This window comes from Lactuca virosa, chromosome 4 (genome assembly GCF_052849685.1).
Source record: "Lactuca virosa cultivar CGN04683 chromosome 4, Lactuca_virosa_CGN04683_v6, whole genome shotgun sequence".
NCBI classification, from domain to species: domain Eukaryota; kingdom Viridiplantae; phylum Streptophyta; class Magnoliopsida; order Asterales; family Asteraceae; genus Lactuca; species Lactuca virosa.
In genome coordinates, this window is record NC_136429.1 from 411,042,465 (window position 1) to 411,114,553 (window position 72,089).

Genomic DNA, 72,089 nt, shown 5'->3' on the forward strand with positions numbered 1-72,089 from the left:
CCTATGTATATGCTGCTAGTGCTCTATGTCTTTCCGTTAGCCATTTCTACAGTGAACGGTTCTTTAAGTGCATGCGATTTATTTTTAAGCAAGTGGGCAAATTTCTGGTTCACGAAACTCCTCTCCGCTCCACTATCAAACAATATGCATGCGTAAGAGTTATCGAGGAGAAACGTACCAGTGACCATTGTGGGGTCAGCAACTGCTTCCTCATGGCCTATGGCCAAAACCCTTCCCACTCCACCGGCGTTCCCTGCCTTCGGGCAGTTCCTTTTGTAGTGGCCCACCTTGCCACAGCCGTAGCAAACCTGGCCCACACCAGCATCGGGGACTTGAGTGATTGGCCTCGCCGGAGCCTTGTAGAAACAGACAATGTGCCCCTTCCTGTTGCAGTTAGAGCACTGCATTTCCTGGCAGGGTCCATTGTGATGGAAGCTGCATTTATTTCACTTGGGCAAGTTTCCCGCGTACTCATTTACCAGCACAGCAGCGGCAGGTGCCACCGCAGCATGAACAGCTACGACCTGCTGCTTTTTGGCAGCTTTCTTCTTCTTCTTGTCATCCCAGAACTTCCTCTTGTTGGTAGCTGTTTTGGAGGGTTCTGAGATGGCTAGGGTTGTTGTTGCTGACGGGGTACGGACCCCATGGTCAATGAGTCTTTGTGCCAATCGCTTAGCACTGTCGAAGGTAGTGGGATTGGAAGCTAGAACGTTCCCTTGAAATGGAGGCACCAGCCCCCAAATATACCTCTCCACCTTCTTCGCTTCGGTGGGGACCATTGATGGACATAGCGCCACCAGATCGCTGAATCTGGCAGTGTAGGAAACTATGTCGGAGCCCTTCATGGTTAGGCTCCAGAGCTCTTGCTCTAACTTCTGAACTTCGTCCCTCGGGCAGTATTCTTCGATCATAAGCTCTTTCAGAGCTTCCCAGCCCATAACATTTGCCACTATGAGGGATAGTGACTTGACATGGCTATTCCACCACCTCAGGGCTCGGTCCGCGAAGGTGCAAGCGGAAAATTTTACCTTGCTCCCCTCCGGAAAGGCGCAGATCTCAAAGATCGACTCCGTCTTCTCAAACCATTGCGAGAGAGCAATGATTCCGCCAGTACCGTTGAATGCCCTGGGTTTGCAGTTGGTGAAGTCCTTGTACGAGCACTCCCTAGGGCGTACTGGAGTTTCAACTGGGGTGGGAGGCACATTCGTCCCACTCCCGCTGGTACCGGTTGAGTTGAATTGTGCTAGGGCTGCCGTAACAGCCGCATTCACAGCAGCTTGGATAGCTGTTGGGTTGTATTGGGGAGGAGGAGGTGGAGTTTGATTCCGAGGGTTGCGTCTTGTTACTCGGCATGGAGGCATCTTGTAGCTATAAGTTTAACAGATGAAGATATTGATAAGAATTCAAAGAGAGAGAATGAAACATGGACTAACTTTCCATAGCCCAACAACACAGATGAAAGTATGATTCAATAGAAATCTAGCACTAGAAAGATGAAAGCATTTGGATAATAATTTCCATGAGATTAGATATCTGTAAATAAAGTTGGTATTACTGATGTAATAAGTTTGGGAAAAATGACCTAAGAGAAGGTCTTACATCATACCAAGATAAGAAAATTTTGACAGAATGAAGACCTATCTACCGAAAGTTCAAGGTCTTATCATAGACAGGAAACTAAAACTAGAGCTTTTACGTAGACCTAATTTATATCCACAAGAGAAAGTTGAGTAGACTCTATCTGCGACGAGAACTACTAGAATGAGTCCTTGATTCCGACAGACGGCACTCCATGTCCCTCATGTGCCTTTCAGATGTCGCCTGCCTAGCTCGAAGTTCCCTGACTTCGGCTTGGGTTGCAGTAAGTTCTCTCTGCAGGGCCGCATTTTGGGTCTGATTTCTTGCATGAGAAGACTCCAGCTGGCGGATGCGGTATTGACTCCCGTATCGGCATCAACCTCCATGATTTGGTTGATGGCCGCCCTACCCTGCTCATCATTACGAGCAACCCTACGGACCAGAATAGGCAGAACTCTGTCCGTTGAGCCTCCCTCGCTCAGGTTATAGAAACTTTGGTCCCCATTGTATGGCATGGGTTGACCCTGTTCTTGACTCCATCTGTTCAAGTTTGTGACCCACAGAGGTGTGAGGCCTTGAAATGTCGGACGTGGGTTTGGATTTGGGTTTGGAGCTACCAAGGGTTGATCGTTGACTTCTGCCTCATAGTCAGAATCCTCCGGGAAGTTCTCTGCGGAGTCATCGTCCATTGGAATTTCTTGATTCTCCTATGGCTCATCACCGAGCCATCCTCCATTGCCGTTGTTGGGAAAGTACGGATCTCCGGGGATATGGAATCCAACCATGTTATCTACTCGAGAATAGGGATAGAAGGAATGGTTAATAGACGTACTAATTAAGTTAATTATAAGATGATCCTTATCAGTTAATCCAACATTTGCGTAGTGCATATCAGTCATATGTACCCAAAACAGGATAGACCTTCGAATAAGTGACCCTAACTCTAAGTCCACAACCAAACAAGGAACAAGAAGTAAAGCAAAGATCACAGATTATAAGTCTATAACACCTTAGTCAGATATAACCTTAGTGTATCCACTCAGCAACTATTGGCGTACTAATAAAGATCTTTTTAGTTTGCACAGAAGTAATTATAGTAATACAAAATACTCCTATAGTATTTTAAGTTTATGTTCTGTTCTAATGTTTTCATTATAGTAGTGTTGGTAAGTTTTTAGACTTGCTGCAACATCACAAACATTCCTGGACACATGCTAATCTATTCTCGGAAAGATATATTTGATCAGGCTATATCACTCCCAGATCTGATTATATGTCCCCAAGACTACTCGCGCTGTCCAACAATCGTAATACTTTTGTTCTGTCCTAGTGACACTGATTTTAGTATGAATGCATGTATGTATACTTTGGTTAAATATTTTATTATTTAAAAGTATAAACTCTTGGTCAGAGTATTTTAATCCCGTTGTGTTTATAGTTGTATATCTTTTACCGGTTAATATACTCAATTCACTATAAACAATGCTCTGATACCAATCTGTCACACCCCAAAACCGAAATGGCGGAACGTTCGGGGGGTGGAGGACGTCATGTACAGTATCACAACAATGCATAATAGTAAACAAGCAACAACATCATCCATTGCATTAATAGTAATAATTTTAATACAAGTGTGTTTTGTAGTTTATAAGACACCAAAAATGAATAATCAAATGAAAGATGAATCTTGAATGTGCTCCATCTTCTCAAAAACCTGATCATCGGTACCTGTCTACTGGCGACCTGAGAATACAAGTTATTTTGAAAGCGTAGATCAGCATTTAAGCTGCTGAGTTCATAAGTATTTTAGTGTCATTGTTGTATGAGTTGAAGAAAGTATTTGTAAATGTTTGATGTAAGAGTTTGTTGAAAATGTTTGTTGAAAATGTTTGTAACTTCCTAGAAAATCCTATATTTTCTACTAGAGTGGTCTTCTACCAAGACCCAACTGTTTTCTATGTTTGTTCTTTTGTAAAAGTGTGAGTTTTCCCAAAGTATGACTATCATTACCAAAGTATAGTTTTCCATTACCGTTTATGTGAGAAGATCAAAATGTGAATGAAAATGGGAAAATAAAGATGTACTAGTAGTTCTATCTAGGTAACTACTAATTGTACTAACTACCCTTAAACTGGTTAGTTTAATTAAGGTAAAATGTGATCTGATTGTATCCATGCTTGATTTGACTTAGTATGACACGACGTTCGAGACGTCGAAATGATATGACATTCGTCACCCGTAGACCTGCAGGTCCCACTGTAGCTAGCAGCAAGGTGTGGGATGGTCAATCCCGTATAGATCTATACACAAATTCACGACGTTCTAGTATACTATTCTCTCCGTCTAGTATGTAGTATGTTCTCTAGTATGTAGTATGTATTGATTCTTGTTTTAGTATTCTCTATCTGTTTCTCTTTATAGTAAGTATTATTTCTCGTTATAGTATGTACTGACTCATGTATGAACTGACTCTTAGTATGTTTCGTTGTTATAGTAATAGTATTAGTGACTTCCTAAACCATACCTATTATTGTTTACTGGCAATGTTGTTGGTATGAATGAACATGATTGAACACCTTTGCTACCCAAAGGATCTGACCTAAATAAAGTCTTTTATATCTATATATATACATAATATATAACTAAGATTCAAACGACCTTCGGACAAACAACCGATGCCCTAAATCCACAACCAAACAAGGAACAAGAAGTAAGGCGAGTTGTCAGTGCTAAGTCCTTTCAATCCTACTTATATAACTATATCTATATAGATATGTTTTAAACAAAGTATAAGTTTAAAAGATTTTGATAAAGAGTTTTGCATATAAATAAGTTTGTTAAATAGTTTGCATATAAAAGAGTTTGTAAAACGATTTGAAGTAGTTTATTTGAAAACATAGTTCGAAGTATAATAAATCATTGTTTGATAGCTATTAATCACATGCAAATGATATAATAACTATAATGTTTCTACTTGTATTCCCCCCATAAAAGCATTTAAAATCATTTAAAAGGTAAGTTAAAGGGGTATGAACTCACCTGTAGTGAGTGGTACAAATGAAGGTTCGGTTTGTAGGATGCTAAGTGCCAAGTGAAGACTTGAGCACAACGGATCCTAATAAGCATATATTGGCACATATATGTATATAATTAGTCTTTATACAACTAATAATGAAAGGAAAACACCCTAAGACTTGGAAAACACTTAGATTGAAGTGTTAGAAGCATCAAAGGTTGCATAAATTGGGTGTACGACCACATATGGGCGTGTGCGGCCACCAGGTGTGCTGCCCATTGGGTGTGCGGCCTGGTGTGTGTGGCCATGTAGTGTGCGGCCGCACACTCCTAATAAAAATGGTCAAAAAATATTTTCGAAGGTTATATCTTGTATCCGCTAAGTGTCTTTGATCATGTGCTAGCATACAACTTGAGTTTGAGGACCTTAAACACTAAAATGAGGGGTGTACAGCCACATGTGTGTGTGTGCGGCCGCACACTCCTCTTTGACCATGTTCTGGGCGTTTTCTAAGGCTCAAAACTAGCAAATAACATGCAGGAGAGGGGTACTTACGATGTACAAGCGTTTAGGGGTGTTGGGAGGCCAAGAACTTAGTAGGTGTTCTTGGTGAAAGTGAAGAACACTTGAAGATCTACCAATATGGAGTGATTTTGTGGATGAAATCAGTGATCTACACTAGATGGAGTAAGGAATCAACAATTCAGAGGAAAGAAACACTTACCACTTGAAGATCTAGCTGAAAAATCGGAAGCTACTTGAGAGAAAACGAGTTTTGGTCTAGGAGGGTGAAAAGGATTGAATGAAGGCCAAGACTCTATCTTATAGTCGTGAGTGTGCTGCCAGAGAAGGGGCCAAGTGTATGGCCGTACACTCCTTAAGTTGGAGTGTTTAGCCAATTTTTGGGTCGGGTGAACTTACAGAACCCAAATATAGACTTCTAACTTGAAGATACTAGGTTTAGAACAATCAAATGATTCAAAACAATGCTAGTAAGTGGCAGAAACGAGTCTGACTTTGATTGATTTGAATAATAATACAAGAGAGAAATTTCAGGTTGTCACATCATCGCCCCGTTAGAGATAATTTCCTCCCGAAATTAGAGTTTAAATAAATAAATAAGTTATTACAAATAACTAAGCGAAAAGATGAGGATATTTCAGTTTAAACTGATCCTCGTGCTCCCAAGTGAATTCAGGTCCTCGCTTGGCGTTCCAACGAACATTCACTATCGGGATACGGCTTTGTTTCGTTCGCTTTACCTCTCGGTGCATGATCTCTACCGGTTCTTCCACGAAGTTGAGGCTCTCGTTGATCTCGATCTCGTCGAGTGGGATAACAAGAGTCTCGTCGGACAGACACTTTTTCAAGTTCGAGCGTGGAAAGTAGAATGTACGTTACTGAGTTCGCGAGGTATTTTGAGTTTGTAAGCTACCGGGCCGATTCTAGCAAGAATCTCGAAAGGCCATATGTATCTTGGATTTAGCTTTCCATGCTTTCCAAAGCGTATCAAGCCCTTCCAGGGTGAGACCTTCAATAGAGCACGGTCACCCACCTGGAATTCCAACTGTTTCCTTCTCTTGTCTGCGTAGCTTTTCTGTCGGTCTCTAGAGGCTTTCAATCGTTCACGAATCTGAACGATCTTCTCTGTCGTTTCCCGAATGATTTCTGGACCCGGGAGAGTGCTGTTAGGAACTCGTCCTTTAGCTAACTGTGTGTCGCCCACCTCAACCCAACACAGAGGGGATCTGCACTTACGTCCATAAAGGGCTTCAAATGGAGTAACCTTTATGCTCGTGTGATAACTATTATTGTAGGAAAATTCGACAAGGGGTAAATGAGTATCCCATGCTTTCCCAAAGTCTATCACGCAGGCTCGCAACATGTCTTCCAAAGTTTGAATAGTCCTCTCACTTTGTCCGTCGGTTTGAGGATGGTAGGCTGTACTCATGTCCAGCCTAGTTCCTAGGGAACTTTGTAGCGACTGCCAGAACCTCGAAGTGAGTCTACTATCTCTGTCGGAGATAATGGATATGGGAACACCATGCAGTCGTACGATCTCCCCAATGTAAGTTCTTGTTAGCTTCTCCATCTTGTCAGTTTCTTTGATCGGCAGGAAGTGTGCGGACTTTGTTAACCTGTTTACGATCACCCAAATGGTATCGAGACCACCCGTTGTCTTGGGTAGTTTGGTTATGAAGTCCATCGTGTTTCACTCCCACTTCCATTCAGATATCTCCGGTTGCTGAAGCAACCCCGATGGTTTCTGGTATTCGACCTTAACCTTGGCGCAAGTAAGGCATTTACTTACGAAGGTAGCGATCTCTGCTTTGATGTTAGGCCACCAGTATAACTTTTTAAGATCCAGATACATCTTATCTGAACCTGGGTGGACGGAATATCGAGTGTTGTGCGCTTTAGTCATGACCAACTCTCTGAAACCACCATGCTTCGGGGTCCAGATGCGATCCATGAAATATAAAGCTCCGCCACCCTTGACTTCCAAGTTCTTATCTATCCTTCTCAGGGATTCACCCGCCACATTTTCAGGTTTCAAAGCTTCGAGTTGAGCCTCCTTAATTTGTGTGGACAAGTGTGAATGCCGAGCCATGAAGTAGTATCTCACATTAATGTTATAGTATTCTAGTATAGTATTCTCTCCGTCTAGTATGTAGTATGTTCTCTAGTATGTAGTATGTATTGATTCTCGTTATAGTATTCTCTATCTGTTTCTCTTTATAGTAAGTATTGTTTCTCGTTATAGTATGTACTGAATCATGTATGAACTGACTCTTAGTATGTTTCGTTGTTCTATTAATAGTATTAGTGACTTCCTAAACTATACCTATTATAGTTTACTAGTAATGTTGTTGGTATGAATGAACTTGATTGAACACCTTTGCTACCCAAAGGATCTGAACTGAATAAAGACTTTTATATCAATATACATATACATAATATATAACTAAGATTCAAACGGCCTTCAGACAAACAACCGATGCCCTAAGTCCACAACCAAACAAGGAACAGGAAGTAAGGCGAGTTGTTAATCCTAAGTCTTTTTAATCCTATTTATATAAGTATATCTATATAGATATGTTTTAAACAAAGTATAAGTTTAAAAGAGTTTGATAATGAGTTTTGCATATAAATAAGTTTGTTAAAGAGTTTGCATATAAAAGAGTTTGTAAAACGATTTGAAGTAGTTTATTTGAAAACATAGTTTGAAGTATAATAAATCATTATTTGATAGCTATTAATCACATGCGAACGATATAATAACTATAATGTTTCTACTTGTATTCCCCCCATAAAAGCATTTAAAATCATTTAAAAGGTAAGTTAAAGGGGTATGAACTCACTTGTAGTGAGTGGTACAAATGAAGGTTCGGTTTGTAGGATGCTAAGTGCCAAGTGAAGACTTGAGCACAACGGATCCTAATAAGCGTATATTGGCACATATATGTATATAATTAGTCTTTATACAACTAATAATGAAAGGAAAACACCCTAAGACTTGGAAAACACTTAGATTGAAGTGTTAGAAGCATCAAAGGTTGCATAAATTGGGTGTACAACCACATATGGGCGTGTGCGGCCACCAGGTGTGCTGCCCATTGGGTGTGCGGCCTGGTGTGTGCGGCCATGGAGTGTGAGGCCTCACACTCCTAAGAAAAATGGTCAAAAAGTGTTTTTGAAGGTTATATCTTGTATCCCCTAAGTGTCTTTGATCATGTGCTAGCATACAACTTGAGTTTGAGGCCCTTAAACACTAAAATGAGGGGTGTACGACCACATGTGTGTGTGCGGCCGCACACTCCTTGATGACCATGTTCTGGACATTTTCTAAGGCTCAAAACTAGCAAATAACATGCAGGAGAGGGGTACTTACGATGTAGAAGCGTTTAGGGTTGTTTGGAGCCCAAGAACTTAGTAGGTGTTCTTGGTGAAACTGAAGAACACTTGAAGATCTACCAAAATGGAGTGATTTTAAGGATGAAATTAGTGATCTACACTAGTTGGAGTAAGGAATCAACAATTCAAAGGAAAGAAACACTTACCACTTGAAGATCTAGCTGAAAAATCGGAAGCTACTTGAGAGAAAACGAGTTCTGGTCTAGGAGGGTGAAAAGGATTGAATGAAGGCCAAGACTCTATCTTATAGTCGTGAGTGTGCTGCCAGAGAAGGGGTGTGCGGCCGCACACCCAAGTGTACGGCCGTACACTCCTTAAGTTGGAGTGTTTGGCCAATTTTTGGGTCTGATGAACTTACGGAACCCAAATCTGGACTTCTAACTAGAAGATACTAGGTTTAGAACACTCAAATGACTCAAAACAATGCTAGTAAGTGGCAGAAACGAGCCTGAATTTGATTGATTTGAATAATAGTACAAGAGAGAAATTTCGGGTTGTCACATAACTCTTTGGGCCGCAGGAGCCTGAACATTAGGTAAACACCATACTGAAATGCACAAGGAAAAGGGTCAAAACCAGACTAAAATCATGAAAAACATATAATCCACTCAGATCCTCGGTACCCTCATGACTCCTTCTAAACCGCATAAGGATCCTATGCTTTCCATAGTACGGGCCCATACTACCTTCCACACCTATCCATAGTTGATTTAGATTCTCTCCCGAGGTCCCTAGATACACAAACACCTTGCTTCTAAGGAAGACAGTACACATACACCTAGGTGCTCGAAGAGCCACAAATATACCTCTAGAGACACATCTTAGGTCTCTACTCAGCTACTACTTTGATCCGTAAGAAGTCTCCGCTAACCTTGCCAATGGCTTCGTGTAATCCAAGTGTACATAATCCATAATCATTAGACATTCGAATAAAAGATCCCACCCCAAATCCACAACCAAACAAGGAACAGGAAATTAGGCCAAATTAAGCATTCTAAGGCTATAAAATCCTAACTATGTACAACCATGCAGTTTACATGAAATAACTAGCAATCTTAGCTTCAACCCTAGGAAACTACTCACAAGAATCTACTACTGTAACACCCATAAAAATGAAGCCAATTTAAAACTTTTTAAATCATACAAAACCATTAGTTATTACAAATCTGTTTTCAAAATAGTTTCATATCAGAGTATCCCATAAATCCAAATCAAAATATGAGGAAGTGTACGGTCACGCCTTCGCCTTCCCGCGGTCATCCGCTGTACCTGAGACAATAATCGATAAATGTAAGATCGAAGGCTTAGTGAGTTACGCCCAAAATACCAACCTCATATAACCATAACATATCATATAACCAATACAGAACAACCATATGACTGGTCCGCCCGCACCGGGCCTTCAGTCCACCTGGTCCACTCTCTGAGTCTACAATATGACTGGTCCGCCCGCACCGGGCCTTCAGTCTATCTGACCCACTCTCCGAGCCTCGACACGTCTGGACCGCCCTCTCGGGGCCTTCAGCCTATCCGGACCGCTCGCCGGGCCTTCGGCCTAACTATGTGCCCTCCCGGGTCTGCAGTCTATCCAGTCCGCCCTGGGTATGTTGGCCTACAACACAAAGCAGGACCCTCCTCAACCCAACCCCCAATCAAAGCAACCATGTGCACATATAACAGATAATCACATAACAGTCTATAGACAAACAAGCCCATCTAACAGATCATATAGCATAGCAACATCCTATAACCAGGATACCGACCTATCGGTCACTAACATAGCATCATCCTATATACCAGGATACCGACCTACCAGGTCACTACATATCATCATCCTATATATCAGGATACCGACCTAAACCAGGTCACTAAACACAATATCGTCCTAACTACCAGGACGCAGATCTAACAGATCAATAAACATATCATGCAGATACCCGGATACAAATCCGATAAGGGGCCGGCCTTGGTGCCGTAGACCCTGTTGATATAGTCAGGATAACTCACCTCGTAAGTAGCTCGGAAGGTAGTGTCAAACTCCTCCAAATGTAGCTCCAATTCCAACACCTATATTCACCAATGTCCTTTGTTATAAATACCCAATTTACCAAAACACACTCAGAAGTCAACTGGTCAAATCTTGGTCAAAGTCAAAGTCAGCTGTCAAGGTCAACAGTCCATGTTGACCTTAACTCGTCGAGTACCCTAATCTACTCGCCGAGTTCATTGGATAACTTGCCAACCCGCCGAGTCGCTCGTCTGACTCGCCGTGCCCAAGGCATTTTTCATCGGACTCGCCGAGTCGCTCATACAACTCGCCGAGTCTACGACAATCTTCATCGGACTCGCCGAGTCGTTCATGACACTCGCCGAGTCCCTTCAGTCCTTCATTCATACAGACGATTTTAAGCTGCTTCAAAGCTCCAAACAGTAGATCTAGGCTCCCAAGGCATGTTTATCACGTAAAGTTGCAAACTTTAAGTGCATGCAAGGCTCTAATGACTCATAATGCCAAATCCAAGCTTGAAATGGAGTTTAACTCAAAAGGAAGGGTTCATACTTGCTAAAGCTGTAAGCTTTATGGACCTAAAGACCAAGGAGAGTTCAGATCTGAAGTTGCAACTTCAGATCTTAGCTCATACCCAAGAATAACTTGATAACATGATGAAAAGCCCTAATCTTCAACCCAAAAGAGATCTAAAAGGAAAGAAGGTCAAGGTAACGACTTGATACCTTCAAATGGTGCTAAACTGAGGTGGACTTCAGATCCCCAACTGTCCTTGCTCAAAGCTTCTTGATCTTCAAGCTTTTCCTCACCAAGATCTACCTTTCAAGCTTAAACACTCAAGTATGGAGAGAGAATGAAGATCTAGGGTTTCTGGACTCTCAAGAGGCTACAAAGGGACTAAGGGAGGCTAATGATCCCTTAAATAGGGTGCCAAACCTCTGAAATTAGGGTTTCACCCTCCAGCTCCAACTCGTCGAGTCACTCTTCCGACTCGGCGAGTTAGTCACTTAAACACGTGGCCCAAACCCGCTGCTACTCGGCGAGTCAGGCTACCAACTCGTCGAGTAGACCTCGAAATCATGACAATTTAACCATAAATTGATACTCGGGAAATTTGGGTGTTACAATTCTCCCCCACTTGAACTAGAGTTCGTCCTCGAAGTCTGCTGCGGTGAACATCCTTGGGTAGTGCTCCCGCATCTCTGCCTCCGGATCCCACGCCCACTTGGACCCTCTATGGTGCTCCCACTGTACCCTTACCAAAGGTACCTCATTGTCCCGTAGAACGTTCACCCCTCTCTCCAGAATGGCCACAGGCCTCTCCACATAATCCAGGCGCTCACCGACCTGAATGTCATCCAACGATACTACCGCCTCCTGATCCATGACGCACTTTCACAAGTGAGAATCGGGAAAGGTGATGTGAATCCCAACCGAACCTTTTAAGAGGTCCATCATGCGTGCCACTTTTCCAACTTGACAAATCCTGATGATCCAACGTATCTTAAACCCAACTTTCCTCTTCCTGAAACGAACCCTCTAAGCTGATAGGATAATGGATCCTTCATCTCTCAAAATATCATACATAATCAGTCCATTAATATATACGAACACTATGCCTGGCCCAATCAGCCTCGGGCTGGGATACCAGGCAAGCCTACGACGGTCCAATCGTCCCTAGGGTGGAATACCCTTGTATCCCTCACATGTTTGGCCCAATCAACCCTCGGGTTTGAATACCAAACATATTAAGTCCAGTCAATCGTAAGGTTCAGTCATCCTCAAAATGTAATACCCTAGATTGGAATACCTCCATGAACATAACTCGGGTCTACTCATATCTGGAGATCCAAGGATCTATCCATGCGTCTCCTCCACAATCCTCTGGTTTGTCACAACCGAGTACAACTCCCCTGAACCTTTACAGAACATTCATTCGAACGCGCTCCAGCATCCTGAATCCTGGAATCCCGAAATCGGTCTGACTTCCTGACAGACAACTCTACTGATCAGTTGTTACTTCCATACCACTTACACCCAATCCTGATAATTCGAGGTTCTCACCAAAACAGGACCGCAGATTACCTGTTGCTGCGGCAATTCAGTGCCTTCATAGATTACAAAAACTATCGTACACCGAGCCTTTGGTATGACTGGACCGCCCTTCAGGGCCTGCAGCCTCCTCGGTCCGCTCGCCGGGCGTTTGTTCTGACTGGGCCGCCTTACCAGGCCTTCAGTCTATCCAGACCGCCCTGGTCCGCTAACCTACTGTCCCACATCCCGCTTCTCTACTGAACCCCTGTGCCTACGACTTACCGCCGACCTGCACCGGTTATCTTGGCCTACTGCCTCAATCCTACCGCTCTCCCTGGAACCTATGTGCCTGCGACTCACCGTCGGTCCATACCATGTATCTTAGCCTTCTGCATAGCGCAGGACCGCCTCAACACCATCCCAATGCCATAAATGCTCAAGAAAAGATCTAACCCGATTCCCAGAGCCTGAATGACGGAACGTTCTAATCTCAAATCTTCCCAAAACTAACGGATACTCATTCGGATCCACTCTCAGTCCCCAACAGGAGTATTACCCGATCCATGAAGATTAATCCTAGAGACACTCCGAACTGATGAGACCACCAAAATCCTCTGCCCTCCATCCGATCTCTAATATCAACTTCGGTTCAACCAAAACACACCGGAGTCCACAGTCTACTCCAAACAGCATGTTCAATACTTGGAACAGACCTATTGATTGTTATAGCATAACAGTCTACTCAATACCCGAACATAGATCTACAAACATATACAGAGTCTTCAGCATTACTGGACCGCCTCACCAGGCCTTCAGCCTATCTGAACCACCCTCAGAACCTTCAGTGTGTATGGACCGCCTCTCCGGGCCTTCAGCTTGTCTGGACCGTTCTCCGAGCCTTCGGTCTGACTGGTACGCCCCACTGGCCTTCTGATGAACTAATGAATCGAGTATTGAATTAATCAGAGTATGAATTCAAGTATGAATGCAAGATTGAACACCAGATGTAAATATGATCTTGTTTCAGCTTGATTTACGCTTTCGAATATTTACAGAGAAAATAGACAGGTCTGTAAAAACTCTTATCTAACTCTAGTAAATAACCCCTATTTATAGGGAACCGAAAGTGTACAAAAAATATACTAAGGCATTGACTCTAAAGCTTCGAATAAAAGCGCCCTAGTAAAATACATTACAAAACATTCGAAGAGTACAAAATATATTTCGACTAATTACAACAATTCGACCCTTACAATCTCCCCCTTTGTAATCATAATCGAAGTCTTCAATTCGTAAGAAGTGTGATGGAATACAGTAACACTCTTCGAATCTCCGTGTACCAGGAGATAATCTTCTTCAGCTCTTTCTTGTCTCCTTCATTGTTCTTCTTGCAATGATTCATACGAACAATCAAGTTCGTATATTGAGATGTTGAATATCTCTCTACTTCACTTGCTTGGAATAAGAACCGTTTAGCTTTTCCAGCTTTGTCTTTTCCTGCAAAGACCATTCCAAAAGGCTTCAGGCAAATTTCACCATCAGCATATTTATTCAATTCCGCCTGAGTCTTCGTAGGAGCCATCGGTGCTTTTATTTCCATTCCTTTGGCAGTAGCTAATTCCACATCTGTTAGTGCCAAGCACTCATAATAGTTTTCAATAAAAATCTTGATGTGAGCAACTCCAAGCTTGAATTCATCTGGTTCAGTGTTTTGAAGGAATGAAAATGATTTGTCTTTTAGAAGTAATGCAACTTGTATAAGATCATACAAGTTCATCAATGGAAAATCAGCAACAGTGAATTCGCAAATATTTCCATTTGCCCTGGCAACCACATACTTAACATTCTGGACTGTGTTTTCGAAAATCAGATCCTTTTTCATACTTATGACCTTCTTGATTTTTATTAAAGACCAAACTTCCTCAGGGGCTTTTCCAAGAACAACATGAAAACGAATTTTCATGTGTGTACCTTCATCCTTATTTTTAAAATTCCCTTCTGCTTTGAACTGAGGCATGATAAACATCATTTCGTTTATGGGAAAATCCAGCTGGCTTGCATTAGTATTCGTGACCAAATAACTCTGCTTCGGTTTCTTCTCGAATGTATACATGTGATTAAAAGCAACCTTGGCCTCAATTGTTTCGTAATTATAGTGTTTAGTTGGATCACCTTTATCCATTCCCTTCGGATCACTAGCATGCTGAGTCATAATGCTTTGAATAATCCTCAGTTTTTCAAGTTCAACTTCTGCTTTAGCCTTCTTTTCCTCTTTCGACTTTTCCACTACAATTGATTTCCCTTTATCTTTCAAGGCTGGATTGACAATTGTCTCTTTTGGATTCGAACCACTCCCACCAGTTTTTTAAGATTTACCAATAACAATTCCTTTCGAAACTGGTCTTGCAATTGGCATTGTTGTTACAACAGTAGAAGTAACCAGTTCAGCAGAAACTATTACTGGTTTTGTTGTTGGGATTTTTGAAGAAAAAACTTTTCCCACAACTTTCGCAGCCTCGCCACTAGCCTTCGACTCAGTAGTTTTTCTTTCTCCCCCTTACACCCCTGTGAAAACAGGCGGGGCATTTGTTGTTGGAAGAAGGCTTGATATGCGAAAGAGAGGAGCAAGTTGCTTATTGAGAATGGCTTCGAATTGGATAAACTTCTGGGATAAAAATTCAGGAGTAATCAATGGAGAAGAAACCGGCCTATTATAAATCTCTTTTAACTCCTTAAGCAACTTAAGCACTTCCTCAAAGCTTGCACTTTCGGATGTTGAAAGTTGAGTTATTTGAGGACTCAAACTTTCATACAATTTAACAAATCGTGTGACTGCATCACAAATGATATCAACCTTTTGATTTAAGGATGCATAATCTTGTTGAACAGTGACAATTTCTTTTTGCATATCTTCACGAAGTTCGTGATTCTGCAAATTTACATCCTCCCTGACCTTCTTCACTTCTTGCACAAAAAGAACATGCCTTTCCTTTGCGACATTCTTCAAATTTTTCACATCACTAGTAAACATTGAATTTTGAGATTTGATCTGAAGTTTTTTATTTTGATCATTATAATCAACCTTCTCCAGAATTCGAGACTCAGAGTCAGTAATCATTCCATATACTTTGCTAACCACTCTGGCTTCGAGCATTTTCAACGGTGAATCAACCTCCAAACTAGAAACAGATGAACCACCCCTAGATCTGCTTGAGATTGAATTATTGAATTCAATTTCTGATTCAGAATTTTGAACTGCTTCATGGTCATCAACATATGATCGGGAAACTGTTCTTCTTCTTCATGAAATTCCACTTCATCAAACATACCACCAAACCCCTCATTATCAGTCTCTGTCTCCATAAACACGGTTTCTTGAACAGGTGAAGTTGGTTTGGGTAGCTCAGTAGATTGTGAAGAAAAAATAGAAGTAAAGGGTTGATCAAGAATGTGTTCGAATGTTGGGGAATCTGTGGTTGAAGTAATAGGAGTAGTGGATAATGGTAAAGAAACAATACTTTCAAAAGGAGCAGAAGTAACGTGACCTTGAGCTTCATTTTTCGAACCTCCTTCACCCATATCGACATTTGCATCCGTATCAGATACGTGTGCAGGGATGCCTGAAGTTCGAACCGCCTCAGAAACTGATTTGGCAATCGAATCTTCGGGTGGTATGACAACTGTCTTCTCAGGAGTGGAACTTTCTGTGAGATGAGTGAACTCTGGGGTTTCTGGAATTCTTTCATCATCATCTTCTGTTGACTCAGTAGAAATCACGAGTTTTCGAGTGTTCTTCTTCTTCTTCTTTGACAAACATTTGGCCATATCCTCAGCCCTTCGTTTCTTGGACACCGGAGAAATAGGTGCTGGCACTTCTCGAATTAACACACCTTGATGAGTGATTTGAGGTTTTCGAACCACTTTGTGTGTAGGAGACTTGCTTTTGTGAGTGGACTTCATTTTGATTCTTCGAAACATTCCAGTCCTCGAAGGAATGATTACATTCTCTTGTGATTCTTCAAGAATGGGCTCAATCACTTGAGTCTCAGCAACAGATACTTCAACGGTTTCAGGCTTCTTCTTTGGAGATTTTGAAGATTTTGACTCAGTTTCATTCTTCTTCGTCTTCTTGGATTTCATATCATCTCTATCCAAGAGTATGCCAGTTTCGATTGAAGAATCATTAGTCTTCAAATATGCCTCCAAGACAGATTTCGAAGGATCAACTCTTTTAAGCATAGCATCTGGAATACGAACAACTGATGGAAAAGCTTCAGCATTATCTGTGACATCCTTCAGATAGTGGTATGATTGAAAAACTGCTTTGTCTTCATCATTGGGTACCAAAATCCCTTCCTTATTGTAAAAGTATTGCAAAATCAAACTCCAGTATCTTGCACACGAAATACCATGAATAGCATTCGTGTGTTCTACACCTTTTTGAAATTCCTTCCACAACTGTGTAGAATAATCCACTTGAAGATCATAATAAATGCCAGCAACCATGGCATAAACCTCCATTCTTCCTTTATCAAGACCAGCATATCTCCCAGTCAAACATCGTAGAAAAATACCAAATAAGAAATTCCATAGGCGTGGAAGACCAGACTTCTTAAAATCACTAATCTTGGACAATGGTGGCTGATATCCCATTTCATTAAACATGTGAACGATTTGTGGAAAAGTAAATGAAACATATGGAGGCGAATTCGGAATATCAAGAATTTGGCAGAAGAGTTTCTTGGATAGCCTGACCTTTTTATCGTTCACCAGATGAAAAGTAATCGTATCAGATGCTTTGTTGTAAGTCGCAGTTGATCCTGCTTGAGAAAGCCAGGACAATGGAACAGAGAAAGAATTGAACATCGCCTTAGCCAAAACAGAGTTCTTCAAGGCAACTATTAGCATCTTCAATTCTTCCGGGCACTGAGAAACTTCACCCTCCAAGTAATAGTTTGTTGCTTGAATCTTCATTATTGGTAATGAAGAGGCATCTTCAGTGGTATGAGAATCAACATGAGCAGAAGTCGCCATTGTTAGGGTTTGAAGATAATAATGAACAGAGAATTTGTGAAATTTGCTTTTTGATCGCGTAAACTGACAATGAACCCTTGAATCCCCTTTTATATGTAACCCTGAAGTTTGAATTTGAAGCGGGATGTGTATTTAATGATATCCGACGTGGCACCTTGAAAGTCGGACCATTACTATGGAAAAGTAGCCATGCGTCAAAAAGTAGCTGTCACATCACCTTGAAAACCGGACAGAATACCATACGTCATTTATAAACAGCCTGTCTTGTTATCCCCAAGAGTATTGTAACCGTCAGAACCCTTCAAATGGAAGCAAGGCTCTTTCACTTTTGGGATGAAAAGTGAAGTCATACGCCAAAAGTTTGAAATCATCAGCCTGAGTTGGTATTACTCAGAGCCTCAAGGATTTAGTGAGTGCAGTGTTCCAAAGAATATAGACGAGAAACAAAAATAAGAAAAATATGGGATATTGTGATGTCAAACCATTGACACAAAAGCAGATAAAATCCCGGGCAAAGATTACTTCATTAATCATTAAGAGAAATGATCAATAGCTTGTGTGGGTTCCCGTGAATTACAATCGAATACTTGTTGACAAGTATCGAAGGGCTTCTTTTATAATGTTGCGTGAGTAGTTCAAAAATTTCGTTACATGTCATCCTAAACATAAGGTGAGAAATTGTAACAGAAATTGCTTGTTTGACCAGTGTAGTCAGTGACAAGTTGGCTTTGATAAATTTTGAAATGACAAGGACATTCGAATGAAACTCACACGGAAATCATATTCAAGAAAAAAATTTGTGTGCTGGATCTTGTTGGGTAACAAACATCTTGAATTTCGAATGTTTGATCAAGACCACTCATTCAAAATGAATATGATTTGGAGTTTCGAATTTTGATACAGAAACAAAAGTTTCATGAAAATCTGGAACTTAGTTCCCCGTCAATTCCTTAAAAAGGTAATGAAAATTGAGTTTCACTTTCATCACGGTCTCATGATGTCAGATCATAAACACAGATTTTTGATATGTCTAAGTCTCGATGGGTTTGATCAGAGACCTCTCGGACATATGTCTTCGTGTGTGTTCGTCTAAGAACTTTATGGATGAAAAAGATTGGTGTAAGACACGAAAAGTACCTCTGTTATGTTAGGACCAAACAGTAAACTCTTAACTCATTTTGAGAAGAGTCAGGTAGCTCAGAGACTAATGTGAATATAAGCCTGATTGGGAAGAAATTTTCGTATGAAACATTTCATTAAGGCTTTCGTACACACACATTGAGTCATTGGAGGCTTTGGACAACATGCAGCAGCATGCTTCTAGGGACAATTGAACTAGTTCAAATGATGACAAAATTTATCCATTCATACGAAAAATGTACCTGACCCTAGAACTGCAAGCATAAGTCACTCTGTGTCTTCAAGATTATCGGCAACAATATACTAAAAAAAATAAGAATCAAAATATTTTTGTTGTTTTGAGTTTTCGAAAATAAAGACAGAAGAAACGAAAATCTTTTTGTATTTTTGAATTTTCGAAAATAAATGACAAAACAAACGAAAATCTTTTTGTATTTTTGAATTGTCGAAAATAAATGACAAAACAAACGAAAATCTTTTTGGATTTTTGAATTTTCGAAAATTAAATGACAAAACAAACGAAAATCTTTTTGGATTTTTGAATTTTCGAAAATAAAACAGTACTTGTTGCAAAAATGCGAAATTTTATCATCCCCTTATAAGTGACAAATGTACGAATTCGAAGGGGTCGAAGCGTTGACTATGAATAGTAACCTCTTAATCAATCCTTAAAATAAGTGACAAATTTACGAATTCGAAGGGGTCGAAGCGTTGACTATGAACAGTAACCTCTGAATGCTGACGGATATTGCTTTGTCTTTCATTCAGCGCCTCTGAATTAGTCCTTATCATGCATCATTCTTCTTTTTCGCATGGAACAAAATTTCCATCAATCATTCCAAGTCCCTCTTTAATTCTCACAAGAGATTTTTCATCTAAAGGTTTCGTGAAAATATCAGCTAACTGATCAGTTGTTTTCACGAAATGTACTTCAATATTCCCGTCCTCCACGTGATCCTTGATGAAATGATAACGAAGTGCTATATGTTTAGTCTTCGAATGCTGCACAGGATTATGAAAAATTCTTATTGCACTTTGAGAATCACAATATAATGGAATCTTTTTCATATTTATTGCATAATCACGCAATTGACTTTGGATCCATATTATTTGTGAAGTGCAAGCAGCAGCAGCCACATATTCTGCTTCAGCTGTTGAAATTGATACACATGTTTGCTTTTTCGACTGCCAGCTCACCAATTTGCCATCAAGAAATTGACATCCACCACTTGTGCTCTTTCGATCAAGATTGCAACCACCCAGGTCTGCATCCGAATATGCTTGTACAAAGAACCCAGTGTTCGAAGGATACCACAATCCTAACGAAATTGTTCCTTTAAGATAACGAAATATATTCTTCACAGCAGTGAGATGTGGTTCTCATGGATTTGACTGATACCTAGCACAATTACATACAGAAAACATGATATCAGGTTTACTTGTTGTAAGATAATGTAATGAACCAATCATGCTCCTGTAAGGAGTTAGATCAACTGCATGTTTATCTAACGAAGGTGTCAACTTTATGCCAGTTGCCATTGGAACTCGTAACTTTGTGCTATTCGTCAATCCAAACTTTTCAAGCAGATTCTTCGTATATTTCTCCTGATTAATAAAAATCCCTTCTCTGTTTTGACGAATATTCAAACCAAGAAAATTATTGATTTTTCCCATCATGCTCATTTCGAACTTACTTTTCATCAAATCTTCGAATTCTCTAGATAAAGCAGGGTCAGTTGAGCCAAAAATAATATCATCAACATAAATTTGAACAAGCATTAGATGATTCCCAACTTTCTTTCGAAATAATGTGGGATCAACAGATCCTTGTTTAAATTTAGATTGTTTCAAAAATGAAGTAAGAGTTGCATACCATGCTCGTGGTGCTTGTTTCAAACCATAAACTGCCTTATCTAAAATATAAACATGATTTGGAAATTCTTCGTTAATAAAACCTGGGGGCTGTTCCACGTAAACAGTTTCTTCAAGCTCTCCATTTAGAAATGCACACTTCACGTCCATTTGATAAACATCAAAATCTTTGTGAGCTGCATAAGCCAGAAATATACGAACCGCCTCGAGTCTTGCGACAGGGGAAAAAGTTTCTTCATAGTCGATTCCTTCTTGTTGTGAATAACCTTTAACAACAAGTCTGCCTTGTTTCGAACAATATTTCCATCTTTGTCGGTTTTATTTTTGAAAATCCATTTTAACCCGACAATCGAAACATTTTCAGGTTTAGGAATTAATCTCCAAACCTTGTTTCGTTCAAATTCAGACAATTCAGATTGCATTGCAACAACCCAATCTGAGTGTTCCATTGCAATCTTAACTGTTTTTGGTTCAATTTTAGATATAAAAACATTGAACATACAAAATTCTTGATGAGTATTCAATACCTCATTCTTTGCGCGAATTTGAGCTCTTGTTAAAACTCCCTCTTGTGGATTCCCAATTACTTGATCCTTCGGATGATCTCTTGTCCACTTTTCCATTGGCGGATATGCTGGATCAAATTCCAAAGGTGCATCTTCGTATATATCTTCATTTTTTGAACCTACAATCGAACAAACATCATCTAAATCATCATTATTCTCAATGTTTTCTAAATGCTCCCCCTCAACATTATGCTCCCCCTCAACATTAGCATTCACTCTTCCATTCTCCCCCTCGAAAGAATGATCTTCCTCAACTAGAGTATTCGAATCCAATTGCTCCCCCTCCACTGGATTGATTTGCATACTTTTGCTTTTCTTTGGAGAAGTTGATGTTGAATCATCAGTAAGCTTTGTGAGTTCAGAGATATGATTGTCATTTGCATGTATTTCAGCATTAACAGCATGATCTGAAATTCCAAAAATTAAATCATAATCAACATCTAATGTTTGTGAGGATTCAGATTCATCTTGTGTTTTTATCAGAATAGGATGATTTTCAAACTGTGATGTTGTTTGTTTAATGTAGTAATCATCAAATGTAAGATTAAAAGTTTCTTCAACACTTCGTGTTCTTTTGTTCAACACACGATATGCGACTGAATTATGCGAATATCCCAAGAAAATCCCTTCATCTGCTTTGACTTGAAATTTCGTAAGATTATCCTTGAGATTCATAATGAAACATCTGCATCCGAAAACATGAAAAAATTTGACGTTAGGTTTTCGATTGTTGAGAATTTCATATGGAGTAATGTTAAAACGGAGATGAATGAAAGATCTGTTTTGAGTAAAACATGCGGTGGATACGGCTTCAGCCCAAAGGTATTATGGAAGATTCGTATATGCCAACATAGTCCTTGCCGCTTCGCATAGAGACCTATTTCTTCGTTCAACAACACCATTTTGTTGTGGTGTGTATGGAGATGAAAAATTATGCGAAATTCCTTTGTCCAACAAAAATGAATCAAGAACATTGTTCTTAAATTTAGTTCCATGATCACTCTTAATTTTTCGAACAATCTTCTTCAATGTTGTTTCCATCTTTTTGATAAAGTCAATCATGATTTGTGCAACTTCGGATTGAAGCCTGAGAAAATAAACCCACGTAAATCTGGAAAAATCATCAACAATAACTAAAATGTACTGTTTCTTGTTGAGAGTTGAAACAGTCGAAGGACCACACAAATCAATATGTAAAAGCTCCAGAGGTGCGACAATTTTCGAATCTATTGTAATTGGATGACCTTGTTTATGTTGGTTGCCAACTTCACAAGCTGCACATAAAGAATCATTGTCAAATTTAAGTACAGGTAAACCTCTTACCAGATCTTGTACCACAAGCTTATTGATGTTTCGAAAATTGAGATGAGAAAGTCTTCGATGCCATAACCAACTTAAGTCTGTTGTTGCTTTCGAAAGAAGACATATAGCAGGTTTCCCTACTATCGGATTGATATCCAAAGTGAACATGTCACCTTTCCTTTTGGGTTTTAGTAACACTTCTTTTGTGTTGACATTCGAAATAACACTTCCTTCTTCGTTAAAAAGAACTTGATTGCCAGTGCCCACAACAAGTTAAGAAACACTTGTCAACTTATGTTGAAGACCTTCAACATACGCCACACGATTCACTGTGAATTGTCCATTTGTGATCTTCCCATATCCTTTGACTTGACATTTTTTATTGTTCCCAAACTTCACTACTCCAGCATTTTTCAGACATCGAAAATCACGTAAATTCTCCTTCTTCCCAGTCATGTGACGAGATCAACCACTATCGATGTACCACTTGTTATCATATTGCTCGTCACATAGTACCTACATTCAATGGAAAAATTTACGTACCCAAGGCTTTTTGGGTCCTTGGAAATTAGATTTCCATTTCGAATGCAATGAAGAACTTTTAACCCAATCACAAACTTTTGTTTTGAGACTATCAATTAAGTTTACATCTTCATTTAAAGGAACCAAAACATAAGTTTTTGATGGTTTCGAATGTTCACTGACATTACCCTTCGAATTCTGAGTTTGTGAATGAACATTCTTTGCTTTTATTACTGGTTTCCAAGCTTTGACTGAAATGTTCGAATCCTTAGACGATGAACTGCCATTTGATGAATTATTCATATACTTTTCATATGCTTCGTGAATTTGCTCCTTTGAAAATGTATTTGACTGATACATCTTTCCTTTGCCTTCAAGCCAATGATCAATGTTCTTCCTTGACGTTATTCCTTTTTCTCGTGAAGTTTTCATAGTTTCTTTCTTCGTTTGATTTGGAAAATTTGGCTTTTTAGAAACAAAATCAACTTTTGGATTTGTTATAAAAGATTTAGCATATGAATTATCAACTGTTGATTTAAAATATTGACGTTGAAAGAATTTTTTATTTGGATTTGAGTTATTTGAAAATTTTCTTGGAATATTAGTTTCTGAAACTTTCGAAAACCTTGGTTGATTATTCATTTCAAACTTTGAATGATTTGATTGAGATAAATGTTGAGGTTTTGTTGAAAAAGATGAATTTTTAGCTTTGAAAACATTTTTGGGTGATTGTGATTCAGATACCTTTTGAGACTCAACATTTTGCCAAAATATTTTCTTTCTTGCTTGTCTTTTTGAAATGTTGATTTCCTTCGAAAATTTGTCAATTTGATCTTTGAATTCCTTGGAGTTTAATTTGACAACTTTTTCACATTCCTTTTCAACTTGTTTTGAATTCTCTTTTTCAATTTTTGATTTTTCAACCCATTTTCTTTGTGGTTTTTGACGTTGGAAAACATACGAATTCTTTGTTAAGTTGTTTTCAACTGTGCTTTGATTTGCAAAAAAGCCTTCATCAATTGTTTTTGAATTATCCTCTTCAACTAACTTCTTTAATTCTGGTTTGATTTTCTCAACATTTCCAGTAGTTACGAAAACTTGATTTGGAAAAATGACATCATCCGTACATTTGAAATTTGGATAAACCACTGTATTCGTTTCAAGATAGTGTTCACTTTTTTCATTCATCACTTTTTCGAACTTTTTTGTATCACCATACACCTGATCAACCACTATTCGTGGATTTTCTTCTTCCTTTGAAGATTTCTTTTCCTTCGAAATTTTCTCTTCATCTTCATCATCACTATCATCAGTTTGACTGTCTTTGATATCCAGGAAGTTCACATCACTAACTTTCGAAGTTGAGGGTATATCAGTTTCATTTTCAACCATCAAATCCTTAATTTTTTCTTTCCCTTTAGATGTTGATGCAACATTAATAATAGACAACTGAGAACAATCAACATCTTCAAGTTCACTAATTTCACTAATATTGTCAGAATTATCTTCAATATCAGCAAAATTAGATTCAGAATCAGATGTTGAATTCTCAGTCTTTTTCAAAATTTGAATTTGTTCAGTTTTAGTCAAAGTACCATTCACGATGTTAACTAATTCATTTGCATCAAGACATTCATCAATTTTGACAATTCCATTTTTATATCTATCATCAGGAACTTTGTCAAAATCAGCTATTATTTGCTCACAATCATACGAAATATTATCTACCTTAGCTCTTTCGAATGCTAGAAAAGGTAGTAATTTTCTATGTTGCTCTTTACTTATGTCACTTGAATGATGTAAATCAGTTAATTTGCCATAAAGTCTTTTCGCAAAAATTACAGTAAATGTTTCTTTGTGCTAGCAAAAGTTTGACATCACTCGATAAAGTATCTCTATCACACATAATGTTTGTAATTTGTAATTCCAAACATTCAATTTTGCTTATTTTCAAGCCTAATCTCTTTTTGGTCTCTAACAACTCCATGGACAATTTGTTGGCCTCATTACTAGCAGACACAACAATTGAATCAAAATAAGTAACCGTTTCATCAAAAGATATTAGTTCAGAATCATAAGCATGAGTAGGAATATTAAAAGATTCGAGAATTTTACGTACCTTTGTTGTCATTGGAGATTTGTCAGCCGCTTTGGATACGAAGCATCGTCCCCTCACTTCGAATTCCTCATCATCTGAGTCCTCCAGCATTTTCGCATACAACGCTCCATGTGTCGGATTTCGCATTTCTTCATCATCTGATCCAGATGACCAGATTTGATAAGTTCCATCTTCATCCTCATGCTCACCCTTTGCAACCAATGACAAATTATTTGCTTTAGCACGAACCACCTCAAGCCTCTCTGCATAGTATGCCTCATCTTTGACTTTATTCTTCCTCTCATCCTTCTTTCGAAGCATACAGTCATTTGCAAGATGATTCGCATCATTCTAATAATGACAATCTATTCCAGCATCACCTTTCAGCTTCTTCTCACCCTTTCCTTCAGCTATCTTCGAATCTTGCTTCTCAACTTTCTTTTTCTACTCAACAACATTTTTACTCACAGAACTTCCTTTCACCTCAGCAAGCTTAGTCTTCGAATTGAACGACTTTTTGAAAAATTTCTTAACACGATTATTCGAGTAAAATGCTATTGCTTCATCATCCGAATTCATGATGAATCCTTCTTCTTCCTCATAATCACCATTTTCAGCTTCTTTCTCCGAAATCTTTGACACAAGAGCTAATGGACCTCCCAAATTCAGCTTCGATTCCTCAGCAATTTCATTTACCTCAATTTCATGTGTTTTCAACTGATTGTACAAATCATTGAGAGTTGATGTGTCAAAACTTTGTTGATTCTTCACCATCATACTCACACTTCTCCACTCTTTTCGAAGCCCCATTACAAAGATGAGATTGAATTCCATTGAAGTCCTGGTAATTCCATAGCGATTGCAACGATAGATTAACTCGTTCAGACGATCATAGTAAACTTCAATTGTTTCGCCTTCTTTTTGTTTGAAATTTTTCAGTTCAACCAAACACTGTTTGACTGAATTGATTTTTGTTTTCTCACTTCCTTGAAACTTATCTTTCAGATTGTTCCATACCTCCTTTGCAGTTGTACAACTTCTAACGTAATTGTACACAACGGGAGGTAAAGCACCTCGCAGTTCCCTCATACACCTCTTTTCCAGTTTCTTCAGACGATCAGATTGATTATCAACTCCAGAATTTGTAGAAGATGATCCAATTGGTTGAACATTCACTGGAACATTGACATTTCCAGTGATACATGACCATAATTCTTCATCCAGACCATTCAGATAATCCTGCATACGATCAACCCACTGATCATAGTATTCAGGAATTAGCATTGGAATTTTGGTTGATGAACCTAACAGATGAGAAAACGAGGTCATCGAATTGAGATTGAAACTTGCCATTGTTGTACGGAAGATGATTTTGAGAAGTTTGAAAAGATTTGAGAATTTGAAAACAAACTAGATGAATCCAATCGAATTGATGAGAATAACACTCGATTCAACAATTCAAATGCAGAATCGAATCACAGACTAAGATCTAGACAATATTTCACTTTCAAAAGTGCGGAAACTTTTGAATCAAAAAGTTGATTCAAAATTTTTTTGAACAGCGTGAAAATCAGATCAGAGATATGATTCCTGCTCTGATACCAATTGATGAACTAAGGAATCGAGTATTGAATTAATCAGAGTATGAATTCAAGTATGAATGCAAGATTGAACACCAGATGTAAATATGATCTTGTTTCAGATTGATTTACGCTTTCGAATGTTTACAGAGAAAATAGACAGGTCTGTAAAAACTCTTATCTAACTCTAGTAAATAACCCCTATTTATAGGGAACCGAAAGCGTACAAAAAATATACTAAGGCATTGACTCTAAAGCTTCGAATAAAAGCGCCCTAGTAAAATACATTACAAAACATTCGAAGAGTACAAAATATATTTCGAGAACGACTGGGAATTTACCCTTACAATTTCATACCGATGATTTCTTCAATTTCATACAAATGAGGATCAACTTTTGGCTAAGAACTCGACAAACAAATCTTTGATTTTGATGAATGAATCGAGAACAACTGGAATCAAAATGTGATTGTGATTTGAAGTCGATTAATGTCGACTGGTTTCGACCTAATGAAAGAACGACTGGGAATTGGACGCTTTGGAGTCGAAATAGACATCGATTGTTGAATTTGATTTCGTTTCCTGGAAATTGAAAGTTTGATTTTGAGATTTCGAATGGATTCAAGTTAGTCATGATGTCAAAAACAAAACCGATTTTAAACTACATTCGTTTGTATCGATTCAAGGCTGATGGAAGAACAGAAATCGATTTCGATGGTTATCGAGAGATGTTTGATGATCGATTGTTGGTTACGACTAGAGACTAACAAATCGATGGTTGAAGGCTTTGAAATTGAAGGTCTGTTCATTAACAGGGAAGATGGTTTTGAAATCGAATGTTTGATATTGATGCTTTGGAATGAAACTCAAAAAGAACGAAGATTTTGAATGTCAATGATTGAGTTTGGTTCGCGATTGTTGATTGTGGTTGTTGGTTTGATTTCGAATCTGTGACAATCGTCAATTTCCGGTCAATTCAAAGTCAAAAAAAGTCAACAAGTCAAACCGGTCAACTCAGTTGACCCTTGTATGTTAGGGTTTACTCTATGTAATTACTAAACAACTCGCTATTTTAATGAGAAAACATCATTTGGAAAATTCGTGTGTTTAATTTTTCTTAGCCTTGATAATGCTAAACAATAAACCAAAGAGATAAAACACTATTGCACACTCATCGGGAGTGTGTAGGACACTAAAACATGACTTAACGGGGTTTACGGACCTTGCATTGCGAAGCCGGACACTCAAAAAGGTCACAAACGAAACCTCCCTCAATCGTTTTCACTCTATCTCCTTCTATTTGAAATCTCTCCCAAATCTCTCTCAAAAGTTCCCGTAACTTTTTGAAACCATTCGGGTCATCCCGACCCTTAACCGGGTCAAAAATCGCTTAAAACGGGGTTAGAACGGGAAAAATACCCCAAAAGACCTGAAACCCCTTTTAAGGCCGAAGTCCCCCTATAGGGGCCAAACCCTCCTTGGACCGGAGACTCCTTGAGTAGCCGCAGCCAGCGAGCCGCAGCCAGCAGCCGCAGCCACCGACCGCAGCCAGCAGCCGCAGTCACCGAGCCGAAGCCTGGAGCCGCAGCCGTCAAGCCCGGAGCCACCTCGCTTTCGGTCTTCCTTTGGACAAAGCCGCCTGCGGTAGCAGCTCGGATCCGCAACCTCTCTTCTCCTCGGACCGCAGTCATGCGACCAATGCCACTCCGAATTTAGGCTGCTGATGACCCAACCCTCGCCAGACTTCGGATTCTCCTCTTTTCTACCCGGTTTTCGACCCCGACTCAGTTTTAAGCTCGTCTTTAATTATTTTAACGGGGGATTTCCACCCAAAACTTTATTTTAACATATTAAGACCCATATGTCTTAATTAATCACGTTTTTAATGCAAATCTTATCCAAGATTTAGTGGTTGGAGTAATTAAGGTGGAGTGTTGACCTTGCTTTACTTTATGACACAAGCAACCCCCCCCCCCTCACCCACTCTATGGCCAGCCACTCCTCCCACCCTACCTTGGTCAAGTCAAGGTACTTTCTCATCATTTTTCAGCCATTATCTTGTCCAAAGAACTGAAAGACTCCCACTCTCTCTCTCTTCATTTCACCCACTTCACTCATTTCCACCAAAGATCAAACACAACTTTTCTCTCCAACTTTATCTCTCAATTTCGGGATTTCAACGCTGATCATCAAGTTTTCTTCCACTCTTGGTAAGTATAACTCATCCTCCTTGTGATTATTACACTTCATTCTACTCAAATCATGGGTTGCTCACACAAATTCCATCCCTTTGGTGTTAGATTCTCGAAATCTTCAAGGCTTCTTCAAGTGTTCTTGAGTTGAACACTTCCCTTCTCCAACACTCATCCACTGAAATCACACAAGGTGAGTTCATACCCCTACATTTTCATGTTTTCTTAAGTTTTAAAGGGGGGGGGGGGGGAATACAAGTTAAAACACCAAGAACACAATTAAAACGCTTCTAACAGCTTTCATAAAAAACGTTGGGCTCCATTCACGGACTGTTTTGGTCAACTTAAACATTTTAGTTTTCAAAACTGTTTTAGGTGAAAGTAGTTACAGTTCTTAGCTTTAAAATTGTTACTTACATATCTCCATACGAGTTTTCTACAATTTATGGTGATTTTTACAAAACTGTCTATCATTTCAAGAAACAATCCGGACCAGTCTGTGATTATGGACGTTTTCACACATGTCGGAGACCACTAAAAATCATGAGAAGATTTATTAGCAAACTAGACACGTTTTCCAAACTCCCAGAATCTACGGATTCGGATTTGGACATGTTATGAATTTTCTATGAATTTTCTAAGAACAGTAACAGAAAATGTTAACAACAGAAAAATGCTATCAATTTCATTTCACCTTGTAACATGTCGAGCAAGGTGTATATCTTTATGTGAATATATGTTAATGCAAATAAATGACATTTTGTCTTAGTATGTAGACATGCATCAGTTAATAAATGGATTTTGATATATATATATATATATATATATATATATATATATATATATATATATATATATATATGTAGAATATAAAAGATAACAAATTGTTATAATCAAAGTACATCCATTACATACAAACATTTGAATAAACTATGTTAAGTATAGTTTGCGTACATTATCACTACTACCCTTGTTTTGATAAACTATAATAGGTATAGTTTATGATACTTTACATAACACACTCATACAAAAAGGGTACATTTATACAAAAGGGAATTTCATTTCGTTACACGTAAATTCGTTAATGACTTTGTGAGACATTCGCTTCACATTTACCAATAAGTCCTGTATTGTAACCAGAGTCTCCCGGAGGGAGAGCATGATAGTTGTATATAGATCTATATTGGGTTTGACAAACCCACACCTGAGCTGCATGCAACAGCTAGACCGGCAGGTCTGAGGTGACAAATATCATAACATTTCCGACGCCTGAAGAACGTCGTTTCAGGCCAACTAGGTCATAGCATGGTTATAATAACTCACAGAAAGTATTAACAAACATAGAATTTACGGGGATTTCATTGAAATCAAACGAGTTTATGTCGATTTAAACTTGCATTGTTTTACTATAAATATGACAAATTAATTGTACATTCTGGTCTTCGGGTTTTAAGACTACATTTACACATTAAGGAAAATATTGGATTTTCTGGAACGGACACTACTTTTACAAGAAAAAGGTTTTGATAATTGCATTCAAAAACTTATGGACTCACCAACCTTTGTGTTGACACTTTTTCAAACCAGCTTGTATTCTCAGGAAATCACTAAACAGGTAACCAAGTGCTTTTGAGGATGGGACGTTAAGGCGCTAAACATTTCACGTTTTGTCAACATATTGTAATTGGTTTGGAAACATGTAATTCATACAATGATGTAACTCTTTCAATTATATATATGTTGGTTGTGTTTACTTTGATCACTATTGCAAAATGTTGTTATGATACTATACATGAAGTCCTCCACCCCCGGACGTTTCCGCCATCCTTGGTTTGGGGGTGTGACAGATTGGTATCAGAGCACGGTTTATAGTGAATTAAGTATATCAAACCACATAAGATATACAAACTATAAACACATTTGGGACTAAAAGTCTCTGATTTTAAAACATTTTAATGGGATATACTTTTAGAAAATAAATAGTTTTCTCGTTTAAAGTATACATACATGCATTACATACTCGCGTAGTGTCATAACTAGGAGAACATAAAGTAAAAGAAGAGGAGTTGTACCCTATGAGTATGCTTTAGTATATGTGAATCAAGTCTGGGAGGGATATAGCCTGATCAACTATATCTGTCCGAGAAGTGACTTACACATACCGGGGGATAGTCGTAATGGGCAACAAATCTAATAACCTAACTTCACTCTACAAAGAATGCTCTAAGAACCAAATCTAAACATTTAAAATACTATAGGAGTATCTGTATGTTGCTATAGCGCAACATTAATATTATTAACCGTTACATGCTTCTTACGCCCCCATTCTCGCACATACGACATGGCAAGATTCCACTTACCAGGAGACCCATACTTTCCCAATCAGGGAAACACCGGCTGGATCGAAGAAGAGCCCGAAGAACTGATCGAAGAGGATCCCGAAGAGGACCCCGAAGAGGAACCCGAAGAGGAGCCCGGAGAGGACCCCAAAGAGGAACCCGAGGAGGAACCGGTAGAAGAAGAAGAAGAGGAAGACATCGAGGCAGAAATGGATGAAGACGAAAGTGAAGAAGAACCAGAGGTCATCAATCCTTCCTATATAGCCAGAGTTCCCGCCAACCGATACGACTTCTTCGGACCCGTACCTCGATGGGCGACCACAATTGAGGGATGGGGTCGCCGTCAACGACAACGATCACCTTACGGAGGTCAACGGGGTTTCTATGACCTCAGCCACGGAGGACCAGCCGATAGAGCCCTCCCAGTCATGACTCAACACATAGCGATTATGGATGATCGTGGTAGAATGACGACCGATCAGGTCCGGGAACTAAGTGCCATCATAGAGTCTACCACTGCTCGCACCAGAGACCTAGAACGAGACTCCCACTACAGAGATCAACTCATTCAGGACCTTCTCGCTGCTCGAGCAGAAGCAAGGGAGTATCGGGAAAGATACTTGGCACTTGAGGAGAGAATGGTTGTAACCGAACGGAGATTAGCAGAACTGCAAGGCGCATCGACATCATCCCAAGCTCCATCAGGGAAGGATCGTCGTGAGTAGGATTCATTGCTACTCACCCAACTTCGTAGTATAGGTTTATGAGCATGCGTTGGTGCTACTCTTTTGTATGTAGGTTGACCCTGCGATTAAGTCATTACACTATTCAAGGGGATTTTGTGCTGTCGAAACTATCTTTTACATTGATGTAATGTAGACCCTTATGAGGTCAAATTTTCTCCAAAACAATATGTACTAAAAGTTTATCAATGAACTTGGCATGCATTTTACTTCATTGGATGTTGACATGAGATTTTACTATGTGGTATTACAAACAATTTACAACTGATAACTATAAGATTTTTAAGTGTACCTCGTCGTTATGTGTAATTAAAGAAGTAATCGACCTAGAAATGGTGAGTCCGCCTTAGGACCTGTTGCTTGTTTGGTTGTGGACTTAGGGCAGACTCATTAGTATCAACAGCTTATTAAAATTTTAATTACACATAACTGGGGCACATTGAGTGAATCTTAGGAGTGGGTCAGACACTGAACCGAACACATGACTTCGTTTGAGTCACCACTATTCAATTCATAAGTTTAATTGCATAAACTTTCTCCATGAATTACTTGCTAATGCAATAAAGTCGGAATATAATACAAATGAGAGAAAACAAGTGACACTCGACTCGTATTAATATTGAAGTCCTTACCGACTTGTCATTTTAAAAACTTGTGACAGAACTATGCCGCCAAGGAGAAGACCAAGACCTTCCAGCAGCGCAGCACCACCTCCTCCGCCGCCACCTCCGCAATTTGATCCGGTAATGTTCCAGGCTGCAGTAGCAGCAGCTGTGGCGGCAGCTATGTCGCAAATCGGCACTAATGGCAATGGTGGATCTGGATCTGGTGCTACACCCTCTAACCAGGGTGACAGTTCGGGGCGCACAAAGGAATGCACCTCCAAGGACTTCACCAATGGCAAACCCGATACCTTCAATGGGAGCGGGGGCGTCATCACATTGATGCAATGGTTCGAAAGGACCGAAGCAGTCTTCGAAATCTGTGCTTGTCCCGAAGCGAGCAAGGTCAAGTACGCGGCATTCACTTTCACCGGTAGGGCTCTCACTTGGTGGAATGGCCGAGTTAAATCACTTACTCCAACAGTGGCTAACTCCATAAGCTGGGAAGACCTAAAAGCGTTGATGCTAAAGGAGTATTTCCCGAGGGGTGAAATACAAAAACTCGAAGAAGAACTCTGGAACCTCAGAATGTCAGGCACAGATCTTGAAACTTACACTGCCCGATTCAATGACCTAGCACTCCTCTGTCCAACAATGGTCACTCCAGAGGAGAAAAAGGTGGAACGATACCTCTGGGGGCTATCATCCCAGATTCAAGATAGTGTACTGGCCTCGAAACCCGCTACCTTTGAAAGTGCCAAGGAATTGGCACAACAACTTATCGATCACAGGGCCAGCCGTGGTACTGTGATCACCACCACTGACCAAGCAAAAGGAGGGAACAACAAGACGAAGTTCTGGAACAATAAAAAGAAGCAACCGGCACAGGACCCCGCCAAGAAGCAACAAACTGTGGCTGTCCGTGCTGCCACTACTACTACCACCCCAGCACCACTGAAGCAATATGCTGGAAATCTCCCTAAGTGCAACAAGTGCAACTTCCACCACACTGGTGCTTGTCGGGAAATGCACTACAAAAACTGCGACAGGAAGGGGCATACCGCTCGTTTCTGTAAAGCGCCAGCACGAACGATCAACCAACTTGCCAATGCAGGGGCAAGCCAAACCTGCTATGGATGTGGTGAAGCAGGACACTTCAGGAGAAACTGCCCCAAAGCACAAGCCCCAAATGCTGGTGGTGTGGGGAGAGTCCTGGCGATAGGACATGGGGAAGCAGTCAAGGATCCTACAGTGGTTACCGGTACGTTTCTCCTCAATAACTCTTATGCATGCGTACTATTTGATAGTGGAGCGGAGAGGAGTTTTGTGAGCCATCAATACAAACAATTACTTAAACAAAATCCCCAGTCATTAAAAGATTCATACGTCGTAGAAATGGCAAATGGAAAAGTAGAGCGCACTGATGATATATACTCAGGGTGTACCCTCACTTTAGACAATCATTCATTCAAAATTGACCTAATGCCAGTCACAATAAAAAGTTTCGACATAATTGTGGGTATGGATTGGTTAAGTTCTCATTGTGCCGACATTCTATGTTACGAAAGGGCCGTTCGCCTAAATCTGCCAAATGGCGAAACCCTTCTCATTTATGGTGATAAACCCAGTTCAAATTTACAAGTCATCTCTTACGTCAAAGCCCAAAAGTATCTCCAAAAGGAATACCACGCCTTCTTGGCCCACATAGTAGATAAGAAACAGGAGGTGAAGGACATCAAAGACATTCCCGAGGTGTACAACTTCCCCGATGTATTCCCAGAAGATCTCCCAGGCGTACCGCTCGCGCGACAAGTCGAATTCCGAATCGACTTAATTCCCGGAGCTACCCCCATCGCCAAAGCTCCATACTACCTAGCACCAGCAGAAATGCAAGAGCTGTCCAGCCAGTTGAATGAACTGTTGAGCAAAGGGTTCATTAGACCGAGCTTCTCACCTTGGGGAGCACCAATCCTTTTTGTAAAGAAGAAGGACGGATCCTTTCGCATGTGCATCGACTATCGGGAGTTAAACAAACTTACCATCAAGAATCGATATCCCCTACCCCGAATCGACGACCTCTTCGACCAACTTCAGGGAGCAAGCTACTTTTCAAAAATCGACCTGAGGTCGGGTTATCATCAGCTGCGAGTTCGAGAAGACGATATCCCCAAGACGGCATTCAAGACTCACTATGGACACTACGAGTTTGTAGTGATGCCATTCGGATTAACAAACGCGCATGCGGTGTTCATGGATATGATGAACCGAGTGTGTCGACCCTTCCTAGACAAATTCTTGATCGTATTCATCGACGATATCCTGGTCTATTCACGAAGCAAAGAAGAACACAGCCAACATCTGCGACTAGTATTGGAGACTCTAAGAACGGAGAAGCTTTATGCTAAATTTTCGAATTGCGAATTTTGGCTCCGAGAAGTGGGATTTCTTGGCCACGTGGTTAGCAAGAAAGGAATACACGTGGATCCCTCAAAAATCAAAGCAATCGAAAACTGGTCAGCACCTACAACACCGACAGAAATCCGACAATTTTTAGGGCTCGCCGGCTACTACCGAAGATTCATACAGAATTTCTCCAAGATTGCCAAACCACTCACCACCTTGACTCAGAAAGGTGTGATGTTTAAGTGGGGAGATAAACAGGAAGCCGCCTTCCAAACGTTAAAACAAGCCCTGTGCAGCGCACCAGTCTTGTCTCTTCCAGAAGGAACTGATGACTTCGTGGTATATTGCAATGCTTCAAGTCAAGGCCTCGGATGCGTGCTCATGCAGAGAGGGAAGGTCATCGCTTACGCGTCAAGGCAACTTAAGACACACGAAGTTAATTATACTACCCACGACCTCGAGCTGGGAGCAGTAGTGTTCGCCTTAAAGATCTGGAGGCACTACCTCTACGGAACAAAGTGCACCATCTTCACCGATCACAAAAGTCTTCAGCATATCCTCAATCAAAAAGAGCTCAACATGCAACAAAGAAGATGGGTAGAGCTGCTGAGCGACTATGAGTGCGAAATCCGCTACCATCCGGGCAATGCCAATGTAGTGGCCGATGCCCTAAGCAGAAAAGAATATTCGGGCCGCCAAGTAAAATCCTTAACCATGACAATCCATTCACACCTAACCGCACAGATCAAGGGAGCACAACTAGAAGCCTTGAAACCAGAAAATGTGGCAGGTGAGGCATTAAGGGGAATGGATAAGAGCTTAGAAGTCAAGGATGATGGAGCTCGTTATCTCATGAACCGAATCTGGACACCGAAGTTTGGTGGATTCCGTGACGTTGTCATGAATGAAGCACACAAGACTCGATACTCCATCCATCCCGGATCAGATAAGATGTATCTAGACCTCAAAAAGCTATACTGGTGGCCAAACATGAAGGCCGAGATTGCTACTTATGTGAGCAAGTGCCTGACTTACGCCAAGGTCAAAGAAGAATACCAGAAGCCATCAGGACTACTACAATAGCCGGATATACCCGAGTAGAAGTGGGAACGGATAACCATGGACTTCATAACCAAGCTGCCTAAGACATCGAGTGGGCTTGACACCATATGGGTAATCGTAGACAGATTGACCAAGTCTGCGCACTTCCTGCCGATAAAGGAAACCGACAAGATGGAGAAGTTAACCAGGACGTACATCAAGGAGATTGTGCGACTGCATGGTGTACCAATATCCATTATCTCCGACCGAGATAGTAGATTCACCTCGCGATTTTGGCAGTCCTTACAGAAATCTCTGGGAACTAGGCTTGACATGAGTACGGCCTACCATCCACAAACCGACGGACAGAGCGAGCGAACCATACAAACATTGGAAGACATGTTGAGAGCCTATGTGATAGACTTTGGTAAGGCATGGGATACCCATTTACCGCTCATAGAGTTCTCCTATAATAACAGCTATCACACTAGTATTAAGGTCGCCCCATTCGAAGCTCTCTACGGCCGCAAGTGCAGATCCCCACTGTGTTGGGCTAAAGTGGGGGATACACAGCTAGCTAGAGGGCAAGTCTCTAATAGCACCCTCACTGGTCCTGAAATCATAAGGGAGACCACAGAAAAGATTGTTCAAATTCGGGAAAGAATGAAAGCATCCCGAGATCGGCAAAAGAGTTACGCGGATAAACGACGCAAACCCTTGGAGTTCCAGGTCGGAGATCGGGTACTACTGAAGGTTTCCCCTTGGAAAGGAATGATACGTTTCGGTAAACGTGGGAAACTGAACCCGAGGTACATCGGGCCGTTCGAAATCCTTGCCAGGATTGCTCCCATGGCGTACAAGCTCCGATTACCACAAGAACTTAATAACGTACATCCCACATTTCACATATCGAACTTAAAGAAGTATCTGTCTGATGAGACACTCGTAATACCACTCGACGAAATCGAAGTTAACGAAAATCTCCACTTCGTGGAGGAACCAGTCGAAATCATGGATCGAGAGATCAAAAGAACGAAACAAAGTCGTATTCCCATCGTTAAGGTCCGTTGGAACGCTAAACGAGGACCTGAGTTCACCTGGGAACGCGAAGATCATATGAAACAAAAATACCCGCATCTCTTCCCAAACTCTTGAAGTCCCAGCCAAAATGTAAATTTCGGGACGAAATTCCCTCTAACGGGGGGATGATCTGACAATCGTCAATTTCCGGTCAAGTCAAAGTCAAACAAAGTCAACAAGTCAAACCGGTCAACTCAGTTGACCCTTGTATGTTAGGGTTTGCTCTATGTAATTACTAAACAACTCGCTATTTTAATGAGAAAACATCATTTGGAAAATTCGTGTGTTTAATTTTTCTTAGCCTTGATAATGCTAAACAATGAACCAAAGAGATAAAACACTAATGCACACTCATCGGGAGTGTGTAGGACACTAAAACATGACTTAACGGGGTTTACGGACCTTGCATTGCGAAGCCGGACACTCAAAAATGTCACAAACGAAATCTCCCTCAATCGTTTTCACTCTATCTCCTTCTATTTGAAATCTCTCCCAAATCTCTCCCAAATCTCTCTCAAAAGTTCCCGTAACTTTTTGAAACCATTCGGGTCATCCCGACCCTTAACCGGGTCAAAAATCGCTTAAAACGGGGTTAGAACGGGCAAAATACCCCAAAAGACCCGAAACCCCTTTTAAGGCCGAAGTCCCCCTATAGGGGCCAAACCCTCCTTGGACCGGAGTCTCCTTGAGCAGCCGCAGCCAGCAGCCGCAGCCACCGACCACAGCCAGCAGCCGCAGCCACCGACCGCAGCCAGCAGCCGCAGTCACCGAGCCAAAGCCCGGAGCCGCAGCCGTCAAGCCCGCAGCCACCTCGCCTTCGGTCTTCCTTTGGACAAAGCCGCCTGCGGTAGCAGCTCGGATCCGCAACCTCTCTTCTCCTCGGACTGCAGTCATGCGACTAATGCCACTCCGGATTTAGGCTGCTGATGACCCAACCCTCGCCAGACTTCGGATTCTCCTCTTTTCTACCCGGTTTTCTACCCCGACTCAGTTTTAAGCCAGTCTTTAATTATTTTAACGGGGGATTTCCACCCAAAACTTTATTTTAACATATTAAGACCCATATGTCTTAATTAATCACGTTTTTAATGCAAATCTTATCCAAGATTTAGTGGTTGGAATAATTAAGGTGGAGTGTTGACCTTGCTTTACTTTATGACACAAGCAACCCCCCCCCCTCACCCACTCTATGGCCAGCCACTCCTCCCACCCTACCTTGGTCATGTCAAGATATTTTCTCATCATTTTTCAGCCATTATCTCGTCCAAAGAGCTGAAAGACTCCCACTCTCTCTCTTCATTTCACCCACTTCACTCATTTCCACCAAAGATCAAACACAACTTTTCTCTCCAACTTTATCTCTCAATTTCGGGATTTCAAGGCTGATCATCAAGTTTTCTTCCACTCTTGGTAAGTATAACTCATCCTCCTTGTGATTATTACACTTCATTCTACTCAAATCATGCGTTGCTCACACAAATTCCATCCCTTTGGTGTTAGATTCTCGAAATCTTCAAGGCTTCTTCAAGTGTTCTTGAGTTGAACACTTCCCTTCTCCAACACTCATCCACTGAAATCACACAAGGTGAGTTCATACCCCTATATTTTCATGTTTTCTTAAGTTTTAAAGGGGGGGGGGGGGAATACAAGTTAAAACACCAAGAACACAATTAAAACGCTTCTAACAGCTTTCATCAGAAAAGTTGGGCTCCATTCACGGACTGTTTTGGTCAACTTAAACATTTTAGTTTTCAAAACTGTTTTAGGTGAAACTAGTTCCAGTTCTTAGCTTTAAAATGGTTACTTACATATCTCCATACGAGTTTTCTACAATTTATGGTGATTTTTACAAAACTGTCTATCATTTCAAGAACCAATCCGGACCAGTCTGTGATTATGGACGTTTTCACACATGTCGGAGACCACTAAAAATCATGAGAAGATTTATTAGCAAACTAGACACGTTTTCCAAACTCCCAGAATTTACGGATTCGGATTTGGACATGTTATGAATTTTCTATGAATTTTCTAAGAACAGTAACAGAAAATGTTAACAACAGAAAAATGCTATCAATTTCATTTCACCTTGTAACATGTCGAGCAAGGTGTATATCTTTATGTGAATATATGTTAATGCAAATAAGTGACATTTTGTCTTAGTATGTAGACATGCATCAGTTAATAAATGGATTTTGATATATATATATATATATATATATATATATATATATATATATATATATATATATATATATATATATATATATATATAGAATATAAAAGATAACAAATTGTTATAATCAAAGTACATCCATTACATACAAACATTTGAATAAACTATGTTAAGTATAGTTTGCGTACATTATCACTACTACCCTTGTTTTGATAAACTATAATAGGTATAGTTTATGATACTTTACATAACACACTCATACAAATAGGGTACATTTATACAAAAGGGAATTTCATTTCGTTACACGTAAATTCGTTAATGACTTTGTGAGACATTCGCTTCACATTTACCAATAAGTCCTGTATTGTAACCAGAGTCTCCTGGAGGGAGAGCATGATAGTTGTATATAGATCTATATTGGGTTTGACAAACCCACACCTGAGCGGCATGCAACAGCTAGACCGGCAGGTCTGAGGTGACAAATATCATAACATTTCCGACGCCTGAAGAACGTCGTTTCAGGCCAACTAGGTCATAGCATGGTTATAATAACTCACAGAAAGTATTAACAAACATAGAATTTACGGGGATTTCATTGAAATCAAACGAGTTTATGTCGATTTAAACTTGCATTGTTTTATTATAAATATGACAAATTAATTGTACATTCTGGTCTTCGGGTTTTAAGACTACATTTACACATTAAGGAAAATATTGGATTTTCTGGAACGGACACTACTTTTACAAGAAAAAGGTTTTCATAATTCCATTCAAAAACTTATGGACTCACCAACCTTTGTGTTGACACTTTTTCAAACCAACTTGTATTCTCAGGAAATCACTAAACAGGTAACCAAGTGCTTTTGAGGATGGGACGTTAAGGCGTCAAACATTTCACGTTTTGTCAACATATTGTAATTGGTTTGGAAACATGTAATTCATACAATGATGTAACTCTTTCAATTATATATATGTTGGTTGTGTTTACTTTGATCACTATTGCAAAATGTTGTTATGATACTATACATGAAGTCCTCCACCCCCGGACGTTTCCGCCATCCTTGGTTTGGGGGTGTGATAGAATCCTTACAGGTTGATAGTCGAGAGTCGATTGTGGGTATTGAAAGTCGATTGTTTAGTGGTCGATGGTATTTGTGTTCATAACTGAAAAGCGAAGAATGAAAGTTTAGAGTTTGGATTCGTTATTGGAATTGATATCAACTGAGATAGTTTTGGAACGAACTGTGAAAGGTCTACCCTAAAGGATTGATTTCGAAGGCTGTATACTAATTTTGGGTTCGCATGTTGTGATTTGATTTGATTTGAAAACCAAAAAGCAAAGTCTGCAAATTGGATGATTGGTCTAGGTCGATTGTTAAATGGAAATGAAGTGATGATTAGGAGTCAAGAATCGATGGTTCGATTGTCAAAGAACGAAGACTGTGAAGTCGTTTTGGGAACTCGATTGATGTATGTTGATTTGGGATCGATGGTCGATAGATGGGTTTAAGGAAATCGATTTTGGAGTCGGATTGTTTGGAATTGATAATAGTCGATGGGTTAGTGTTTGAAAGACGAAAGTTTTTGATGATTTTGGAAGAGTTGTAAGAACGAATATTTGGGTTCGTGTTTGAAAAGCGAAGTGACTGGAATCGATTATTTTGATTTCATTGATCGATGGTTTGGGGACGAATCTACAAGATTAATAGCTTGATGTCGACTTTGGAGCCAATGTTCGAAAAATTAGTGATGTGAAGTCCAGAATCGATGAATGAACGAACTGTGTTTGGATTTTGAAGATACCATGGGTCGATTCAGAGGTTGGATGAATGGCTAAGAAGTTACTGTTCATTGGATAGGCTTCATATGCTTCGTATGATAGAGAAAATTTCGTATGATTGATAAAACTTTCGTATGTTTTGAAGGAAAAATGGAAAACTTTCGAAAATCACCCCTAAACTTTCGAATATTTGGCAACCTCAACAATTGACTGAAGTTTCGAATTTTTGACACTTTTCACCCAACTTCGAAAATTGGCTGAAGTTTCGTATGTTTGGGATAATTTTCGTATGTTTGGAGCACAAATGGCAGAATTTTCGAAAATAGTCCCTGAGGCTTCGAATATTTGGTAGTTCATACCCAAATTCGAAAAAAGACTGTTTTGCTTAAATTTGAAGAAAATACATTTTAGGCCCCTGCAGTTTGTGCAAATTGACGCTTTCTACCCAGCTTTGGAAAATGGGGAGAGTTTTGCATATTTGGCTATTTTTGGCGCAATGGGTCCCTGCAAGTTTCAGAAAGTGACAATTTCTACCCCGTTTTTGAAAAATCTTGCAACTTTCACTCAAAGAGTCAAAAAATTTCATAAATTGGAAAATTTTTGTGGCTTTTTCGTGATTGTTTTTCCGTGCAAGATTTTTGGTGATTCATTTTTGGTACACATCAACGGGGAGTATCGTGAAGACTATTCCTCGGGTGCTTCTCACCCTTAGTGGGTTTTATAATCATTTTTTGATTATAAAAAGGGGGAGAATGATGGGTATTCGAAGCTTCTCGGGTTTGTCGAATATTCATTTGCGGATTTGAACACCGGTGTTACTTCGAGGGGGAGTTTGGTCTTGATCGCGCTAGCTCGTTGGAGACTGAAGCCGGGACATCCAATCCTAACTTTGAGGGGGAGAATGTTAAGGTGCAAAGTCACTCTTGGATGTAGTGTTTTAGGCTTACCCTCTTGTATGTGTAAATGGGTTGAGTCTTTCCTATAAATAGGAAGTGAGTGACTCCCATTATGTAAGGAACCATTTGGAGTGTTAGACTAGAGAGAGAAATTGTGTACAAACCCATTTGTATATCCTTTCTAGATCTAATATGAGCTTAAAAAGATTTATTTACTCCTTGTGTTCTTGATTTTACTTGATGATTCTCTAGATCTTTCTAATTACGCACATGTCATCATAATCAACACCTCTACACCTTCAGTCTATCCGGACCGTTCTAAACTGTTGAGCATCTCCCTGGGCCATCCCTCCTGGTGCTCTCTCTCCTATGCAACTTGTTCTCACCGACTAGGGGCTTCGAACTCCTGATCCATTCTGCGGACTATCACCCCGGCCTAACCCTAGGCCTCATGTCGATCGTCCATCCTCTCGAAAAACCGTGGTCTGATCCCTGACCTGTGTATCTTCCACATACGCTGGAATCCCGCATACGCGTGCTGATGTGTTGTCCGACCTTGGCAGCTAACCGAACCCTCAATGATCAATGCTCCCTATGAGAATTTCTAATTTTCCCCCACTTGGGACACTAACCATTACATACTAGTGGCGAGATCATAACTCTACTTAACCGTCCAAGCCAAGAATTTCCATACTTCCCATAGAACGATGAATCCTGAAACGAAGAGTCTCCGCAAAACCACTCTCCTGGCCTGGAGCAACCGAACTTTGAAAGAACCCTAATCCCAGCTGAACACTTCTGCCTCTCCAATTCACAGTCTCTAGCCCTGGAATGGTGATCCTATATCCTAACCTCCCATTCTCAAAAATCCCTGAATCCTAACCGTCTACGGCTTCTTGATACTAAACTCCTCAAACTCTCCTATGCCATATGTAGAAAGGGATGGAAAATTCGCAATAGAATTATAAACAATAAGATCCAGATAGAAACATACCAGTAGCTGCATCTGGCGCTGTCCCGACCTCCTCTGCCGTAAGCTGGAAGGCACGTCCCTGAGCCCTCGGGGGCTCTGCTCTACCCTGTCCCCCACCAGTAATTCTCAATGTAGCTAACGTTGGAGCCTGCACCAGTCTAGCAACAAGCTATGGACGGTTGGTCATCACATGACCAACCTGATGGCAGTGATAGCAAATCCTCATGTCCTGAACCGGGGCCACCTGGCGACAATCCCTCGCATAGTGCCCTTCCTTTCCACACTTGCGACATGCACCCCCGGACCTACAAACTACAGAATGACCCTTCCCACACTTCTCACAAGTGCATCCGCTCTGTCCTCCAACCCTGGAATCAGCGGTCTTAGACCGCTTTGGCGCCGGTTGCGACTGCACCGGGGCCTGCCTCTACTCTCGCAACTGTAACTTAATCTCTAACTCACGCCGCCTGGCGGCCTCCTGTAGCTCCAACAATGTATCACACCGCTGGGTAGCAATGAACTGTCTAATGTCAGTCTTAAGCATGCTCAGATAACGTGTCATCTGAGCCTGCTCGGAAGCAAACTCCAGGCAAAACATCGCCCTATCAGTGAACATACGGGTGATCTCCGTCACCGACTCTGCATCCTGTCTCAACTCCAAAAACTCATGAGCTAGCCGCTCACGCTCGACCCGTGGAATGTAGCGGGAGCGGAACATATCCCTGAACTGCTCCCATGTAACAGGAGCTCTCTGCTCATCCGAATACGACCCAGTCATCAGCCTCCACCAGTCCTTCGCCCCGGACCTCAACATGTTCAGGGCACACCTGACCTTTTGGTCAGTCGGGCAGGAACATGTGAAAAAGCATCCCTCGACGTCCGATAGCCACCTCATGGCTATGATCGGGTCCTGAATCCCATCGAAAGTCGGGGGTTTCGTATTATCGAAGTCCCGATACTGAAAAGCCCGACTGGCTCCTACCCCTGCCGCTGTTACAGTTGCAGTAGCTGCCGCGGCAACCGCCTCCGCGAGGGCTGCATAGCGCTCATCAAAGTACTCGACCATGACGGTCTTGATAGACCCAAACATCTCCGACAACTGAGCCCGGAACATAGCAGCAACCTCATCATGAAGGATCTCCCGGATCCTGTCATCCATCTCGTCCGGCCTCATCTGGCCGATAGTCTCGGGCGCTGCCGGCGCCTCCTGTCCATCCTCTCCTGATCCTGACCCGGATCCAGCTACGAATCGCCGTGTAACCACCATACTGAAAACATACCCAAAGGATATTAGATACTCCACGTAACAACCCGGGAACCAACTCCCAACCAAAACCCTAGGGGTTGTGACTTCCTTGATATGCGTATGGGTCATGTGCTTTCAGTAGTACGGGCCCATACTACCTTCCACACCTACCCATATTTGTCTCAAGTATCACCACAACACCCTAACAATATACATAGACATAGCGAGCGCTTAAATCCTCACTCCCAGAGGAATTCTAAATATCTCATAACTGGCCTCCCGGCCTCTCACTACCCACCCATCCATGAAACTTCCATCAACCCCTGCAGCACTAGTGTATGCTAGCCATACATAACGCTGGACCCTATAGAATTTCGAATATCCAATCCTACCCTAAGCCGTAATCAATAAGAACAGAACATAAGGCCAGATCAAACATTCTCAGGCTATAAGATCTTAATTATATACAGCTGTGATGCATACACGAGTAACTACAGTAATGATGTCAATCTCATATAAGGAAAACCCTAGGCTAACATGCATCATGTAATCAGGCAATTCTATCATGAAATTCCTGAAGATCCCTAGCCTATTACTAGCATGTTGTTCTAACATAACATAATATCAAATAACTGTATGGTATTTTGGGGTCTACTTACGGGCTCCGGCTGATCGTATACTTCGCATCCTCTCTTACTTATTTTGAAAACCATTTAAAGTCATTTTGAAAATCTTTCCTTGATTTGAGACTGGATTCACACGAGTGTTCCTCTAATTCACTCAAACCAAGGCTCTGATACCAACTTGTAACACCCATAAAAATCAAGCCAATTTAAAACTTTTTAAATCATACAAAACCATTAGTTATTACAAATCTGTTTTCAAAATCGTTTCATATCAGAGTATCCCAGAAATCCAAATCAAAATATGAGGAAGTGTACGGTCATGCCTTTGCCTTCCCGCGGTCATCCGTTGTTCCTAAAACAATAATCGATAAATGTAAGCTGGAAGGCTTAGTGAGTTACCCCCAAAATACCAACCTCATATAACCATAACATATCATATAACCAATACAGAACAGCCATGCATATCGAGTCTGCAGTGTGACTGGTCCGCCCGCACTGGGCCTTCAGTCCACCTGGTCCACTCTTTGAGTCTACAGTATGACTGGTCCGCCCGCAGTGGGCCTTCAGTCTATCTGGCCCACTCTCCGAGCCTCGATACGTCTGGACCGCCCTCTCGGGGCCTTCAGCCTATCCGGACCGCTCGCCGGGCCTTTGGCCTGACTATGTTCCCTCCCGGGTCTGCAGTCTATCCGGTCCGCCCTGGGTATGTTGGCCTACAGCACAAAGTAGGACCCGCCTCAACCCAACCCCCAATCAAAACAACCATGTGCACATATAACAGATAATCACATAATAGTCTATAGACAAACAAGCCCATCTAACAGATCATATAGCATAGCAACATCCTATAACCAGGATACCGACCTAACTGGTCACTAACATAGCATTATCCTATATACCAGGATACCGACCTACCAGGTGACTGCATATCATCATCCTATATACCAGGGTACCGACCTAAACCAGGTCACTAAACACAATACCGTCCTAACTACCAGGACGCAGATCTAACAGATCAATAAACATATCATGCAGATACCTGGATACAAATCCAATAAAGGGCCGGCCTTGGTGTCGTAGACCCTGTTGATATAGTGAGGATAACTCACCTCGTAAGTAGCTCGGAAGGTAGTGTCAAACTCCTCCAAGTGTAGCTCCAACTTCAACACCTACATTCACCAATGTCCTTTGCTATAAATACCCAATTAACCAAAATACCCTCAGAAGTCAACTGGTCAACTCTTGGTCAAAGTCAAAGTTAACTGTCAAGGTCAACAGTCTACTCGTCGAGTTCCTAGCATAACTTGCCAACCCGCCGAGTCACTCGTCTGACTCGCCGAGCCCAAGGCATTCTTCATCGGACTCACCGAGTCGCTCATACAACTCACCGAGTCTACGACAATCTTCATCGAACTCGCCGAGCCATTCATGACACTCACCGAGTCCCTTCAATCCTTCATTCATACAAACAATTTTAAGCTGCTTCAAAGCTCCAAACAGTAGATCTAGGCTCCCAAGGCATGTTTATCACGTAAAGTTGCAAACTTTACGTGAATGCAAGGCTCTAATTACTCATAATGCCAAATCCAAACTTGAAATGGAGTTTAACTCAAAAGTAAGGGTTCATACTTGCTAAAGCTGTAAGCTTTATGGATCTAAAGACCATGGAGAGTTTAGATCTGAAGTTGCAACTTTAGATCTTAGCTCATACCCAAGAATAGCTTCATAACATGATGAAAAGCCCTAATCTTCAACCCAAAAGAGATCTAAAAGGAAAGAAGGTCAAGGTAACGACTTGATACCTTCAAATGGTGCTAAACTGAGGTGGACTTCAGATCCCCAACTGTCCTTGCTCAAAGCTTCTTGATCTTCAAGCTTTTCCTCACGAAGATCCACCTTTCAAGCTTAAACACTGAAGTATGGAGAGAGAATGGAGATCTAGGGTTTCTGGACTCTCAAGAGGCTGCAAAGGGACTAAGGGAGGCTAATGATCCCTTAACTAGGGTCCCAAACCCCGGAAATTAGGGTTTCACCCTCCAGCTCCAACTCGTCGAGTCACTCTTCCGACTCGACGAGTTGGTCACTTAAACATGTGGCCCTAACCCGCTGCTACTCGGCGAGTCAGGCTACCAACTCGTCGAGTAGACCTCTAAATCATGACAATTTAACCATAAATTGATACTCGGGAAATCGGGGTGTTACAACTAGGCTATAAGGCATCACAAAATCAGGCAACCCTATCCTACAAGTCCTGAAGGATCCTTAGCCTATCAACTAGCATGCACTTCTATCAGCTCAATAACAGCAACTACAATACAACATATAACACATATATGAATATTCTAGGAGATCACTGCCTCAGGCTTCAGTTGACTGTACACTCTGCTTCCTTCGTTCCTTTCCGTGAAATTTCATTTTTATAAAAAGGTTTGTAAAACTTTCAGATATGTAGTATGAGTCTGGAATCCCACGAATGTTCATCTAAATATCTTAAACCAGGGCTCTAATACCAACTTGTAACAGACAAATATTTACCACACATCGTCTTCATTTTTATAATAAAAAAACCCACCAATGTCATCAAAATCAAGTCATGAAAAATCCCAGGTACATCAATACATTCATCCAAATCAGAGTATCAAAATGTGAAAATCGTAAAATCTGCAAGTCGTAGTGTATAGTAAAACCTTTGCCTTCCCGCGATCATATGAAGTACCTGAAACATATTTAATCCACAATTATAAGCACGAAGCTTAGTGAGTTCCCAAAAAACTACATACACCTCAGCAAAAAAAAACAAATATGGGTTATCAGCAAACCTATCGGTTAACAACATATTTTAGGGGTTATCAGTAACCCTGGGGACTAACAACAGTCCCATGGACTCAAAGCATCCTAGGAGATATCAGCAACATAATTTCACAAATAACAACAATCAATAAATAAGACACAGCTAGTTAGCATGCATAGAATTAAACACTGTAATATAGTGAGAAGTCTCACCTCACAAGTAGAAGCTAAGTACAACAACTGGCATAGGGTAGACAAGTACAAAATAAGCACCTAATCAGCAATAAAGAAGTACCCTTTTCAAACTATGCTCAAAAGCTAATTTTGACCAAAGTCTACAAGTCAAAGTCTACAGTCCACCCTTATACGCCCTGCGCACCAACTAAGTATGAATGCTAAATGCTCCATTAAGCTCTCAATTTAGATAGTTAACTCCTCAAATTTCCCATATGAACTACAGGGATGTGTTCATGGATAAAGTCCCAGACTTTATCCATTTGTTGCCGTAAATGAGTAATAAACCAAGGCCTAATTCCATGAAATGTACCAATGCTAAAGATCTCATGCATGGGGTGAAAGTGAGTGTTCAAGCTCTCAACTTTATGGTTCTCCAGCCCCAATAATAGCAGGAAATGGTCTTCAAATGGTTTGGAGTACAACATACTCACTAGAACCAAAGTTTTGGGACAAAAAGCATACAAAAAGCACACTAAATTGCTCTATCATGAAAGATTGGGAAGATGTAAACTTTATACCTACTGGAGGTGGAAAACAAGCTGAAGAATCTAGATCTCCAAGGCTTGGACTCTTAGATGCTTCTACAAGGATCTTCTTCTTTAAAGGAGCACACACACAAACACTTAGAACCTCAAACATCTCTAAAAAATGAATAGGGTTTCGAAAGGGCGGATTTGGAGGATCGAGAATGATCATAAGAAAGGTATCAAGGAGTTAAGTTCCTTTAAATATGGCTTAAAACCCTGAATTTAGGGGTTGCACTCAGCGTCACTACGCCCTGCGTAACAAAGGTTGCGCCCTACGTAGTGGGTAAGGACCTCGCATAAGATTAATGAATTACACCCTGTGTACTTCATTATCTGCGCCCTATGCACTTCCTAATTTTCAAAAATTATATCTTTGAAAATCATAAGAAAATATACCTGAGGAACAGGTGTTAGAAGGTTTTGAATTCTAATAGTTTAATAGTTGAACAAAAGAGGCAATTCTTGAAACTGCTATAGCATGGTAGGTTTTAAGGAGCCTTATGGGGTTCCTGGAATCCTTTTGATAGTTGATAAGGAAACTAATTTGAATTATTTGAAAACATTATTATTTTATTATTCAAATTTAGGTTTCTACTAACTATAAATAGGACCTATTGGCTTGCAAATTTCGTGCATAACCTTCATAGAATGATGAAATCTGAATTTCATCATTGTCTCCCCTTTCCTTGTCGATTTCATGCGTTCTAGGGTTTTGGGTGTGAGCCATTAGAGGCGTGCACATTATTGATGCTTGATTTCCATGGACTTTGAAGATTAAAGGAGTTTGACATATTCAATTATGTTAAAGGTATGTTTCTTACATATAACTTTCGATTAAAATAGGGTTTTAGTTTTGTTTCATAAATTATGTTGCTATAATATTGAAAAGCCATAGAATATTTTAGGTTGCATGTACCTATAAGTGTTTATGTGAAATTTCACATGTACATTGATTTTTTAACCAAAAAACCCCAATGCAATCACCATAGCATCGATCAACATGGTGCAACCTCTACCCAACATCTCTCATACACTTTCCATATCACAATGGAATTTCTTTTCTTTATTGCTACATGCTCTATAGCAATTCCAATCTACTATTGTACTCATCAATACACTCATTGACCCTTATGTCTATCTAAGATAAAATTTCTATATCTTTTTATTCTTTCTCTAGGAATACCAAGTCTCTTACTCTTTCTACTATTTTTATCCCTTTTTCTGTCCCCATTGTCTATAAGTTTCTACTACCAATTCTTCTTAGGGATACACACTCTGTCTATTGTCTACCTACTAGGACACACCATCTATAACACCTCTTTCTATCATGATAACCACAGTATCATTCTTTCTACACATACACTTAGCATCTCTTTAACTAGAGAGACAATTCTTATGTCATTTAATAAAATGACATATCTTTAATTCTCTTTGACATACTAGACCCAAACCCTCACGGTTCACCCATCTAGTACTCCTGAACTCTCAGGTCCTTTATCTACACATATCTATATTCATGTACCTAACATCTCATAACATGGTTTACTAGGGAACCATTTCATAATATATCTCTTATTTGTGTACAATTACACCAACTACAAAGGATATCGCCATATTTAGTTATATATTTTAGGTGATATTTTTGTATTTTAGCTGCATTTGATCTTATTGAAAGGTAAAAGGTACTTAGTATGTCCATATTTAGTTTTATAGCATTGAAGACATGCTCAGGATAAAAAGGAGTGAAAATACGAAGTTAGAAGTGGGATTGCTGGATGGAGTTAACCAAAGTCAAATCATGCAAGATTTTGAAGCCCCGCAGCATGGTCACATGCATACCATGACGTGGTGGAGATTCCTTATTTGATATACTCGTCGAAGGAGGTACAAGTCAAAAATATTTGAGGACACACGAAGAAACTGATGGGTTTTATATGTTACAAAAAAAACTATTTAATGTCCACCACGGCATGACGAGCGATATGCCACGAGGTGGTGGTGTGAAATATGGAAATTTTATATATACGTTTCTAAATCATTCTGAAAAAGTGAGATTTGATTTTCTACGAATAATCACGACAAAAGAATCCTTAGAAACCCTAAGGAGGGCAGAGATAAATTAAAGAATGATAGTTAATGAGATTGAGAGACGAAGAACATGTTAGTCATTCAGTTTTCTTTACTTAATCATGTTTAGAGAAGTTTACGTTGTTCTTAGTTGTTATTCTACTTTAGTTATGGGCTAATAACCCTTTACTTTCGTTTGGTGGAGACAAACCTCGATACTATTGATTTTGATGATATTTGATTTTATCTACCTTGGTTATTACTTTTTTTCTAATAGATTGTTTACCTTACATGTTAAAGTTTTGATTTTTACTGCCTATTTATGAGTTATGTGTAGTTAGATGATCACTCCAATTACATTAACTTGAATTTTAATTGTTTATGATCATTAAACTGTTAGATCTAGAGGTTGAACCAATCCGAGGGTTAGGTAATATCAATTAGTAGTTTTGACCATGTTAGAGAGCATTAGATATCCATGTTATGTGAATGATTGATTGTCCTGAGCATAGATAAGAAATCATTAGATCATATCATTCATAGTCCGAATATCCTTATATCAATTGTGTGTTCACTAATTGCATGATCATTGTATTAGTCATTAATTACTTGTTAGCACTAGGAGATCCGATCAAGATAACTAGTCACATTAGAATTTGGTAATCAACTAATAAGTCCATTACACTATTAAAGAAATAAACCATATGATAGAGCTGATTTGAAGCTAAATGAAAGTACTCTTTGAAACTTGATTTAAATCGTTATCTATTTTTGTTCACTTAGTTTAAGTGATCGTTTGTTAATTTAAAAGTTGAAATGGTGTTATAAGTTTCTGAACATGTAAAATCAGAAGACCCCCCCCCCCAGTTTATAGTATTTTTCTAGTTTAATTAGTAGGAGTATTTTTTTATTGAAATAATACCCATTCCCGTATTTGTGTAGCAGTATTTTTTGAGAACATGTATCTGTCATTCCTCTACTACTATACGAATAGGTACACTTGCCTAGTTATGTAGCAGTCTAGTTGTGATTAAGTGCAATTATAAATTTAAAACTAGTAGTATCAAAAATACACATCAATAAAGATACATGACCTAAGTGCTCATCACTAATAGTGGCCCTAAACATTCTGCATCTTTTCATCTCCCACATTTTAAGTCTAGGTGTAGACATACCAAACCTAATTCGTTTAAACTATCGCTCTGTTACCAACTGTAACGACCCAAATTTTTTCTCAATAAATATTCTAGGGATATATAAGAGTTTTTACAAATAAATTTCAGAATTCTATGAACTCAAAACAACTTACATCCCATGGTATAATATTTGGGTTTAGAATAAAATCATAAACATAAATTAAAGAAGTAGGGTACACTAAAAGTAAAACCATTTCTAGTCTAAGTCCTTGTGCTACTATGTTCACACGTATAATGGCCAACACCAGAACCTACAAAACATGTAAATATCTACATCATCAGACCATAGGTCTGGTGAGTTATATTCTATCTATTTTCATGTTAACATATTCTTCTTCTTATCTTTCTTTCTTTGCATAATCTAACATTATTTCTTCTTATTTCTCATACTCTACTAATCTAATCTATTTTTTCTCTTAGCTTACTCTTTTATTCTTTCTCTCCACATACTCCTCTATTCTAATCTTGCCTCCTTATCTAGTACTCTTTCTTGGCCTCTTCTCAGGCTCATCTCATACCATGCTCGTACTCTATCCTCAACTCTTATCATCTTATCTTACATCCTTCTAATGCTTTATTCGAACTATATTTCCCCTCTCATACTCTTCTCACTTCTTATCTTTTCTTGTACCTTACTATTATCTCATATTATCTCCTTGCTCTTCTCACTTTCTATGCATGCTCTTCTCGTACTCTTACTATACTCTTCTCACATCTCCTACTCTTCGCATGCTTTCTCAGTCTTTCCTTACACTTTACCTCTCTATTCTCAAATTCTCATGCCTCAGTATTCTATTATAATCTAGAACCAACGGTTCAATCTCATATGATATCCTCATCTATCATATAGGCTAAACAACATCCCACTAACATTACCGCCCACGCTCATCAGAATTTAATCCCCTCTATTTGATCCCTCATGGATCCTTAGACATTCTTCTTCTCTTGAATTCTTCACGGACTCGTTAATCTAAATCTATCATGGATTACATTTAAGTTCTTTTTAACAATTGTCTTATCTTGTTCCACTCATGGAACCCTTCCTCTACCTCTTCTAACCACCACAAGATTATTACTGCAGAAACCATCTATCTATATTCCAAAAAAACTCATAATCTTATTCCTGAAGGAAATCATCTTTCTACTCCTATCCAAATCTCCTTTATACATGCTATGGTCTCACCATAGTCTTACATAACACTTTTCCAATGGACATTCCATCTATTTATTTCATCAAGATATCTCTTACAACTCATCTAGTACTTAATCTTTATCTTCATCTCATACACAAATGTATTCTACACAATACCATTATCATCTACGAATACATACTTTATCTTTAACGATCCATACATACTATGAATATATGTACATGCTTATATACATGATTTTAAACATATAATCTCATACATACTCCATATATATATATATATATATATATATATATATATATATATACATATCTATATATATATATATACATACATGTACATATACATATCTATATATATATATCTATATATATATATATATATATACACACACACACACACACAGACACACACACACACACACACACACACATATATATATATATATATATATATATATATATATATATATATATATATATATATATATATATATATATATATGCTCAGATACATAATTTTAAACGTATAAGAATAGTCTATTTCCATCTAACATCCAACGATAAACATGCATACATAAAAACAAAAACTCATATAACGATGCATACATAATAACATAAACATATACAAACATGCATATATAATCTAGTGAGAGAGTGTATTATAAGTCTTATATTTAGGTAGTGAAGACTAACTACCATTGGATCCATATTCCATTGACGCATCGTGATCCATCTTCTTTGCTCAAGGCCTATTCCATGTCAAGTCCCTTAGAACATGTCTTAGCGGATTATGAGCTTAATCCATCTCTATGTCAAGATGACCTTTCAATGGATCATAATTGTATTTTCTCATTTTGTACTTCTAAATCTATTCCACCCAATAAATCAATCCCTCCCTAATATATTGCATCAATTCACCCCTCATTAATTAGGGTTTCAAACCCTAACTCTCAATGGATTTATTTCACATTGGGAATCACTTCCAAAACTTTTTAAAAGCTTCTAGACGCTCTCAATAGCATTGTAGTAAAGTTATAGGTTGATCATTTCAACTTTTTTAACCAAATTAGAACATTCACCATTAAAGCTCAAAGCTTAATGAAATAACAAAATTTTTACCTTAATGTGGAAAGAATAATAATTTTAGCAATCCACCATCTCTAGATTCTATTGACATGATTTTGACATGAAAATTGTCGTATCTAGCTCTCCAATCGATTTCCTTTAAGAAATGACAGGAATAAGCTCTTAAATTGTATAATTATGTTCGCTAACCTCAAAATCATGCCATTGTAGGATCCCTACTACATCGTGGTGTGCATAAGTTGGCTCTGGTCAGCCTTTAACTAAGTCGTGATGCCTTTCTCACATAGCATCCTACTTTGGCCACCACGCCGTAATCCCCATTTACCTCGTCGTGATGCAAAGTATGTTGCCTTCCAATTATGATAAAACGCTCAGATGAATCACCATCTCAACTCACCACGTCGCAACAATATCTTCAACATGTCACGGTGGCTGCTTGACAGCAACCTTCATGGCTAATTCCATTCCAGTTTGGGATAGTTTTTCTTCCAACTTCTAACATACATAACTGCTTCATCTTAAACATGTTTTCGGTGTTCTTTATATCCATGCGAAGATGGGGATGAGTTATAAAACTCCATTAAGTCACTTCCTACAGACTTAATAGATGTATTAAACTCACTTATCTAATCTCATGTAAGTGACTTAAAATCATCTTGGCCAATTTCATGAAGTTACAACTTCACAAACTTAATAAATTATCATTAATGACCATTTTTCCATTTGGGTCAATATTTGACTAAAAGTCAAATCTCTCTAAATTTGCGTTTTGATAGTTATACCTTTGAGACTGTTGCAAATGTTTGTAAACTTTTACCAACAAATAACGTATCTAAAACGCCTTTTGAGATGTGGAAACGAACTAGTCCCTCTCTAGCATATAGCAAAGTCTGGGGTGTGAGGCTTTCATTCGTCACGAAACGCTCAACATATTATAACCCATATCTGAATGGTGTCTCTTCATTAGTTTTCCCAAAGACTCATTTGGACATTTGTTCTACAATCCTTTTAATAAAAAAGTGTTTACTACTTAAAGAGAAGTCTACTGAGAGAAGGAGTTGATATCTCAAGGAGCTAGTGGAAGCCAAATTGATCTTGATGAGATTCAGCTGTCAACTAAGATAGAACCTAAAGTTAGCCTAGCACACAACCAAAGGTTGATATACCTATTGTGCAATTTGACATACATCCTCCTCCTCCTCAAAGATCTGATAGCTTGTGTCATCAGCTAGTGTTTTATGGTTTCATATAATTGAGGAATATGATAATTAGCTTGTTGATGATCTGTCCTGAAGCTATCAAGAATCAACAATAAGCCCAAATGCTACAAACTGGAAAGAGGCGATGGAGAGCAAGACCCAATCCATGTTTAATAACCAAGTTTGGAATTAGGTTGTTCCTACACTGGGCGTTAACACCGTTGGGTGTAAACGGGCCTTGGAGAAGAAGACTGAAATGGATGGGAATGTACACACATTCAAAGCACGACTGGTTGCAAAAGGTTACACTTAGACTCAATAAATTAATTATGAGGAAACTTTCTCGCCCGTACAAATAATCAAATCTATAAGGATATTACTGGCCATTATCGCATTTCATGATTATGAAATATTGTAGATGGATGTGAAAACTACTTTTCTTAATAAAAAACTGTATGAGGATGTGTATATGGAAAAACCAAAAGGTTGTGTATAGTCCAAGTATCCAAATAGAGTGTCCAAGCTTAATAGGCCCATTTATGGTCTCAAACAAGCATCTCACAGTTGAAACATCTTTTTCAATGAGAAAGTCAAAGAGTTTGGTTTCTTAAGAAAAGAAGATGAGCAATTTGTATATGTTGGAGCTTGTAGAAACGTTATTATCTTCCTTGTATTGTATGTCGTTGACATATTACTCATAGGATATGATATACCAATGTTGCAAAGTGTAAAATCTTGGCCTAGCAAATATTTCACTTTGAAGGATATGGTAAACGTCATGTATATACTTGGTTTAAAGGTCTATAGGGATATATATTTAAGCGATCAGTAGGATTGAGCCAAAGTATATGCTTAGATAAGATCTTGAAGAAATACAAGATGCAAGATTCAAAGAAAGGCAGTGTGCCTATGCAACATGGAACGAAATTGACTAAAACTTAGTGTGCTAGTACTAAAGAAGAACTGGATATAATGAGTTGAGGCACATATGCTTCTGCTATTGGATCAATCATGTATGCATGATATGTACTAAGCCTAATGTCTCATATTCCTTGAGAATGAAAATTCATTGTCATGCCAACCCAAGTAAAAGTCATTTGATTACAGTCAAGAATATTCTAAAGTATGTTAGGTGGACTAAAGATATATTATTGTTGTGTGGTGCTAAGGAATAACTAAGCATAAAGGGTTATGTAGATGCAAGTTTCCCAACTGATAGACACGATTTCGACCATAGTCGGGTTTTGTGTTCTTGGTGAATAGAGGAGTAGTAACTCAGAGGAGTTCCAAGCAAGAGACTGTAGTAGATTCGACGACATTGTTAGAGTATATAATATCTAATGAAGCTGCAAAAGAGGTGATATGGTTGAAGAAGTTCATCAGTGATCTAGGTGTTGTTTGTAGCATAATTGATCATGTTGAGATCTTCTATGGAAATAAGAGTGCAATTGATTTGGCAAAAGAACCTCGAGAACACAAGCGCACAAGAAAAATAATCATAAAGTTCCACTAAATCAGTAATCTTGTGGAAGACGGAGACATCATAGTGATTTGTGTATCATCAAAAGAAAATCCAGCCGATCCACTGACCAAACATTTATCATAGACCAAACATGACGATTATACCCGATGAATAGTCCTCAGATTTGCTACTGAGTTGGTTTGATTACTTACGTTGTAGTTTGTATTTCGTAACTGATACAGTTTATATTATATTTGTCTTGGTGATTACATTAGTATACAATCTTCCACAGTTAGTACTACTTTTGGAAGTAAGTAGTGATTTAAGACTCTCATGGAATATTGGTAGATTACTCATGGAGATTAACAGAGCACTAGAATGCGATTAATGTTCATGAGTGATTGAAAATGATGATCTTAGTATTTAAGTAACCTACACTTAGAGATTACTTTGTTAACTAAGTCATTAGTAATTCTAAGGTTAATATATTTCATATTCTTCAGATGGAAATGCAAGAAGTTTTGTGGTTTCTCCCCAACGTTGTTTGTAATTCGCAGCTATACTGGGTTTGGCCATATATGACCTGAGGAATAGGTAATATTTGTGTATTCAAAGTTTATTTAGTTCTTTTGGGTTAATATACGAAAGTCGATATCTTTAGGCCCCTCGATGATTTGGGGTTGGCAATCAAATGATTGGCCAAGGTAAGATTGGGTTGATCTCATCAACAACTTGTCTGATATGTTCACACAAATCTCATTCAGGAAACATAATATTGAAAATTTAGATTGTATTATTATGCATGTCTCAAGTTCATAAACATATCTTGAGGCGAAAATAAATATGAAATCAGTAGTCCAAGGGTTGTTATATTGCGAGATTACGATATGTACATGAGATGTATTGGATGGCACACTCGCTTTCCATTATCAATAAGAATTAGACCATACAGGTTGCGTGACATATGCAAGTGAGATACTTTTGGAAATAGTTCCCACAATCACAATTGTCGTTAATGTTACTATTAATAGCAGTTTCATTTTGGTACACAAGGACATAATTGAATGATTAATGATAACGAGAATTATAGGGATCTATTTTTTTAATTAATTATATGTGCAATTAGTTAATAAAACATGTAGAACAATAGAAATTAAAGTTTAACGATTTAAAAGTCAAATATTTTGGATATACACTTTCCTTATAGATAATTACTTAATGGACAAGTAATTATCCAATAACAAACCCTAATCCCACCCTATAAATAGAGGTGTAACAGGTAAATTTTGGATGATACCTTTTAATAGATAGTACTCTAAAAACCTATCTCTCTTTCTCTCTCTCTCTCTCTCTCTCTCTCTCTCTCTTATCTTGAAACCCTAGAGAACATTGAAGAGCGTGATACACTTCTTCTTCACGTGTCATGCCTTACGAGTATTTTGGTGATTCTTTGGTTTTTCACATCCAGAAGATTTGAGATTGGTGTTTTGACCTCCTTTGGTGCGATCACAGAAGAGGATTTTGTGCTTGGATTCTATTCCGTCCGACCAACTGGCTACAACACGTAAATCGAAGGCTACAAATGTATGTAACCCTAGATCTCAATTTTAGTTAGTTTTATTGTTTCATTGATTGGTTGATCAAGAGATTCCAATGTTGTTTTACGAGTTACTAGTTTTTGCTGTTTACTGTTTCCATTGTGATTATGCCTTTGTGGCCAAACATCCTCATAAACCAACAACGACTTAGTGAAAATGGTATTTTACCGATATATACCGTTATAAAGAAAGTTGGTGATAGGACTTCGACTAATTTTTGGCTCAACCATTGGATGAAAGATTTATGATTCATGGAGATGTTTAATAGAGTTTATTTGTTAGAGACTCAAAAAGATTGCCTAATTACTCATATATGGAATAATAGGGGTGTGGGAGTGGTGTGGAGAAGTTTAGTGAAGGATGGTGTAGAAGCGACTTAACCCTCAACTTTGATGGCATGTTTGGCAGATATTGTATCGAGCTTTGATCATGACATGTGGTTATGGGAGTTGAGCCCAACTGATGTTTTTAGAATGTCATGTACGAGACAATATATCGATGAGGTAACATTGGGGGACGGAAGTAATCATACTTGTTGGATTAGATTTGTACCCATTAAAGTTAATGTCTTATTATGGAGAGTGATACATAATAAAATTCCTACTAGAACCAATTTGGAGAAGAGAGTGAAAAAAATATACCTTCTACGTTGTGTCCGACTTGGGAAAAAGAAATTAAAGATATTAATCACTAGTTTCTAAACTGTGAGATTGGTAATCAAATTTGCCTTATGGTGTTTAAATCGATCAATCACCCATTCATTTTCATACATTCTTAACGAGATTTGCAAAGTTGGATGGATAATGTGTAACACCCATTTGTATTTCCAGGACGAATTGAATTAGGGTTTCAAGGAGTCAAAAGGTTTGATTTTGGAGAAAAAGGATCATCATGACGTGAGACATAGAGGCTCGTGACGTGAGATGGGTTGCATGAAGATTTTTCCGGGGACTGAGCTCACGACGTGAGCAATAAGAGCTTACGACGTGAGGAGCGATGCAGCCCAAGCCCATAATCTTTTAAGGTTTCCTTTGTATTTAAGCATCTCTAACCTCATTTTAGGATTTCTTATCAGCCCCAAACCCTCTTCTTCTTGATTGAGCATGTTGAATGAATGGAAACCATAAAGTTGGAAACTTTATGGGTTTAGAGGGCCTTAAGAGAGTCTTAAAGTTCAGATCTAGAAAATGGTTGAGTTTTGAAGCATTGCCTGAAAGTTGGATGTCTTTTTTTCAACTTTGGATCTAAATGAGATCTAGACATGTATTTGATGTATATTTATTAAAAGCATCAACTTTCTAGGATATTAAGACGTTATATGACCTTCTGGAAAGTTAGAGTTCAAGGCTTAAAGGATAAATGACTTAAAAGTTGGATTTTTGGCCTCAAACTGTTCTCACGTCGTGAGAAGTGGTTGATCCCATTACGGTTGAGCTTATTGGTACTCGCGATGTGAGGAAAGGCTACCCACATTATGAGGTCAACTCAGGTGTTATTCATTGACTAAGTTGGATAGGTTGCGTCGTGATGAGTTGGGATCAGATCAGGTGAGCTCTCACGACATGACCGAGGACTCATCACGACGTGAGACGTGATTTTGGGCTTTTGGTCCTTATTGGGCACTAGTTTTCTATCTTTGGTCCTTCTTGTGCTTGGGCCCATTTGGAGATTTAGATGTATTTTAGGAATTTTGGCCTTCTTAGATTAGGCCCATGACGGGTTTTGGGCCCAATTAATAAGTTGGGCCATATTGGGCTTTTGGTGTTATTGGTTTGGGCCTCGGATTTTGGGCCAAGTGAGGAAAGGGGTAAAATGGACTTTTACATTGAGTGTTAGAGAATCGGAGTAGCATTCCAGCTATGGGTTGTGGACCAGTTATCACTTGGGTGTTATTTGATTATTTTAGCATGTGGATTTTCCATATCAGCAGTCCGAGCTTTTATTTGAGACATTCAACAACTTGAGGTGAGTTTCCTCACTGTGCTTGGCGGGTCGAAGGCACCAATGCCGACCCACGATTTATTATGATTAGGATGCTAGTTGTCTGTTTGACTCTTGCATGTATGATATCCGATATGTATATCGGGGGTCGCTCGATGCTAGGCGGGGCCAGATGACTATATTGTATGCTATATATCTTTATGATTCTTCCACATGTTTATGTGTTTGTATGTATACCGAGCGGGGCCCGATGCCAGGCGGGGCCTAATGAATGTAATGTGGGAGGGCCCATCTCATATTACTGATAGATCTGTTCTGAGTGGGGATCGATGTCGGGCGGGGCCCATTATAAGTTTGGTATGTATGGTATGTGGTATTTTGAGGAACTCACTAAACTTTGTGCTTACTGTTTATTGTTTCTGGTTTTAGGTATTTCTGGTACAAAAGAAAAGGGGCTGACATGACTGCACTGCATCCACCCATATTTCCACAAATTTATGATTTTGGGATTGTATTCTGATAACTGTTTTTATCTTGTTACACTTTTGAATGGTTAGAGATGTTAAATGGTGTTTATGGTTGAATTAAAAATGATAATTTTACCTTAAAATTTTTGGGTCGTTACAAGTTGGTATCAGAGCCCTTGGTTTGAGGGATTCGGGGACACTCTTGAGTGCGACTAAACTTAAACGAAGGAATTGACAACCTTTTGAATTAAAACAAATTTTCTAAAAAGATTTTAAAGATAAAAGGTGTGTGATGCGTGTAATCAGCCGAGCTCAAGTAAGTGATTCCTAAAATACTTATACATGTTTGTTATGATTATATGCTATGAAAATTGCATGCTGGATTAGGGCTAAGGATCTGCTCAGGATTTTAAGCTAGGAGAGATGCCTTTATATGCCTGATTGTTGGAGCTTTTAGAATTGCATGCTAGTACGAATTTCAGATAACTAGATGGATTGGCCTGATATGTGATGCCTTGTGGCCTATGAGGAATTGGATGTTATACTAAGTTTGAAATCTTTCTTGGTAGGAAGTCTGATTGAGATGTTCTCTGTTTGGTTGTGACTTGGAGTGTTACTGCATGAATGTTGCTTGTTTTGTTCTTTATGGGACTCATGATGATGTGATTTAACTATTAAGTGAATATGCTAAGTCACATGTTGCATAGGTTAAATAAGCTAAGAGTGATGGATTTGACCCTACTACGAAACTCTCGTTTGAGTCTAACCGTTGTACGGATGAGTCTTTTACTCAAAGGATTATCTAAGTTTTGTTACATGTGATTGTATTCATGAAGTAGTTAACTGGCATTATTGGGAGTTCTTCAGCAGCTGATGGTAGGGTGGGGTCGGGAACCTAGGAGAGCCTAAGGAGTGTTTTTAGCAGGTTCAGATGCATTGCTTAGCGAGTACTTGGTGTACCAGTTTAAGAAGGTGACTTAGAGGATTTGGGATGATTCTTGAGGAAAGTGTGGATAGGTGTGGAAGGTATTATTGAGCCCGTACTACTGAAAGCATAGGATCCATACTCGACTCGAGGAGAGTCACTGAGAATCTAGGAATCCGGTGGGATGAGGATTATTTGGGTATGTATTGATCACGTGTATGATTGATTTTCAGAATTATGATGAGCACGCGAGGAGGAAGTTCGGGTTCTGGTTCATGCTCAGGTGCAAGTGCTGAGCCAATCGATGAGCGGGTGCAGGAGTTCATCTCGTTGGAGATCACCCATGGTATTTTGGAATAGACTCCTATGATGTTTGCTACCATCAAGAAAGGGATCGTGGAACTCTTGGACGATCGTCTCGCAGCCTTTCGGGCCAATTTAAGCAGGGCAATTGGAGGGGGGCCATCGGGGGCATAAGGCTTGTGGAGCCCTAGAATCCTACAGGGAGGAGCATCTTGTTATGAGGGGTCGAGGGTGGATGATGCATCATGCCTTCCTGGGGATCGATTGCATGATTAGATTGCCACTAGGTTTCGCAAGCTTTACGCGAGGAGTTACCCGACATCATTGGTCGTGTCACCGGCAGACTGGTCGCCAGATTCGAGGATCAGATATCGGCCGTTCAGGTAGTTGATGGGATGGTTGAGGTGACTCGGGAGCAGGAGCTTGGTTTGGAGAGGCAACTGGGAAAGAGGAAGCGGAATTATGATTCGACTCTAATTGCAACATCTAAGCAATCTGATGTTTCCATGCCTAGTGCTAGTGGCTCGACGGGCCACAACACTTATACGAAGGGGGAAGGAACGCATGAGCATGTGCACGGTAAGCCCAAATGCGACAAGTGCGGACGGAAGGGCCACTCTCGCCAAGAATGCGCCATGCAAGTAGAACTGTGTCATCGTTGTCATCAGCCTGGTCATATTCGGGCAAATTGCCCGCGTTTAGTGGTTGGGGTGGCTCAGGTTCCATTGCGAGTGCTTGTGCAGGGAAGAGGAGCAGAACCCTGAGACACTACGGTTATGTATTGTATTCTTCTCTTTCACGCTTCAATCATTATGCTAATAATTCCATATTGGTTTGTGTACAATGTTATGCCCTGATTATCTAAGAATGGAAGCACCTGTATGAGTAATATAGTTATGTTATGTGGAAAGTTGTCAGATGCTATTTTGCATACCGTGGACCGTATTTAGAAGAGGTGTGAGTATTCCGTATAGGAGACCAGCAGCCGGTCATATCTTTAGTGGTATCAGTTAGAATTCAAGGAATCCGCAAGATAGGCAAACCAGCTTTGAATGTAGGATGTATAAGGGTGGTCATAGTTTCAAGGTAGTTAGGGATTGGATTAGTCATGGCTCTAAGATCGATAGTTCTAAAGTTCACACCTTCGAAGCAAGGTCAGTTGCAGGTTGCATGGGGATTGCTCTATTTGCAAGTAAGTTGTTGAACGGGTTGGGTACTTGTTCGATATTGAGATGTTGATCCTCATCAACGGATTAGTCGCCATGGACTTGTAGTGGATTCAGCTGAAAGTGCTTAAGGATTTTGAGCTTCATTGAGGTATTGGGAATGATCACCCTGTCTTGGAATGTAAAGCGATAGGCTTGGCTAGTCAAGGAAGATTAGCTATTGTAAAGCTCAGGATGTTGACTGCCACCATCAGTAAGGATTGAGCAGTGGTAACACATTACTCTTAAGTAATGGGAAAGTATTGTGCGCATAGGTTATTTTAGTCATTGGGATTGTTAACAGAAATCGAATGGTATCTTTAGATGAACTTTGAATACCTTGATCCTTAGGCAGGTGAGTTTGTGGATTGGAAGAGCACAGTCAAATCCAAGTGGGGAAGAACCGTTTGGTTATTTGGGGACAGTGTCAGGTGAGAACCAGGAAAAGTTCCACATCCTTGTCGAGAGGGAAGTCTGGATAGAGGTTGCTCAAGGGCGAGGGTTGTGTTGGAGCCTCTCTGTCTGTTTTTGTTTGATTAACATTTTGGGGTTCAAAACATAACCTGAACACCTAATTGGGGCATAGTCGGATGCGGTTTCGACACATGATAATTATGGTTGGTATGGTTGATGAATGTATTGGGTGGGGCCTGATGAATGTATCGGGCGGGGCCCAATGTATGTATGTATACAGATACATATGGCATGAGGATCATTGGATCCGAGGCGAGGTTAGGCATATATAACACTCGACTAGGTGAGACCCATGGGCGAGGCCCGTATGATTATGATAGTATGGGTGAGACCCGGTGGAATAGGTTGGAGTATGGTTTTGGATTACGTTAGAGTGGGTTGAGCTATGGTTAGTAGTGGGATCAGGTGTGAGACTTCCAATCTTGGCGGTCGATTGAGGAGTATATCTCCATTCAGTGGGAAGTCACCACAGATGGAGGAGATCTTTGACAAATCAGAATTGCAAGTTTTTGGTTATCAGGATGTGAGTTTTTATACTGGTTTGGTACTTATGGGTGAGACTTGCGTTGGGAGTCACCCTTAATCTCAATTAAATTATTCAGTAGTGATGAATGGTTGGCTATGTTGTCCTTGGTTGGACGAGGAGGGTTGTTTGAGACATTAAGGCAAGAAAGCTTGGACAACTCTTACCAGATAGACCTTCGTTTAGGAGTCACGTGGTGCGATTGTGTGAGCCTATCAACCTCATCAACCGGTTAGAAATTTGGTATATCAGTTAATTGGTAGGTAAGTAAGAGACCAGTTAGGTCTCGGTTGCATTAGAAATGTAATTATGGGGCTACAAGATGAACCGGAGGTGGTACTAGTGTTTGGGACTCGTGTTAGGAGTCGCCTCGTGGTTAAGTAAGTATGTTAAGTCATGCTACATAGGTTAAATAATCTTAGATTAATTGATTTGACCCTACTGCGCAGCTCTCGTCTAAGTCTAACCGTTGTAGGGGTGAGTATTTTTACTCAAAGGATCTAAACCTTTTGCCAAGTGAAAAGCTTTCGGCAGCAATAAATGGTCATGGATTCTGTTTCCCAGTGGAAACAACAAGGTAATCAAGGGTTATAAGGGTTATGATCGATTTGGATTACGAAGTGGAGTTGAATTGACAATGATTCAGAGTGGGTTGAATGTCGGGGAGTCAGACAGGGTTTTAGAATTTCGGATTTCTGGAAGTGTAGTAATGGTTATTCTCCAATGGTTAGCGCTAGTGGGGTAAAGATTTGTTTGCCATAATGATTTGGGAGCCCTGCTAAGGCTAGACTCAATTGTAGATTTCGAAGTTCATCGTATATATGAGTCGACTTCTCATTTCATATTGGGGTTGTGGGAGTATCGCCTTGGGTGTCTGGTGTTTTTGGAAGGTAGTAAGGAGTGACTTCGAGGACGAAATCTAATAAAATTGGGGGACAGTTGTAACACACGTTTTTTTCCAATACGAATCAAATTAGGGTCTCACGGAGTCAAAAGGTTGGATTTTGGAGAAAAAGGATCCTCACGACGTAAGACATAGAGGCTCACGACGTGAGATGGGTTGCATGAAGATTTTGCCCGGGACTGAGCTCACGACGTGAGCGATAATAGCTCACGACGTGAGGACCGATGCAGCCGAAGCCCGTGATCTTTTAGGGTTTCCTTCGTATTTAAGCATCTCTAACCTCATTTTAGGATTTCTTATCATCATTAAACCCTCTTTCACCTCAAAAAACCCTATTGCCCATCCTTGCTTGATCTTTCGTGGTTTTGAAGCTTTTCTTGGTTTGGAAGAAGGAGGAAAGAAGAAGAAGAAGGTGGTATTGTGTTGTGGCTTGCAAGGAATCATCATCAACATCACCTCACATTGTTTATGGACTATTGTAAGTGATAAAGCTCCTACCTTTATGGTTATTTAAGGCTAAATCTAAGTTTTGGCCCACATTTTCTTCTTGATTGAGCATGTTGAATCAACGGAAACCATAAAGTTGCCAACTTTATGGGTTTAGAGGGCCTTAAGAGAGTCTTGGAGTTCAGATGTCGAAAATGGTTGAGTTTTGAAGCATTGCATGAAAGTTGGATGTCTTTTCTTCAACTTTGGACTTAAATGAGATCTAGACATGTATTGGACATATATGTCTTAGAAGCATCGACTTCTAGTGTATTAAGACATTATAAGACCTTCTGGAAACTTAGAGTTCACGGTTTAATGAATTAAGGAATTAAAAGTTGGATTTTTGGCCTCAGACTGTTCTCACGACATGACACACACAAGGTATCACAATGTAAGGAGTGGTTGATCCCGTTTTTGATGAGCTTATTGGTGCTCTCGATGTGAAGAAAGACTGCCCACGTTGTGAGGTCAACTCAGGTGTCATTCCCCGACTGAGTTGGTTAGGTTGAGTCGTGATGAGTTGGGATCAGATCAGGTGAGCTCTCACGATGTGACCAAGGACTAGTCACGATGTGAGATGTGATTTTGGGCTTTTAGGCCTTGTTGGGCCCTAGTTTTCTGTCTTTGGGCCTTCTTGTGCTTGGGCCCATTTGGAGCTTGGGTGTCTTTTAGGAATTTGGGCCTTCTTGCATTAGGCCCATGATGGGTTTTGGGGCCAATTAGGCAGTTAGGCCATATTAGGCTTTTGGTTCTATTGGTTTGGGCCTCAGATTTTGGGCCAAGTGAGGAAAGGGGTAAAATGGACTTTTACCCTGAGTGTTGGACAATCGGAGTAGGATTCCAACTAAGAGTTGTGGAAAAATTATTAATTGGGTGTTATTTGATGATGTTAGCATGAGGATTTTCCGGATCAACGGTCCGAGCTTTTATTTGAGACATTCACCAGCTTGATGTGAGTTTCCTCACTATGCTTGGCGGGTCGAAGGCACCAATGCTGGCCCATGGTTTATTATAATTAGAATGCTAGTTGTCTGCGAGACTCTTGCATGTATGATATCTTATATGTATACCGGGCTGGGCCCGATGCCAGACGGGGCATGATGACTATATTGTATGGTATTTATCTTTGTGATTCTTGCATGTGTTTGCCTTTTGGGATTGTACTATGATAACCGTTTTTACCTTGTTACACTTTTAAATGATCGGAGATGTTAAATGATGTTTATGGTTGAATTAAAAATTAAATTTTTACCTTACAATTTTTTAGTCGTTACGTAATGTGTCAGTGGTAATTGAAAAGGAGGAATTTTTTGAAGTTATTGTCATGGCTAATGTATGGGTATTGTGGAGGTTTTGCAATGCGATGGTATATGACAACATCAAATTCCTAAATAGTACAATCTTATGCTAAAGTAATATGATTAGATTAAGACTTGGATCAAGAAATTAAAATAATATAGTTTGGACTATGTGGTTAAAAACCTTTTCATGTAATTTCTTTTATTTTGTTTTTTTTTTCTTTGTTTTTTAGTTATTTGCTAGCTTTTTTTTAATACGAAGCATTTTTGGACTATGTGGTTAAAAACCTCATCATGTAATTTCTTTTGTTTTTTTTTCTTGTTACTTGCAATTCTTCTTTATTTATCGTTATGCGACATATTGATTCTTAAACATCCAACCATGGCACCGTAATATTCAAAAAGAAAAAAAAAAAAAAAATTTGATCACATGCAATCCTTGCATCAATACAAACTCAAAGGGTCTTATATGTCGTATGCGGTTCATATAGGATAAACTTTTGTATTTGGACGTAATAAGATAATGTAATACACTAATACAGTTTGAACAAGTATGAAATAAATAAATTTTTTTTAATAGTTTTAATGTCATATTAGCATGGCATATATTCTAAGTTAATAATGATCCAAGCATATATTCACACGTCTACCAATCGTATAACTTATGCGAATTAGATAAGAAATGCCAAGTACAATATCACGAGTTTAGTTGAATGTTCAACTTTTTGAGTTACAAGAGTATTGGTGCATTGGAATATAAGTTCATATATATGACCTGCACAATACATTATTTTAAAAGGTAAAATAGATGCCAATGAGTTCCTAAATCCACTCAATCGGAATAAAACCAATGGTGGTTTGGATAATATGGTATCAACCATTAAGGAACATAAAACGAGTGAATCAATGATCTCCAATTTTTTAAAATGATATATATTCAGTGGTCTTTTCTCTTCTAGCTAGAGTAAATAATATGGAAAGAGATTTGTCTATAGTAAACTTTTATAATTACTATAGTAAACTTTTATAATTACTAGGTGTGACACATGTGTCCTACACGAGTTTATTAAAAATAAAAATTTAATATCAATATTTAAACATTAAATATTTTATAAAATAACACTTTTACATAACATAATATAATATTTTGGAACATTTATAAAAGAAATTAAATATTATTTAAAGAATTTACGAGACTTTATTATCAAATTAATAGAATGTTTCTTTTTCTTTATAAAACTTGGTAGAATTTTGTGGAATTTTACTTTAAAAAATGAAAATTCCCAAAAAATGACAAGTGGAAAATAATAATTTTAAAACTCCCACAAAATTACATGTGACAAAACTCTTTAGAATTTTGACAAGTGGTAAAAAAACCCTCATTTATTAGAAAGGATGTGCATGTCTTTTTATAGAACCTATAAACTCAAATATATAACCAAGTACTTATTCAACGATAATTAATCTATCTAAAAAAACAATATCTGTAAATTAAGTTTTCATTATCAAAAACTAAATACCTTATAACATTACAATATCACCCTTCATTGATCTTTTTAAAATTTCTGACCAACACATTGAAATTAGCTTTTCTCTTATCATGTCTATAGAAAACTAGAGAAAGAACAAACTTGTATAGAGAAAAATAATTGTAGGTCTCATAAGTTGATTGTAATATATTGTCTAACAATCGATTAGGAATATGCAATCACCGTATTTTGCTATGAATTATGAAGAATATAAATCAATAAAGAAATTATATCTTGAATAACTATATCATTTTATAAAGATATACATATTATATATGGTTTTTATAAAGATATATACATAATTAAAATAATTATAAGGATATATAAACAAAATTCTCCTAAAAAAAAATAAGGCATCCAACCATTAAACTTGTTATCCATCGAACATGGTTGTTTCAATGGAAAAGAATCATATGAATTGTGTTTATTTATGGGCCTATGTTTGAAAGAAAGTAAAGAACGGAATTTAAGAAATATTTATAGCCATTGTTTGAGTTTGGTATCTCTCTCTTTCCTTCTCTCTCTTTATATATATATATATATATATATATATATATATATATATATATATATATATATATATATATATGTGGATTGACATCTATTGTGCGGACGCGTGGAGAGTGCTATTCTATGAGAATGACAAAGAAAATATGTTGTTTGGTAATGTGAATACGTTCAATCTTACATAACTACTGTCATTATCACACATTCTCACTAATTAAATCGTCAATAAGGACAATATAGGCTTTTTTTTAATATTCTCATTCTGTCAGAATGATTATTGAGTCGTATTCTGTAAAAATAAAAATGAGTAAAAACGATGCGTGAGAACAAAAATGAATAAGAATTAGTGAAAATACATGAAAATGACGATAGTTGTGTAAGGTTGAACGTATTCACATTCGCAAACAACCTATTCTCTTAATAATTATCATAGAATAGCATTGTTCACACGTCCGTAAAATAGTTGTCTATCCACATTATAACCTAGCCCTATATATATATATATATATATATATATATATATATATATATATATATATATATATATATATATATATATATATATATATATATATATGGGTTTTATAGGTTATAATAAACATGTATATGCGGAAAATCACTTATCATTTAAGGGCACATGCAACCTATAAGGATCTAAGTCATAATACTTTGAAGTCAACATACAATGAACAACAAAACCTAACATGAACCCTAATACAATCGAAATTACAAAGGCTAGGTTTACATACCTTTGAATTGTTATAGTAAACAATTCCTTGAATTCCTTCATTTGTAGATCTTGAAAGGCTAGCACCAAAAATATGATGTCTCTAGTGGGTCACACCCAAACCTTGGAACTAAAAGACAAGAGATGATAGAGGATGAGAGGTAGAAAAATCGGAATTCTCTATGCAAAGGAGATGGCCAAAAATCAAAGGGTTACAACCCTATATATAGCTGATAGAAAACCCTAACAACCCTAAATTTGAACATAAAATAATATTATTTCAAATCCTATAATTATTTAGTCTCCTCATCTGAAATGGAGGCTTCCAATAACCCTAAAACAGGGTACCAAAACCGTCCACCTCATTGAAGGTTCTGGATCCTCTCATTTGTTTAACTATTGAACAATTACAATACAACCCTTTCATCTTCAATTAACTCCAATTAATCTCGAATGAATTCTAGATTAAAACTGATTAATAATTAATTAATTATTATTGATTTCATATTAATTTATTAATCTTATAAAATAACAAATAAATCATTTAACTATTGATCTTATATTAACTTATTAATCACATAATAATTTAACAAATCAACAATCTATTTTCAGTTAATATATTAATCACACAATATATATAAAAAATTATTTATTATAATTTATTAATCATATAATAAACTAATAAATTTATCCTCTCTCTAAAAATGTCATTCTAACAAAGTTCTAGTTATGAGTGCAACCCAAAAGGCTTTTGCTTTTAATTACAAGTCTATACGAAGTTTGTTATATGCTTAGACACCTTAATCCAACAATATATATATATATATATATATATATATATATATATATATATTAAATCTGACTTGAGCATTTGGAGTATTCTCATGGAGCATTTGGGTTGAACAAAGTACTTGGAACTTAATGGAGCACTTAGAGTGGAATGGAGCATCTATGAAGAGAATGGATCATCTGCGAAAGGAACATGCGATCTAAGAAAGGAAATCAGCATTTGAGAAAGGAATTGAGCATCGGAGAAGGGAATTTAGCATCTTGTGATGCTCCGTGATGAAGATGCGTCATCATGTGAGTGGATGCACCATTTTGGATGAAGGTGTATCATATATAGTCTAAATATGACATCTTGGGAGCTAGATGCACCACTATGGAGAGGGTGCACCACTTTAGAAGCTAGATGCACAATCTAGAAGGAGGGTGCGACATTTTTGAAGAAGGTACGCCAACTTCGAAAATTGATGCGCCACACTCGAAGATGATGCTCCACTCCTGCATATGATTCACCATCCTCAATCATGATACACAATTTTGGTGTAAGGGTGTGCCATATGTATTCTTGATGAGCCATGGTATCCCATAATGAGCCACTCATGCTATGATGTTCACTATGATGCTCAATATTAATCAAGGATACTAAAATGTTAAAGATGCTTTCAGATTATTGCATGATGCAACAACATGATTCTTGATGAGTCAAGGTGATCTTGATGAGACACTCTCTTAGATGAGCCACTATGGATCATGATGCTCCATCATGTGTGTTACTGATGCTCATGTTATGTATCTCAAGTACTATGGTTCCAGAAGCTATTGCATGGCAAATTATGATTGGTTGACACCTTTCATGGACCTATGGATTAATGGGCTTGGCCCATTAGTGCTTTAGGTCTAATCCCTAGTCTATAAATAGGGATGCAATGCATACTATTCATTTGTTTGTGTCTTGAATTGTAGATTCATAGGCGAATCTATGTTGAATTGTACGTGTAACCTATGTTTGAGAGTTGTTAAATAAAGAATACCTCCCTGCTGCCATAACCATATGCCACCTTGACCGGACCACATAAATATTGTGACTTGTGTGCTTTTTGTTACGTGTTTTATCTGTGTTTTTTTCCTAACAAGTGGTATCAGAGTTGTGGTTTGTGTAAGATCCTAAAATTTCGGGAGAGAGAAAGAGAAAGAGAGAGAGAGAGAGAGAGAGAGAGAGAGAGAGTTGACTTTTAGTCAATTAATGACCAAAAGGTAAAAATGGTTATTAATAAGAATTTAGCAAGTTTATGAAGTTGTGACTTCATGAAAATGTCAAATATGAGTAGAAGATAGTTAGAATAGGTAAGATGAGTAAATTCAAGAGAAAGAATACATGCGAAGATGCATTTTGGCCAAAAGGGTAAAATAAGTATTTTTAAGCTTTTGGGGCCAAGTATGTGACTTAATAGATTCACACCCTTATTAAATCAGTGGGATATGACTTAACATAGTTATAGAGTATGTTGCCACCTTCAGGTGGATATCAAGATATATAAAACATGTATAGAACGAAGATGTTATGTGTGCTAGAAGTTGGAGGAAAAGTTGTCCCTAAAGTTGGAATGGAATCAACAATGCACTTTGCTGATCCCCAGTTACCATGCCACGGTAAATAGATCTGCACAACATGGTGGCATTAGTTGGTTGCCATTGAATGGGGGGGGGGGGATTGATTGGTAGCTCAAAGGTGGCTATTTTGATGCCAAATTCTTTTCAAAAGAAGCTAGAGATGGTGGGTTGTTAGGATTTCCATCCTCTCCACATTAAGGAATGATTTCTCCGTTTTGATGAAATGTTTGAATTAGTTAGATTGCTTGGTTTGATTAGTCTATACATTTAGTACGATGTTATTGATAGTTTTCTGGAAGCTTTAACTAAATTTTGGAAGTGATTTCC